Here is a 72,089-nt window from a genome sequence, read left to right on the forward strand (position 1 = left end):
GGAAAGGTCCGGGTACAGTAATTGGGCAAGATGGTCAACAGGTGTTGGTTAAACATGGAAGTGTGTATGTGCGTGTACACCCTTGCCGACTCATGCTCGAGAAGTCAGAAGTTCAATACAACCCACCAAGAAATCAGGAGGATGTACCAAATCCAGATGCACCATCAACTCCTAGACAGCTCCCTCAAGGTGTGGACAGCGATTCCGATGATGATGACACACAAGAAATAACACCGACAAACAATGTTGAGCAACAAACTGAAGAGAATGGTATCGCTAGATCAGTAGCTGGACAAATGCAAGATAGTGTGGTACAGAAAAATGTCACACTACCGAAACCAAAACAAAAAGTTAAATATCTTCCAAGGGATGATACCAATTGGAAAACTGTAGAAGTCATTTCTCGGGCTGGTAAAGCAAATGGAAAATACAAACATTGGCTCAATATTAAAAATGAAGACAATACAGTCGAGTGCATTGATTGGAAGAACAGTGTTCAAGAATGGCATCCAAATGAATCAAGTGATGAGGAGGCTAATGGCATAAATGGTGCAATAATTGAGGATTCCCAAGAAGCTGAAACCGTCTTTTACTCTGTCAACGGAATGGATGTTGACCCAGTTTTGCTGAACGAATCTAAAGAAAAAGAGCTGGCAAATTGGAGAAGAAACAACGTTTACCAAGAAGTTCCCGATGCTGGACAAAAGTGTGTGTCAACAAGATGGGTGTTCACTGAAAAGTTTATTGATGGAAAGAAATCAATCAAATCTAGATTAGTGGCAAGAGGGTTTGAAGAAGACAGCTCGTTTCAAGTCAATTCACCAACCTGTAGTAAAGAAGCTTTGAGACTTGCTTCAACCTTGATGATGACAAATGGATGGAAATGTAACAGCATCGATGTTCGTGCAGCCTTTCTCAAGGCAAACAAATCGATAGGGATGTGTTCATTAAGCCCCCACCAGAAGTTGAAAACAAAAACATCTGGAAACTGAATGTTTGTGTGTATGGACTATCAGATGCACCAAGAGCATGGTACCTTCGTGTCAAAGAGGTTTTGGCCTCACTTGGGGCTCGATGTTGCAAACACGATGCAGGATTATTCTACTCTCACAAAAATGGAAGTCTACAAGGGATAATTGTCATTCATGTAGACGATTTCTTCTGGGGTGGCACCATGGATTTTGTGCAGAAAGTTATCCAACCATTCAAACAAACGTTCGAGATTGGAACAGAAGAAACTGGTTCGTTCAAGTATCTTGGACTCAATATCACACAGACAAAGAATGGAATCCAAATTGAACAAACACGATACTGTCAATCAATAAAGCCTATTCCTGTCAGCAAAGAGAGAAAAACCCAAAGGAATCTACCACTAGGAAGTGGTGAAACAAAGCAGCTACGTATGCTGGTTGGTCAGATGAATTGGGCTGCTACGCAAACCAGACCAGATATTTTGTTTGATTGCTGTGAACTTGCATCAAAGATGAAGAATGCTACTGTAGCCGACATCCTAGATGCTAATAAAGTGTTGAAGAAATTGCAAAATGATGTCATGATCAAGCTCCCACCATTGAAAGACATCAATCACCTAAAATTTGTTGTGCATTCTGATGCATCCTATGCCAACCTTAATGATGGAGGATCACAAGGAGGCTATATCATACTGCTATCAGACGATATCTCAAAGAAACTGTCACCAATTGCTTGGCAGTCAAAGAGGATCAAAAGAGTGGTAAAGAGCACTCTTGCAGCTGAAATGCTGGCACTTGTAGAAGCAGCTGAATCGTGCTATTGGCTCCAAAGCATTCTCAATGAGGTTTGGGAACTGAAGGTTGTAGAATTGAGTGTTATATTGACAGTCAATCACTGTATAATGCTGCTAATTCAACAACGTCGTTGTCTGATAAAAGACTACGAGTTGACGTTGCAATCATTCGTGAAATGTTGCAAAATAATGAGATTTCAAAACTTGTTTGGGTTCCCTCAAAATCTCAATTAGCTGATTGCTTAACGAAGAAGGGTGCTAATACCTCTTCGATTGTCAATGTGTTGACAACGAATCAGCTTTAATGTAAAAATTTACCTGTTAATAATGATGTATATACTATTCTCTTCTTTTATGAAAAACAACCAACAAAAATGAGTAAAAAAAAAAAAAAAAAAAAAAAAAGAAGAGATATGAAGAGAAGAAACGAAACGAAATGGTAAATGTTCAAAGATGTATATAATGTATATATTGAAAACTTTGTCGTTCAACTATCCTGCCAAGACACGGTAGAACCTGCACTTTGCAGGGGGTCACCAGGGATGGGAACGAAATTGATTTTGTTGGTTGAATATGACTTTGTCAAAAATACAAAAAGACAAAGAAAGGGGAGATTGTTAATCTCTACCTTATAGATGAATAATACAAAGTGATAAACAATAATATATGATAGCCAGTGGGGCTTTATGTGTAATCTGTAAATGGTAAACGTTCATATTGATTCTTGTGTTGGTTCAAGTTGGATTGTGTTCATCAAGTCTTCTGTTGGGAAGACTTATTATATTGGTTTATATTGCATCCGGTCAAGCAAGGATCAGCAATCACTAGGTTGGTAAATACCTATTTAACACTTTCTTCACATGTTTCTACTTTTTGGACTGATGAAATTTGTAAGTGAGACTTCCCTTTTTTTTAAACTTTTTTAACGGCATTTCAGTGACCCCCTCCCACCCCTTACGGCCAGAAGCCGTTCAAAAAGAAAAATTGTTTGTCGACGACCCCTAAAAATTTCAAAACAAATCCAACAAATGAACTGTGCAGATCCACTCGCAGCTCTACAGTACTCTACCATTTTTGTTTTGATTTAAGTTTGTATTTTAATGACCAGACAGGTCATTCATTTGAGAGCTATGCATGTTTGCCTCCACTGATGCAAGTTTTACCCGACTTCACGGCAGTGGCGGCCTGGCAGGGGGTGCAGGGTGTGCAGTGCACCACCCAGAAAGATCTGAGAGGGGCGCCAAAAGAGCTTTCCAAGGGGGCGCCAAAATTTTGTTGATGTTTAATTGGGCAATTTGGCGCCTTTCAGCATGTTTATAGCGCCTTCTACGAGTACAAGGTTAATTTTTTTCACCTGCGGCGCTTTATTTTACTCTCTTCCTCCATCCTTTCTCTTGAATTTTTTCTAAACTTCTAATCAATATTGAATCAGAAGTAAGAGAAGTGTTGTGTATCCACCAGGGGTTTAGAGAATGTGTCGCCGCCCTTATGAATTGGGCGTACGAGAGTGCTCTTCCATGGCCCGCTAGAAATGTTTGTTTGACGGATACGAAAGTCAGTTTTGATGGAAATCCAAGATGGCGGCTGTTGTTTCATTCACCGATGGCTAAATCTTCATGATGCACCGGCCTTGCAAGTACACCGCGCGGGTGCGCGCGGGCAAAATATTGTGCGCGAGCGCAGCGTTTTGTTAGGGATAGGCAGCATCCCTAACATGCACCCAGACGGCTGTGCACCCTCCCGGTGGTGCACCCGTGTGTGGGGTCTTCCTGGAGGAATGGCGATCATAACAGTTAGCCTAACTCGTGAGGTCTGTTCACCCGTATATACTATATATGTCACTCTAGCTATAAATAACCTTGAATTTCGGAAAATTGGCAGCCGTCGTGGCCCAGTGGTATAGACTACGTGTTTCGTAATCGGAAATATGTAGCTTCGAACCGGGGTAAAAAAGTATTGAAAAGTTTCAAAAAATTTTCTAAGTCCCCGTGCTTGTCGGTGCATCATGAAGATTTAGCCATAGGTTTTCATTCGACATCTAAGTTTTGTTGCAAGAAGAGAAATTTAACATTATTTAGCAAACTCGATTCGACTCAAATTTATTCCTCACTTTCCCCTAGTTACAAATGCTCACCCCCAAAATGAGAGATTGCCAAAATGATCAAAACTTGTTGATTCTCCCTGTGGTACTGACTAACTTTCTCTGTTTTAAAAGATCTTTTAAGCTGTTTGACCTTTCTTACACCAAAATTTTTTACCCAAATTAAACATTTTAAGGTTATTTTTCTGATAAGAGTTTTAGAAAGCAAAAATATAGACTTATCACTATCAGGTATAAAATTTCCATTTCAAAGATTAGGGGCGTTACTTTCTCAACCAGTCAGCTCTTACAGTTTAATATTTTCACTTAATGATGCAAATAAGGACAAAAATACCAGGGGCGCCAATTTCATAGTTTGCACCACCAAGAAAATTAAGCCAGGCCGCTACTGCTTCACGGTTATAACATCACACACTTAGGTCTGTCTAGTCTAGTGTGACAAGTCATGCAACTGTACTGTGGTGACTGTTGAAAATGAAAACCAACCAAATTTTAAGGGAAAAGACATCTATGATGTAATGGGACTACTACTTACCTACGCGATCTTTAAGAAATCCTCGACTTTGTTGAGAAAACTCTACCGATGGATCAAAATTAGAAAAGTTTAGGTCCAGAAAATGTCGCTGCAACTGTCTAGCATTTTGTTATGTAACACATGGGTTTTTCGAATTTTCAAACATTGACCGATATTGATTAATGTACCCACAACGAACTTGTTTTGACAACGACTTTTTCAGAATGTAAACATTCTATTCAACATGGCTGCCGCTGCGTGATCAAAAGTTGGTGTTTTCAGGATTTTCAGGGTTTGAAAAAAGGTTTTCTCCCCTGTTTTTTTGTTTTTCCAAGAACACCCCACCAAGAAATTGAATCCTAAAGGAAAAAGGTAAAGAAAGAGGTTGAATTTTTATGTTTTCTGTTACCTATACATCAGATAAATTCTTTTCTTGTACATAGAATTTTCTCTCATTTCTCCATTTTTTAATGCCGAAGAAAAAAGACTCGCAAGATAAAAGCATAGTTAAACTAAACAGCTCTGTCAATCTGTTTTAAAGCCTTTGTTCTCAGGTACCAGGTATCTGTTCTGTGTGGAAAATATTTCTACTTGATAGTCAGATAGTAGTGATTCCACTATAGACCTTTTTTAAGACAGTTAGTAGTCACACTAGCGTCCCGCCAAAATGCGTACCAAAGATTAATGCTGCAAAAGCGCTATATCGTTTAATTGACTCTCAATCAAAACAATGCGCCGCAAAACTTCTAAAGGGATTCATGAAAAAATAACCCCGCTTTTTAATGAAATTAACATTTTCAAAAACTTTGAGAAATTGCCTAAAATTTGAGCCATAGATGAAAAAATTTGAGCCAAGCCAACCTTGAAAACTAATTTGAAGATCAAATTCACAAGAAAAGATCTACGGGGGAGGCGGAACCCACCTACCTAGATCCGCGCACCGCCGGATAGGCTATTTCCCGAAAATTTTGCTGGACCTCGAACAATGGGCCTGGGCACGAGTTTTTCGCCAAAATGAGGCTAAGACTTTGGGCCAGCCTGGAGACTTCAAAAATTGTTCGATTTGGCTGAAATTTTGCACACTTGTTCCTTGGGTGAATATCTGGGGGTGCTTTTTGCATTTTTCAAAAATTTTGATTTTTGGGGCCTGGGAACGAGTTTTTTGCCAAAACGAGGCTAAAGCTTTGGAGCAGTCTACAGGCCTCCAAAATGATCGGATTTGGTTGAAATTTGGCACACTTGTTCATTGGGTGAATATCTGGGGGTCTACGATTGGGCCTATGAATGATTTGAAGCCACTGAAGTTGAGCCCAGTGCGTTGTGCACGTTCGACTATATAATAAAATTCCAAATTGACAAAAAGTTCTCAACTGTATGAACAATTGAAATATATCACTAAACATGCCTCAACCTTGCATGTTAGCGTTTAAAAATACTGTGGAAAAGTCATCAGTGACTTTAGTGTCCTTTCTATGTGACCTACTTCCACGAATGCAAAGTAGGGATGCTCTTAGTATTGAGAAGGATAACTTGCATTTGATTACGTTCATCACATCACTATACTTCTCCTCATTCTTCTTTGAGATCTTGTCCGCCATATGTTTATGAAACATTGAGCATTCTTTCCCCATAACTCCTGTAACAGAAAAAAACAATGGAGTGAACGTTCCATGCTCAATGTTCATGATTCGATTGTTATAATGTCTCTTTTTCTCTCTCTCATGCTTTTCAAGACATTTCATTGTGTTTGTTTGAACTTGGGATTTGCTGTTTGTGTTTGTAACCCTGATGTCGAAGAAGGCATTTTGTCCTGGTCTCCAAACTCCTCTTGCTCTTATGTCTGGTCTAGCATTTTCCCCTGCTAATCCATCAATTAGTTCTCCTTCAACCGGTTGGAGGGCTTGTTCAGTTTCTACATCTCTATGGGCCTCTGCAATTAAATCTGCTTCAAAATCACAGATTGTATTATGTCTTATAATAAAAAAGCCTCCTTTCTTGCAGTTTAATGCATGGTTGACATCGAATTTTTGGCCACATGGACAGTGTGATGGCAAACCACGGAGATCTTTACCGTATTGCAGTAAAAGAGCATCTCTGAACTCCCCTTTGTTCAGTGCGAAACCATAAGTCGATAGGGGAAGTACTGACAGCCATGATGATACTCCAGGCAGGCGTGTATCTTCCACCGCTTTTTTCATTTGAGGTGAAAGGTTCTCGTCAATATGCTGAACTTTTTCGTTCAAGTCCTTTTCTTTCAGTCGTTGTTTTTCATTTTTAATATCTTTCACTAATTGAGCATCAGGAAGTGTATCGAGTTGGTCTACGATGATTGATTTTAAAGGGCATGATATCGACATTGAGTTCTCAAATTGAGTGTCACAGGTCTCCGATAGAATGGGTATCCCGATTCCTCCTTTCTTTATGGGGAGTGAGAAGAGCTGTCTTTCTTGATCGGTAACGATTGAGTTAAGTAAATTTGGAATGAATTTTTGAGTAATAATGTTTTCCAAAGGCTCAATAAACATTCTCATGACTGGAATAGTTCTCATAAAGTATGTATACTTATGTATTTCACCGTGACAGAAAGCTGAGTAAGCAGCATGTGGTTGGGTTTTTGCATACTCACTCAGTCTCTCTATCTCATCACACCAGATCTTAACTTTTTCCTTTGCGTACTGTTCTCTGAAATTGTCACTCCCTATAGCTGCTCCTAGATGCCTTTTCCCCTCTGCAGTAAACTTTATTGCTGAGTCCTGGAAAATTAGTTTAGCATCTTCGAGCTGTTAACTGTCTTTTACGATCATCCAGTTTTTGCTTTCATTAACGTAATATCCATACTTTTTCCCTTCGGTAATCATCTTCTCCCACCAAAACTTTAGTTCTATAAATTTTCCTGCACCGGTAATATCATCAGCCAGTGCAACGTTCTTTACACTTGGTATAGTTCTTTTCAAGTTTTCAATTATGGGTGCTATTCCGATTGCATAAAAGGACATTGCAAGGTTGTCTCCTTGGGTTGTCCCTTCAACTGACATAATGTCTTTGCTGCCGTATATGATCATCCTAACTGGTATGCGATAGGTATTAGCTAGAATATATGAGAACTGTGGGCATAAGATGCGTACATTGTGTAAAGCTGCACTTCGATTGAGAGAATTAAACGCATTTCTAGCATCTACAAGAATTATAGGTAGGTAAAAATGCTCACTTTAGTACTGTGGAAGGTTAGAGAAATGTAAACATTGCCATTTTTTTCTTTCCTTCAAAGAGAATGTTTTAGATATTTCACAATTTTATGTATCTCTCCTGAAAATTTCACAAAAATTCATCTAGAGGAAAAAAATTTATGATTAAAAGAAATTCTTTACCTACCATTTCTCTGCTGGGTTTTCTTATAAGAACTGGATGTTTACCTACCATTTTTTTACGGGGAGAGTGAAGTTTCCCGTGGTTGCCAAAATCAAAACAATGGAAAATTGTTCATAGGCGTGAGCAGTCGACACTGTTTAACGGTGTATTAAATGACAAACTTTGTTTGGTTGATATTTGGCTGCTGCACGTTTTATTTTGTTTCAAACTTTCAAGTTTTAATTAATTGTCTTGCAAACTTGATTCAGGTAACTCTCATCCTTGTTGTTGCAAATACATCCTGTAGATGACTGATGTTGTTTTTTCTGAAAGCTAGATTTCCTAGTGTGACTAACTGTAAGAGGCAGCCATGTTGAATAATCATGTACTCTATCTTTAAAAAACAATGATACAGCCATGCATGATTTTTAAAATATGCATGATACAGTAATTATGCATGGCTGCTGTATCATTGTTTTTATGCTGGAGTACATAATTATTCAACATGGCTGCCTCTTTAAAAAAAGGTCTATTTTTGCCTCAGAAATCAGAAATATAGACTTTTGGTTATTATAATCACGCAATATACCATTTGCCAGTGGCGTTGTGGGAAAATCTTTCTGGAGAGGCCAAAGTCAATTTTTTTTTAAATGGCGCCCCCCTTCAATTTTCCAAAGTGGTGCCCCCACCCACCAGTTTCTAAACTTTTACTAATTCATTTTCCTAGGCATAATGAGGAAGGAAATATTTAGTGGAGAAGAGTAGATATATCTTTGATGAATGGAAAAGCAGTCCCCACCATGGTTGGGGCCGACTAGAAAAAAAATTTAAAATCGACTGCCAAGACACCCTAAATCACTAAATAAAGATAGACAAATTTGACACTTGCTAGAGTGAAAAGAAACTTATAGAAACAATGTGAATGCCAGCGAAGCGAGCGAAAAAATTGATTTTCTATGATTTCTTGGGGCGCAGTTAGATTTTCATCTAATAATGCTATATTGTACACAAAAAAACTTATGAATTAGCTAGATTGTAAAGAAGTTAACAATTAAACTGTATTGCGAGCGAAGTGAGCGAAAAAAATTGCAAGTATTTTAAAATTATCTCAGTAAAGTTGGTCCTGGGCGCAATTTAAGGCGCATAAAGTATGATTTTTAAGATTTGGGCGTTTAAAAAAAATCTCTTTTGGCGCCCATTGCTCTTCGGCGCCCCTTCAAAAAAGCTCCGCTCCACAACGCCACTGCATTTGACTCCATGACCATGCCATAAATTACTTTTGTAACTTATGGTATGTCTAAAAAAGACATTAGTTTTGTGCAGAAAATTGGGGGTGTCTTTGGCATGGTCATTTATTCGTCAAAAGAAGCATATTATGATGCATATTTCAGAAATGCCTGCTAATGAACTTATTTTTTTGTCTTTTTGTAGGGGTCCTATAGGGATTCAAACTCAATACTTGACATGAAAAATATCTGCTGAGGTTCTTTTTCCCTCGACAAACAGAGGCGTGGTTCACCAAGAATCTTACCTGAACACTTTGCTCGAACCTACATAAGTAACACAAGAAGGTAATATCGATCCTTCTGTGATCCCTCATCGATCTTTTTTCAATCGATCCTCTATTGATTACACTGATTACATATCGATTAATTATCAATCAATCATCGATTATTTATAATTACCTTGTGATCATTTATCGATTACCTATCTATCTATAATCGGTTACGGAATTATATATCAACCTGTTTATGTAGCTATCGACCTTTTATCGAGCAACTATCGATCTTTTATCAAGTAGTTATTGATCTTTTATCGAATAGCTATCGATCAATTATCGAATGCTCGTTGTAAACAATGTCACGGTTTACGGATAGCTTGATCAAGAGTAATCGCAGATTCTAATTGATAATTGAATGAGGTTTAGGGCGCGGTGCTTGGCTAAAGTAGGGAAAATAATTACACCAAATCAAACGTTGGTCATAAACAATCCAGAACATTGGACCCAGCGTCGTTCCTGTGTATTATCCATTGCTTCATTTACAATGAGTACCTTAAGGGAAGAAATTTTCGTGTGAAGAAATTTTCGCGGAATTTAATTTCGCGAATCAGAGTCTCAAAATGGCAGATTTCGCGGAATTTAATTTCGCAAATGAGCCGATTTCAAGAGTTTCACGGAATTTAATTTCGCGATTGAGGAATTTCAAAAGAATTCTTTTTACAGAGAAAATGTTTTTGATATTTTTCATAGATTTTAAGACATATTTCAGTCACATTAACAAACTTTAACAACAAAATTATAACATCAAATATGAATTTTTTTATGATAAGTCATGATTAAACTTCATTGTCGTCTTCTTCCTCCAAAAATCGAATTTCGCGGAATTTAATTTCGCGATTTAGCCATTTTGGTGTGTTTCTCGGAATCTAATTTTGCGAATTACGCCCAAATTCGCGAAATTAAATTCCGCAAAAATTTCTTTCGCGAAAATTTCTTCTTTTAAGGTAATAGATATCATATGGGATTGATATAATTCTACGATCGATAATTTGATTGGATCAATGTAAGATCGATAAGTAATCGATAAATGATCCTGACCAAAAAATTCTTGAGTATCGATCCCCACTGGATCCCTTATAAGAATCGATAATTTATTAATCGATCCTTTATCGATCCTACATTGATATATGTTCCAATTATCGATCCTTTAAAGGCCAACCGCCTGGTATATAGGGAAAAAGTGCTTTATGACGTCTAAATTGATGACATCATAAAACTTAAAATTTGAATATCTCAAAAAATACTAATCAAAAGATAATAAAATTTTGCCCAATGATGATGTTGGTCTCCAACTTTTTCAATTTTTTTGAAGATGTCGGCTGTAAAAATAATGACGTCGTTGTTTTTCAAAAAACTTTGTTTGTGAATTGCTTCCTCTAAATAGGATGCATTTAAGGAGGTGAAAATTTCATTGCATGTCTTGACCATTTTAGTGGGGCCCCCAGCGGTTTACGTGAATGCGTGAATGGGCATTTTCGGTTGCGTGAATGCGTGAAAATTGGGGAAAAAATGTGTGAATGCGTGATTTGAAAAAACTTGCGTGAACGTGAAAATTCACTTTTCGATTGCGTGAATGCGTGAATCTGGGCTATTCTGTGCGTGAAGACGTGAATTTTCCCTTTTTTCCACCGGTCATATGCAGTTTTCCCGATTTTCCAATGTTTCCCCGATTTTTCCCGAAATTTTCCAATTTCCTGTAAAATCGGGTTATTGCGTGAAACTCAAGGAAAATTTGCGTGAATGCGTGAATTTTGAAAAAAAATTGCGTGATTGCGTGATTTGAGGGTCCGCTGGGGGGGGGGCTCATTAGTTTTTTAGATATTCGAATTTTAAATTTTAAATCTTATGATGATGTATTGATGATTTCATAAAGGACTTCTTCTCTAATTTCTCAAATTAAGCATTTCTGAAATCTAACATCCTAATACAGTTAGGAACATTTGGCAAGTTCCTGTACGCAACTGCAATCAAAAACATCACAACCTCACTCATAAAAAAATAACGTTTGCATCTTTTTTTACCGTTTTTGCCTAGACGATATAGCAAACATAGTAAGTATCAGCAGACTGTGCCTTTAATTGGCTAAAAAAAAATTCTGAAACAATAGAAATTTCGCCAACTTTCAACCATGGTAGAACAAATCTATTCAAACAAAATTAACCAGCGGATTTTTTATATTTCTTCTTCTTCATCTTTAATTTATTTATTTATTTATTAAATGATTGAGGTTCAAGGCACGCCGTGGGCCTCTAAGAAGATGTCTTTTTACAATCGCTTGTTGTTACAATTTTCTTTAGGTAAAGTTTTGTTCTGGGAAATGAAGCAATGAAGCACAAAAAGTCGAATAGAATTAAGCACATAAGATATTCTTATAACCATGAAATGTCGTTTGCGCTTTCGCTATAATAATTTTTTGTACGTTAAAGGAACTTATTTTCGTGGTAACTAATTTTTGCTGTGCGAGGGTATGGAATTAGCATTTTGTGTGGAAGAACACCCACTTTTTTCGATTTTTTTTCATTTTCCTAGGATCTTTCGAGAGTTTATAGTAAAAATTGCACGGTAATTGACACTCAAACATCCTAGAAAGCGCAAAAACTAGTTTTCACGAAAATTAGTTTCCCGCAAATTAATTACAAGAAAAATTACCTTATTGGAACTAATTTTCGCGGGAACTAATTTTCGCGGTCGAAAAAAAATATCCGGAAAATTGCATTTCGCGGGTTTTAATTTTTGCGGTTTTTTCCATTCTGGAATTTTCGCGGGTTTTAATTTTCGCAGTTTTGCCCTTTTTTGGACAAATTTCTTTCATTGTCCTAGGGATTTTTCAAATTTTTCGATAAAATTGGAAAAAATTGTATTTCGCGGGAATTAATTTTCGCGGTTTTCAGCTCTCAAAATTTTTCGTGGGATCAAATTTTCGCGATTTTGACGAAAAACCGCGAAAAACGCTAAAATTAAAACCCGCGAAAATTAGTTCCAATAAGGTAGTCCTCGTTAGGTAATTATTTTTATGCTAGTGTTTTTGAGTAAAAGAATTTATTTTTTAGATAAATCATGGCAAAAAAGAAAAAAGGAGGAAAGAAAAGTGGAAAAAATAAAAGTGCTACCAAAAGCGCCAAGTCCAATTCAGTAACGGTTGATAAAATATTTGATGAATTATCAAGGGAGTTCTATTTAGTTCAAATTAGAGACTTGGAATTGAAAATCTCTCGATATCAAACTAAATGCGATGAGCTAGATTTACGAAATAAGGACTTGGAAAAACAATTTGACCAGCAGGCATCAGATAAGAAAGAAATTGTTTCCTTTCTCAAAAAACAGTTGGAACAAAGATCAGATGAAATTGCTGATTTGCAAGAGAAAATAATTGGTGTTCAACAAGCCAAAGATATTCAAAAGGATAAATATGAAGTTGAAATTACAACTGTTAAAACTGAAATGCAAGAAGTTAAAGACCAGTTAACATCTGAAAACATGGTTTTACAGGGGAAGTTAACTTCTTTGGAAGAATTTCGTGTCCAAAAAGAGACTTTATTGAATAAATTTGCAGACATGGAACAACTTTTGAGGGATAAAGAAGAAGATCATAAAGAACAGATTTATCAATTGGAACGAAAAGCTGTTGTTGATAAAGATAGGTTAGATTTTATGTTGTTTGTTTAATATAGTAAATGTCATTTTCTTAATTCTTTCTGCATTAAATGTGTCATAATTTTTCCATCTTTCTCAAGAATTCCTAAAGACTCATTCAGAGGACATATTTCGTCACAATATTTTAGAGTTTATTAATCGTTTTTCAACTAGCGCACTCGTTTACTTTGAATTACTTATTTTTTTGTACTCTTCCAATAAAATGAAATTAGCCAAGCCATAGAACTTTATCGAATAAGGTATTCGATATATTGAAAAGTAAGAGACTTTAAAACTGTTGGGAGAAAAAGAAAATTGGTTCCTTTCCAAGGTTTATAAAAATATTTGAATTTTCAGATTGAAGAAAGAGATGATTCTACGAGTAAACACAGTGGCTGCAGAATTCCGTAAAGTATCTAATAAACAGATGGCTGACACAACCAAACGTACCATCCGTGAAAATGTGATGATCAACTCACAACTATCCAAAATGTCTGACAAAACAGTCGAGTTGATCACAGAGAATGATGAAATAAAACTAAAGAATAAGAATCATAAACAGCATCTGGATGTCTTGGAAGGAACTGAAAAAGAATTGATACGTAAAAATGCAGCTAACCAGAAGGTATGTTTGAATGAGATATCGAAAATTAATGCAATGAATAATCAAATCTTGCTTTTTGTTCTAAACATTAATATCGAACAATTTTGTTCTTGTTTCCCTTACTTAATAGCAGAGGAGAAACCCTTCAGAGCCGTAGCATCTTTTGTGAGACGCACCGCATTTGATTGGTTCGAAAATTAGTATAATTTAAAAATATTTTTGAGAGGGGCCCACGAGTTAGGCCTGACAAAAGTTTTAATGGTAAAAAAACAGACGTCGTAGGCAAAACTCCTAACCCCCAAAATGGTTTTCGAAAGCCGAATTCCAAAAAAAATACCTACTATTTTAAAAGAGGATTCCTCAAGAAATTGGTTAAAAACATTCCTAATTTGAAGAAAGACAAATAATTTGTTATTTTTCATGAAAAACCAAAATACTTTACTAATCTTCACAGGAACAAAGACACATTATCGTTTTTGTCTTTATGAATTTCAATTAACGTTCTAGTATAGACCTTTTCGCCTTTGATGTCATTTATGTGCAAGCAGCCATTTTTTATACGAATCATAGATTGAAAAATAGATAAACCATTTATAAACCGAAAATGATGTCATTGATATGCAAAACTACGCAAATCTGTTCCAGTAATCTTTGATTTGTATGAAAAATAGCTGCTTGCATATAAATGACATCAATAGCGAAAAGGTCTATTAGTACCAGTGGTATAATTTTGTTTTCTTTTCTAAGCTTAACGCAGTATACGCCAAGTCATTAAATACCATTCAATTTTAGCTGATACGAATGTTAACAGCCAAAGCTAGAGAGCAAGAAGAAACATTGATGGACTTCATGGAGAAAGAGAGCTCCTATAAAAAGTTAGAGTCAGATCACGCTAAATTGGAAGAAGTGTTAGAGACTTTACAAAAAGACCACGGGAGTTTCAACGAAGAACATTTGGCATTGACTGAACGTTACCAGGAACTGAAAAAAGAAAGAGATACTGTTTTGGATGATAAGAATTATTTGATTGGTATTTTATCTGATGCCACGCAAGTCTTGAAACAAGCACTTCAGGTACACGTGTTTTTTTTATAAGAACAAACTATATAAGAACATAAGGCTTCGACGCACAAGATGTTAAGAACAAGTTAAGAACATTTTAAGGCTTTATGGACTCAAAACACTCGATTTCTTAGGGAAATGGGTAGAGACGGTCCAAAATTGGTTAAGATCCCAAAAAGTTGAGAACATCTGAAGGCTTCAAAAATTTTGGATGATTTTATAAAAAAAACGTGTTTAACTTTTGACTAGTAAATGAAATGATGTTTTCATTTTAAGCATCTTCTTTTAAAATATGATTGGTTGATGTAATGTATTCTGGTATTAAGGATTTAGCTATCATTTCTAATACATCCATAAGAAAAAGGAGCTCAAATGTTCTAAATTAGTAAATATTTGACGGTTAAAACGAGATTGAAGTTATGCTCCCTCTATTTCATAGTTTGGCTCTACCAAATTCGAATTCAAATCATCTTTTCTATTAAGTACTGTTGATGGACATTCGTTTTCTCCTAATGATAGACTTTTTTTGGTCATCTACAAATCAAGAGCCATGATTTTAATTATCATACAGTGTGTCCCAAATAAAGCAGACTAATTTTATATAGTATGTATACTTAATATTTTAATCTCGAAAACCTATTCAATCATCTTAGGAATTGAATATCTATTGATTGAACAGAGATATTTCAATTATTCTAAGCTATTTATTAATTTAAATAACGAGTTTCGAGGATTTTACTTTATATAAAAATTTGTCCACTTTTTTCGAGACACATTGTACTCAAAGCTGTAGCTGAAAAAATTCTAGACCAAAAAATCTCATATTTAGAGCTGACGAACCACTCTCAGTTTTAAAGGTTTATCCTGATATCTTTTCGGTGTCTCAATTAGCGATCCGTTATCGCAGTTACTAAAGGGTTTTTGTTGCAAATCAGACTCTAGTGTCTTGATTCAAATAAAGCCTTTATTCTCGGGTACCTAATAGCCGTCCCCCCGCTAATTAATTTTTCGAAAATTTTCCACCCAGGACATTCTTATTCCAACCCCCCCCCCCCCCCGCTAATTAATTTTTGGGAAAATGTTTTTGAAAGTTCCCTTTTTTGTCTTAATTCTGCTGTATTAGCCTCCTTTTCAAACATTTTCCACCCAGGACATTTTTATTCCAACCCCCCCCCCGCTTATTAAATTTTGAGATTTTTTTCAACCCCCCTGCTTATTCCAACCCCCCCCGGCTATTAGGTACCCGAGAGTAAATGGTGCCAATCAAGACCATGTTTGTGTTCGGAAAAAGACTCTTAAGGGCCTGGGTTTATTACACCCATGGGTTTTGTTTGAAACAAGACCTCCGTTATCACAGCACCTAAAGGTCTCCTTTGTTTTTTTAAGACCAGTTAAGGTCTGCTTCTATTCCAGACCCAATAGTCTTGTTTGAAATAGGACCCTTCAAAAGGTCTTAAAGATAACCTTCAACTTTGTGCTCCTTTATTTTCAGCACGAGGATCCGACGGAAGATGCAGGACGAGTGGAGATGAAGAATACAAACCTCCTCTACAAAGTCATCGAAATCCTTAAAGTTGCCGTTGAAATGGGTGTCGGCATACAATTGGATGATTTCCTGGCCAAACGCACTTTGATCGCGAAGAAGAAATTGCATTGTGGTCTACCATCACAAATGACCATGCAATCGTATGTTTTTATTTTATTTTTCTATCAGAACTACTTGAAAATATAGTAAATCACTTTCCTTGTGTATATCATACCCGGCTAGTGGCCTGGTATTTTTAAGTTCGGAGCTGGAATATTCATGACGTAATGTTTTATACGGGAGCACCCAAAAAGACTTGGTTGCCTATTTGCCACATATTTTGAAATCTAGCGGCAAACGCACGGGCTATTTTAGATGCTACCGTAAAAACATTAAGTCATAAATATCATGAATTACAGAGGCCAGTTAGTCAGGTACTTGATGATTCTGCAGTAAACAAATTGAAAAAATATATAGTATAGTAAGCTCCATCATATTCCATCTCTAAATAGGAAAACTTCGTCCGGTGTACATAAGTTTTTCGGGAAAGGCCTTTTTTGAGTTTGGATACTCTTTTAGTTTATTATTATAGTTTTGTCACTGAGTGAGCTGTCTTCTTTTATCCCTTTTGTTTGATTGGTCAAACCAAGTTTTTGTCTTAAACGTAATACAAATTGAAAATAAATGAGGAGATAACATTTTATTGGTCTTAATCTTTCAACAAATTCCATAAAAAGTAACCTTTTAACATTATATTAGAAAATGGTAATTTTACACTTGATTTGGTTTCTATACATCACCTTTCTAAAATAGATTTCCTTTCGTGAAGCTGAAAATAATTCGTGAAACTTGATCAAAAATAATGGCACCAAATTTTTCATAAGGCCGAAAATTACTTTAGTATGGGTTGATGGCACAATCATTATTCTTTTGAAATTCAACTTTTTTAAATGCCGAGTAAGATAAGACTTACCTTGTTCGCGATATTCCAGTCTTTTTTCAAGCTGGCATTAAAATCGTATCAAAGAAAGAATTTCTTCATTTTCGAAATAATTTTCCAAAAAATTTCCCAAAGATCTCACCCATTAGTTCATTAAAAATAAGCATTTGAATTTTTTTGCCAACTTTTTGAACCTGGACAAGGAGCCCTGCGCAGAGCAGTTTTTCATATTTAACCTTTAGGACAAGGACAGCGGTAGTGAAACCAAGTGGTTTTGACGGTGACGTCATTAAAACTTGGACTTTGCATCTTTTTAAGTGTTAATGAGGTTTAGTTTAAAAAAAGATATCAAATATGTTATCTGTTAATTGATTTCTATTTTTATGCAATAACTGTATCTGTTTTTGTTTGAAAGAGGTCATCAGCTTTGAAAAATGATTTATGGACGTTTATTTTTAAAGGACTAGAGTCATTGAGTTTCAAGCCCGAAGGGCTAGAGGCGAGACTCCTGGATGGGAAATGAAACCACTTATTTTTCATCCAGAACGCCTGCGCGTAGTTTTTACACAAACACCGCATTGAAACTAAAATCTATAGCTAGATATTTCAAAAAGCGTGGTCCTCCAAAACAAAGGAACCGCTAGATACAATCCGTCGTCGTGTTTACGGTGCATTCTATGCGCGTTTTGGATAGGAAATAAGTGGCTTCAATTTTTCTTGCCTGAGCTGAGAAGAATTAAAGTTTCGTCTCTAGCCCTTCGGGCTTGAAACTCAATTGCTAGGGTTTTAGGATGACAAACATTTTCGAATTGAATTGTAAACTTTGATTGCGTTTGAATTTAAAACCTACTTGTTTAGAGTTGGGAAGAGACGGAAACAATAAAGTATCAAACTTAAAGCATTGTTTAGAAAAAATGATTTCCGATTATTATTTTTTTCGAAAACTGTATTTTACTCCCAAAAATACTTTGTTTAGAATACCCCTGTCTCATAAACCCGTTGAAGCACCTTCACTAGAAAATATGACCAAAAATAACCACATACTTATGTTTAATATACCCTAAACTTTCAACCTCAGCAGCCATTAGGAAGTTCAATATCGTCCCAAAATAAAATGTAGAAACGGTTTCCTGTCTGAACCATTTTACTTTTTGATTTGAAAACGAATAAACCATCCCCATTGAAATCTTGTTAGAAACTTTCACCCTGGGTACTAGGGTTGGCGGATGAGGGGTATGTGCGGACGGAGAGAATAATTTAAAACTTTCTGATTTTTCCGACCCTGAGAGACTTTGAAGAGTGAAAAACCGACCCTTACCGTCTGCACATACCCAGCACCCATTTTTGCCTAAGTACCTCCCCCCAGAACTTTGATTAAAGAATGTGGAATTTCTTGCCTTAAAAGAGAAATGCGATAGAATGTTTAAAGGTACCAGATAAATCATACCTTTGCGATTCTTATTATTTGTAGGCCACCACATGCAGCTCATTACAAGCTCGGTGATTTGGGAATTGTTCCTCCAAGAAAAAAGAGTCCCACCAAAAAGAAAACAGACAAAACAAAGGTAATTGAAAATTTGTAATGTGCAGTACACTTTGTTTTTTATAAGAACATCCAAAAATTTTGAAGCCTCGGGATGCTCTTAACTTTTTGAGTTTTAGGCTTAAAAATGTTCTTAACATATTCTTATTTTCGCCATTTTTCGAGTATTTTAGTAAGATTCTCCTAAGAAACCTGGCGTTTTAAAGTCTGCAAAGCCTCAACATATTCTTAACTTGTTCTTACTATTATGGCCATCGAAGCCTTATGTTCTTATACAGTTTTTTCTTATAAAAAAATGTGAAGGGTGTTATGAGATTAAAATAATCCTTTCGCGATTTTTTATAACCATATGGTTTTTGTGCGGCTCGTTTTGCTCAGCAAAATACTTGTTTGACCCACAAAATTAAAAATTTAAACTATAATACTGATTTAATTGGGGTGAATTGCACATTGTGCATGTTTTTCTTGTTATCTTTGATTTGTCAATATTTTGAAATTTATCATCGATATGCTTAAATATTTCCAAGAATTCTGCCTAGACATGCGTATAAGTGTTATGCTTATAGATAGTAAAATTTTAAAATTTCTTTTACGTTTCCTTGTTTCAGGCTGTTTATTGTTCAGATGAACAACTGGCTAAAGGAACACCTCGTCATTCAGCTTACGACTTCGTGCAAAGTAGGACGGTTAAATTACCCAAAATCCCCTCCCCTGTCCAATAAATAAACTCTGTCCAGGAAAAGCATTTCCAAAGTTTTAGATAATGGTTTCATTTTAAATTTATCCATGTACATGTTTGTAAATAGTGAAGTAATAATTTTGAAACATTTTATTTTTTGAAATATATTAACAGATGGTGCAGTAATTAAAAATCAATCCTCTAAAATTTAGTTGTTGCGTGAAAGTTTATGAGAGTGAGTTTTTAACCATTTAAGTATTATTGAGCCCTTGTCAAATTCCTTAATCGGAAAAGGAAATGGCAAGTTTAGAACCTAATTAAGATTGTCTAGGTTAGTTAAAAACACTCTCTCTCTAGGATTTGGTGATTAAGATTGGCATTCCAGAAAGAAAGAGATGTTAATTTAGGTTTGAAGATTAACAAATACCCGAGGGGAGCCTCAAGGTAAATGGCCTACCATACGTGCGGCCCTTAAGGGTATATTCTCCAAACTTCCCAAAGTGCACTGTAAGGATCGTAATGAGCAAAGATGAGAAAAATTGCACTCTAAGCTGTAAAATTTTGAAAATCTGACCATATTTTGCCTAAAAATGGTAAAAAAAAATTCGATTTTTCGCACAAATTTGCTCAAATTTTGTAAAATTTTCCCTGCACTGTAAGGGTCCAATTTCAAATGGCTAATTTTGGGCCGCGCGTATGGTTGTTTTTGAATCGAGTGAAACCCCCCCCCCCCCGGGACGAATACGCAATAGGGTAACAGAGACTAGGCTTATCTTAAAGTCTATTCACGCTAAGTGTGCACTCTTTTTTCATTTACCTATAACTTTTGAAGGAATTCCTCAATCTTTATAAATTTGGTATTGTTGGAAAGATATTAGTGAGTGGAACAATTTGGAATAAAAAAATCTATAAAATAATTCTAAAAATGAAGATGAAAATGAAGAAGAAAAAAATGAAGATCTTGTAGAAAGGTGCTATAACTATCATTTTCACTGAAATGACTCCTTCATTATCGAACGTCATCACTGTGAAAAAATTTTTCAAAAATAATTATTCAGTCAAAAGATATCAAACAAAGTTATAAGCTGATTGACGTCTAAAAACGCTGTTTTATGCTGTTTTCTGCTGTTTTTTGGGGTCAATCACTTATTAACTTTGTATCATAACTTTATATTGAATAAATATTTTAGTGAAATTTCTTCACAGTGATGACGTCCTAAGATCAAAAAATCTCTCCAGTGAAAATGATAGTTATAGCACTTCTCTACAAGATCTTCATTTTTTTCTTCTTCATTTTCATCTTCGTTTTTAGAATTTTTTTAAAGACTTTTTTACTTCAAATTGTTCCACTCACAAATACCTCTCCAACGATACCAAATTTATAAAGAACGAAGAATTCCTTCAAAAGTTATAGCTAAAAGAAAAAAGAGTGCACACTCATCGTGAACAGACTTTAGGTTCTCTTAGCTGAGACAGTAAAATTCAATGCCCAATTATATCGTATTCCAGTCATCGAAACCTTTTTAAACTATTACAGTTTATCTGGTATTTTTCCAGTTTGTAAGCCTGGTTTGATAATATAATTCTTACTGGGCAGCTGATGACGTTACCAGGAAATCTGGCGGATGTCCGGCTTACTCTCCATAACTTTTCAGGTAAATGAATGTTCAAAAATCTCGTTATCACCTAGGGGCTCGCACTGGAAATTGACCTCATAAAAAATTTTAGGGGTATTTCGAATAGACAATGAGTTTTTTCTCGTGGTTCCTGTTCTAAATTTTAGTCACATATTTTTTACAGTAAAACTATTTTCTTACAAAAAAAGTTAGGGCTAGAATAGAGGAAATCAGGCGACAAGTAGTTGTGGTTGACTGTGAACATTATATGAGCCACATTAAACAAAGTGACCGTCTGTTATAAAGATGAATCGACGGTGAAAATTTTAAAGAGTTAAAGAGCTGTCGAGCGAATATTAATTGTTATAGACTCTTCAGTGAACTAGTGGTTCTAGTCTTTTCCTTATATAACATTTTATGATCACGCTAAAATCAATTGAGATGAAAGCCCTATAAACCAAACGAAGATTTTAGGACAGTATTACCTGAGCCTATCCACAGAATAAGTTTTTTGATTACCTTTTTGAGGGTAAGAAGAGGGCAAGAATTCTGAACTGATATATTTCGATAGTTGATGTACGGCTCTATATCGCCATTGCTCACCTAAACAGACGGCGGTAATTGGTGTTTTTACCGTCGCAAAGTGGACGGTCATGTTGGAGACATGTCAACTTTGCTTTATACCGTCCCCTTCGATTTATCGGGAATACATAAACTCGCTATTTTTTACCGATAAAGTCTGGAGGAAATTTAAACAAACGAGGGCTATTAATCAGACACCTGAGAGAAATAAGGTGCATATGCAACTAATTGACTGAACTCTTCTCCTATAGACTTTCTACACTACCCACCCTAGACCAAAACTTTTGAATCTTTATAAAACTCATCCCCTGTTTTGAAGGTTTTTAACTATTAATGAAGTGTAAGAGTTTATATGTGGTCTGAACGGCTAATTAAGAAGATAAAAGGCTTAATTAACTGATAATTGTTCAACGAACAACTCGAATATAATTTATGCGGGCTCCCTTTAGCGTTTTTTCAACGCTCAAAAAACGTATCATATCTTGTCAACAGGGGAAATTTCAAATCTGAAAAATGACCTGTTAGATTCTGTGACGAACATGGAAAAATATCTCATTTGGTTTTCTACGCCGTGAACACCTTATAACAGTATTCATAAGCTCCATTTTAAAATCTTTTTAAACATCAGAAACCTTTCGGCTTTGAAAGTTCATTATTAGTTTCATATATATTTATAACCATATAATAACCATATAAAACGCCCTGAAACCTTTAGTCATCATTGAGAATTATCTGGCACCCAGATGCATCTTCGTTTTCAGGGATTGATGGGTCCAAACGAAATATTTTTAGTTTTACGCGTAAAAGTTAGTTGAACCCGATTGGGGTTGTGGTACATCAAAAGCCGACTATCATTCTTCTCCGATGGGAAATTGGCCTGTTCCTTTAAAGTTTTAGCGTGAGCGGCCGCCAATCAGCCATCGAGGGGTAAATCACTTGAAAAAAGGTGTACGATACCTTTTGACTTTTTGAATTTTCATTTGACTTTTTGACTTTTTTTTGACTTTTATTTGATTTTTTGACTTTTTTTTGACTTTTTTCAAACTTTCATTTTGACTTTTTCCGATAATTTTTCGAGTGATTTACCCCTCGTCAGCCATCGTAACATAAAATCAAATTTCAAAGGATGTTTTTAATGATAATGCGATTACTATTATTGCCTCTGGGATTGCCAAACCATATTTAAATTAACCTTGTTGAAGACGAACCCAAACATTCCCAGCGTGTACAAAATATCAAAATGAGGAATGTGCCGCTGCTCAGGGTACCTTTTTCACCTCCATGAGTCCAAGGTTAGGTCGTAAAAACAACAAAATAGTAAAAATTTGTCCCTTTTAGGGTACATTTTTGGAGGACTTTGGATAAAAAAATTTTGAGAACATTGAGAACATTTTGGAATTTTATTCCCATTCAGGGTCACTTTTTTCTCAAACTTTGGCAAAATTTTCAAAAAGAAAGTCCCGTGTAGGGTCCATTTTCGAACCTCAGTAGCACACCTCCGTCGGTCAGCACGGGTAGTATCCCCTCCCCAGGGACTTTGCTATCAATAGACTAATTGTAGAGGGCAGCAACCAAGGTTGAAACTCAATACATTCGTCTATGTTACCTTTAAAAACTATATTAAGATCATCATAGGAACTTTTTAAGAGTTTTCGTTTTATTGTTTAAAATAAAACTTGGCTTAATGAGTTGTTAGATGGATTTGACCAAAGTATTTCTAGCAGGTCGTAGACACAAAACTCAAACTTTTAACACATTGATTTTTCATTTCGTCAATATAGCGACACAACATAAGAATAGACTCTTTCATTTTTTATTGTATCCTTTTAGTCAGTGCTTTGTCTCTTTGTCAATGATAGATTTCTTATGACATTTGAAAGCTTAGACTCCATGTTGGGTAATATAACAATCCAGAAGGATCAAGTATTTCAAGTGAACGCGCTCTAAGAACAATTAGACCACACGCAATACCAGGATAAAGGTACATCAAAGGTAAGTTATAATTATTTTCAGGATGCATCCTGATGTTTTTTATTTTTTTCCAAGTAGGTATGCAAATACTCAGGACCCTACTTGTCACCAAATTTCTTGAAGGTCTTCGGCAAAAGATATTTCATTTGCAACCAACTGTACCTTAGGTTAGAAGATGCTATCGTCCGTTTACTGACCAGTAAACGCAAGAAAGTATGTGCAAAAAGTCAGGGCGTCAGAGTGGTTTACGGGAAAAATAGTGGCGGTAGAGTTTTGGAACACCCTGTAAACACATCCACCACTGTTTACTCTGCCCCGAACTAAACTCGTTTTCAAATTTATCCCGCTTCTAACTGAATTATCCCCTTTTTCAGTGATAATGTGCAGACGATAGGATCGTCTACCCTAGGTATTAGTCTTTGAAAGTTTTTCACTCTTCTGTTTTCCTACATAACTAAAGTTTAGCAGTAAGGACATTCTACTCATTCTTTTACAATAGCCCGATACTTCAAATAGTCGATCGCTTCCTCATTCCACTTTTTTTTCGCTGCAAGATTTGATAAGTACAGTTGACTCTTTCTAGTTCGATCTTCGAGGGATACCAAAAAAGTTCTTCGAATTAGAGAAAAAATTCGAACTAGAGAGAGAGTATTTTACGTGGCTTGCCCTTTGACGGGAACTTAGAATCAGTTTGAATTAGAGAAAGATTCGAATAATATAAGTTCAAATTAGTGAGAGTTCACAGTAAACTCATGAAAACTTTTTTTATTTTCAAGACATCGTCTACAAATGATGGCACCATTAGAAAAACGACATTACACTTCCTTTCTCATCAAAGATATTATTGATAATGTTGAAGAAGATGGGGCACAGGTTGGCACTGATACTCAAAACGAAGGTAAATGCTTTTCTTCTAACTCTATATCCAAAGAGATTCCATGACTTTTTTGACCAAGATTCCAATCATGACAACCTGTCTTCTTCATAATTTTGTACATATAATTCATATCTTGCCAGAGTCCAGAATGCTTGTACAAATTTGTGCTCTCCTTTATACTATCTCTAGCTTTCTTCTTTTTGACACACAAAAAAGTTTCACTGTCTATCAAGAAAATTTGAGCTTTGCTTTTTTTAAATATCGTCCAAGGTGAATCTTAACTCTCTAATTTTTTTACGGGGTATAGAATTTGATGACGACGACGAATCGCTGACATCAGCACAATCCGAAGAATTCGATGAACATCAAACAAATAGCAGCAATAGTATGACCACAGATGAAAGTTCATCATACAACAATGAAGAGGATTCACCAACAGCTTCGGTTAATTCAAACAACAATAACATGGATATCAAACGTAAATATCCAAGAGAGAGAACAACATTCACCATTGCTCAACTCAAATTCTTAGAAGAACTATTCTGTGTCAAAAAATATTTAACACTAATCGAACGCAGTAAAGTTGCACTGCATTTAGAGTTGAGCGAACGTCAAGTCAAAACTTGGTTTCAAAACCGACGCACTAAATACCGACGTCAAAAGACAGTAAATTCGCCCGTTTTATCATTATCGGTTGAAAATAATCCGTTTCTCAAACTATCGGATCACTCAGCCGCGTCACATTTTGTTGACATGGTTTTGCATAGAGAACCGGTTAGTCCAACAAATTTAATTGATCCATCAGCCGTATTTCCAGCTCAGCAACAAAACTATAAGCCCTTAGTCATGAACACTTATCCAAACAGGCTGACAAGTCCAACTTTTCATTATGAACAAGATTTAATGACAAATCTACAATCTGGAGTCAGAAATATGGCTTCCAGGCTAACTACACCACCACCGCCACCTGTTTCGAGCTACGAGCACGGGCTAGCGAACAAGTATCGTAGAAGAGGATCAGAGCCTGCTCGGTTGCCGTCAGTTTATGATGCAAATCTATCGTTGTGTTTTTCAAGGAGTTGTGTTTCTTCATTATGTTACAATCACAAATACACTTCAAATACACCAGCGAAAGAACCGTGAATACTTTTTTTTACCACTATGGTCATATTTGAGTTTATAATTTTTCTGACCTTAAGGAGGGGAGTTAAAATCTACCATTTTGGCGCAAATACGAGTCTTAATTAATAGAGCCAGCAAAGTTTGACAATAAGCCTCAGCTGTTCTAAATTTCTCATACAATGTCATACAGTATTATCTTAAATATTGATATTGTTCTCTACAAGATCTAAGAGTCATTGTGCTCTCATCGATGGTGCTCTTGAAATAAAATTCGTGTTCTTTCAAAATTTTTCTATGCAATGGAATAGCTCCTTCATTCGAATTTGTAACCGAGATTTGTACATAATTCTTGTATATTATTAGCAATTAATAAATATCACTCGCAAATCATATACTAAATTCTGCTTTATCCAATGATCTAGAACTCCCGTCATAGCAAAAGCCTGTACCCAAAACTGAACAGAAAAAGTTTAATCAAATTATATTGAGGAGGGTTTCCAGGGCGATTCCGCTCTTCCGTCAATTTTTTTCCTTAAATTCCAAAAAACTGTCTGAACGAGCACAAAACTTCCACCACCGAAAATTGCTTTGGAACTCCAGATTTCTGTCAAAATTTTCGGATCTTTTCCCGATTCAAAATTCCGATCAATTTTTTGCTGAATTCCGTTTTTCCATACTGAAACAGACCAATTTTCTGTCTCCGACATAAGATCTAAATTCCGAAATTCCGTTTAAATTTTCGTCGAACCCCACCACTCCGCCAAAAAAAGGCGGAAAACATTCCTCATTGAATCAGGTATACAGATTTTTTTCTATAATAATCGTATTTTAGTTCTTTTTGTTTTCACAATGCGACAATGAGTGTTAATCGTGGTAATTTCTTAAGATTTGATCTGATATTAAAAGGCGATTATAGCAACAGGGTTTTCAAAGGAACGTGTCTAGGTTTACATAATCTTTTCGTCTAAGTAGAGTTTGTCTGTACACAGACCCATCTACGGCTGATTTCTAAATTCATTGTGCCGTACTACGAAGCGATAAACGTGAGATACACTCTGGTAAAGATCAAAGTAGGATAGGTCTGGGCCGATTTTACTGCACCGTGAACTGTATAAATCAAAATTTAATGCTTTTTATAAGAATTATTTTATAAATACACTCAATTTTAGTCTAAAAACAAATATAAACTTATCCATGTCCGAGATCGGAGAATCGCTAAGAAAAGTTTAGGCCACTTTAAGCCAATTCTAGTGAATAAAGTAAGCGCGTGTGTTAAAGCCAATTGAGAACAAAATGTTCTCTTGTATGATATACGAACCATAAAGCATGGAATAAGTATTTCTTTTATCAGAACCATATAATTATAAGTAATACATCCTCCTGGTTGAATCATTAGAATCTGTTTTGTCCTCGATCCCATCATCTGTTGAAATGGATTATCAATATCATAATTTTATTTGTCAGTAAAAAAAATTACACTACTGTCAGTTTCACGCTGAACGATAGTCAAGTGAAAAAATTATCTTCAGCTCCAGTGACATCCAGCTCATCGATCATCAGAAGTAGCACAAACATCATAAACTCTACATAAACTTTGAATAAGTTCCTTTGACTGACTATCACATCGGTTTTACAACCCAGAACGTGATAAAGAAGGAATGGTGGAATATACTTTCAGACTGAAACTCAGACTCAGACCAACACTACACGTTTTTTTTTTTTAAGAAACTAGTTTTACCAAGCAGCTATGGTCTAATTGACTAATCTACGGTACTTTCCTATCTTCTATATAGATTTTCTGACTTTCTCAAGTGTTTCTAACTGTTTTGTATGTATATTTCTGGAACCTTGATTGGAAGGTTCTTAAAAAAACAAATCAAAAAATGCTATTTTCTCATTCTCCGCCTCAGCATGTTTCTTAGATGTTTCTTAGTTTTTAGGCATTTTGAGCCTCATGTTTCTTAAAAGTGTGTTTTTTAATAAAAAAACGTGTAGTAAGTAAGTATAGCTATTTACCCAGGAGTAGGAGAGGGCGTCACTCTCTCTCCCTGGGCTTTCTCCCAACACTACTGACTTTTATACGAGATAGATGAGACAAAAGCAAAGCCACCCTTGATATTTCTAGCTTTGATCATAAAAAATGGTTGCATAATTTTCTTTAAACAGTTTCTTACAGTAAGTTGTATTGAATTAAAGCTAATTATGAATTTAAACTAATGCTAATCCATTGATTTATAATAGAACCTTTGACTCATTATAGGAAGGAAATCGTGATATCTAACGTCCATTGCAACATGACTCGCTCCAAAATATAAGTCAGTTAAAAGAGTATTTGTAAAATTCAGTGGAAGGCGGGAAGATAGATCCTATACACGTTTTATTTTTTATTAGAACCCAGTTTATAACCCGGGGGGGGTACTTAGGAAAATGGAGGGTACGGTATGTGCCGCCCTTAGGGGTACCTTTTTTGGACTTCCGAAGTCCCGCTAAGGGTCGGAAAAATCAGAAAATCAAATTTCAGTCCCACTAAGGGTCGGAAAAATAGGAAAATTTCAACTTTTTAACCCCTGAAAGATCGAAATTTGGTAAAAATTGGTCAAATTTGTCCTGCTAAGGGTCGTAAAATTCCCAAAGTTTTCCTTTGTTTTGTCCTTTTTAGTCCCGGTAAGGGTCCAAAGTTCGAAAGTCGGGCGGCACCCCCCCGTCAGCTCGCAACCCTAGTACCCTCCCCCCCTGGGTTTATATGAACATTAAGGCTGAAATTCGTCAAAAAATTAAGAACATCGTAAGAACATGCCCAGCCTCAGTTTGGAAAAAAATGACCTGAAACTACAATTTTTCCTCTTTTCAAGCAGTTTAGACCGAACTTAGGGATGGATTTTGAGTGTTCTTTATTTTGCTTGATATTGTCGATTTAAAGTAGTCTGAAAAATTAAGAACGCATTTAAGAACATTTTAGGCTGAAAACTGCTAAAAAAATAAGCACATCCAGGCTTTAGGTGTTCTAATAAAAAACAACGTGTATTCGCTTTTGAAATTGAAATATATAGGTAAATATATAAGCAAACAGATTTGAGAATGTCAAGAAACTACCCCATGATTTCCAAGAGGCATACTATGGGAGATTACATAATTATCTTGAGTTATTCAACAATTGGTGTAATAATATTCCTCCCTAAAAATTACAAATCCTTCGAGAATACAGAATCCAATTTTTTTGCCGCCAATTAGGGTATCTTGCGTCAGGTCATTTGGCCTGCATCATCAGTTGACGCTCTCTAATTCGACGTTCTACTATTCGATAGGCTACCTTATTCAATGAAATTTAAAGTCCCCGTCAACAAAAAACTCTCATAAATGACGCTCCCTTATTCGATGAAAATCCAATTCCCCTGGAAGATCGAATTAGAGAGCGTCAATTGTTTTTCTTGAATACTGAATACTGGACTTAATTCTTTAAGTGGTTTTAAATGCAATAATCAATAACAAATACTAGCGAGTCTACAAGGATCAATTACAACTCATTCCCGGTTATCTACAATCAGTGCCATAATATATTGGCAATTTTGCCTATTTTACAATTGAAAATTGAAGTTCGAGCGAGAATGTCAACTTCGGGTCTTCAATTTAATTTCATCGAATATTTCGATCTGGAAGGGATTTATTGTGGTTTCTAGGCTATATTTCAATTCCTACTGGACCATTTTTGAACTTTTAGTCTTAAGTCTAGCGTTAAAACTCAGAGTTAAAACTCTACCTTTTCAACCTAATTTGGAGCACTTACAAATCGTTTGGGGTTATAAAATTTCATGGAGAATTTCCATTTTGTGCCAAGTATTTTGGAACTGATTGTAGAAGCGTGTCAATGTGACGAGGAGATATCACACGAAAGTCTTCAACGTGTGGTATCTAACATTATGGCATTATGGACAGGCAAAAGGCTTAGGCACCAATATCCGAATATCCGAAAAAATCTTTAAATCCAATAATATAGTTATAAGGTCCGTTATGAGACATACCAGTAGAGAAGAGTTCTTATAGAAAAAGTGCTTTTAGTATTAAGCTAATTAGGTTGGCTACTAACTATACAAGAGTATAGGTTAATTATGAGTTATGGAAAAGAGCTTCATAATTAATCATAATGCTCATCAAATAGATGTATAAAATCACAACTAAATAGGGTGTATAAAGTGTATAAAGATAAAAAAGAATTTTCAAATGCTGTACAAATTAGGTTGTTATGATGGTGTTCTCTCTTTGAGGTATTACTCAAATCATATTACGCAAAGAAGGAAACTTTGGTACATCGTGATGATCAAAGATCGTCTGAGAGATGGAACGAGTGAATTATACTTTCAGTCATGAATGTTTTGCCTCAGGTTAGTTAAGGAATGTCCAAAATTTATTAGGCGTGACGCCCACTGGTTCCAAATCGTTTTTGGAACGTTGGAATGTTCTTCGATAGTGACGTTATTGAAATCATTATTTGACGTGTTTTTTCGACAGATTCTTTAGCTTAAATATCAATGTTTTGCCGATATCTCGAGTTAGATTATTTTGAATTTTTGGCCCTGCACTTTTTGGAATCTTCTCGTCAATACGCTTCTTTTCAGTTATACATGACTTTCCAAAAACGATGGGAACCGATTTGTTGTAAAAAATGAATTAGTCTAGAAATCCAAAATAGTTTCATTCGGTAACTAGGGTTAACCTGGTAGCTGAGTTTTGGCTGAATAACTGGCTTAATTAAAGCAAACTCAAACCCAAGCGCCATGAGTGAAAGGCAAACTTCAAAAGAATTTAATGCGTCGATAATGCTAGCTTTTCCTCTTTAGGGCTTGGTTGATGCTTGGCTTAGGAGGTGGCCTTTCAGTGACCTAGTGAAATATAGCGAAGAGGAGATAAAATGAAGGAGCTAAATACCGGAATCAGATCTAGAACTCCTTGCTAGTTAATTTGAAATTATTTTGTTTATAGCTAAAAAAATTCCATGGAGGGGGGAGGGGAGGAAACGTCCAAAATTTGTGTTTTTTAATTAGGAAAGATCATAGGTTAGTGTAGTTTCAGAGTGGAGTTTAAATTGCAGGGTTATTTTGGTCAATAAGAATGAATTATTGACAAAAAGTTTCACAGTGGAAGAGACTTATCCCTTTGGGTCTATATGACACAGAATTGTATGTAAACTTTATATATTGGCATCATTTAAGAGACGTTTCAGTGTTTGCTGGTAGATGTTTCAAAAACATATTATCAATGTAATCAGGAAAGATTTTTCGGGCAAAAAAATATTAGTTTCCGACTCTAAAGTAAAATAGAAATCATTCTGATAAGAGCATTTTACACGTTTGATATCCTTGTCATACCAAGACACCCCTGTCTCAACAGAAATCTCTAACTTGATACAGAGACATCAAACTAAATCGTTCCCGTCATTTCTCAATGTGAAAAAAAACTAAAGAATGCAAAATCAACATGCAGAGCCTTGGAATGCAGGTTTCGATCAAGCCAGTCAGAACAGTCATACACTTCGACAACAAGGATTGCCACCGCAAACTGATGCATCAAGGTTACCAAGTCAGAACCGAGAGGAGTTTGAGAGATTCCAACGATCAAAAGATCGAACGTTTTTATGTATGTTAATACTGGTGATTGTCTTCTTATTGGGTTCCATTGTATGTGGTGGTGTGGCGGTTGCCATGGTTCCCTGGTGGAAACACTCTAGAGGTGAGTAAACGGTGTTTTTGCCTAGCTGCCACACCATATTGTTTCAACGTTCATCTTAACGTTGTTTGGACGTTAGATGGACATTAAACCACAGGTGTGCAAGCTGGGTGACTTTTCAGATCACAGTAGAGCGACATAAAACGGTTCTAATGGTGAGAAAGCTTAACTAAGAATAAGATTTTTTTGCCTACATTTAGTGCATTGCAGAAGCTTTTCAGTTTGTGACTACTACAGTCGAGTTGTAAAAACAAGGTTTGGTTAGATTCAGATGGATTCAATTATGAAATACCATAAACTGAGAATTAAGTGATAAACGTTACAAAATTCTCCATACAAGGGACTGTTATAAACTCACTTTCACTTTCAATATCATGTTGTAATGTAAAAATATGACACCCCCTTCTCACAGACCCGGTGGGGATTGATATTCCCATACCTTTTGTGGCTGGGGATTTCAATTCTTTTGTTTTCAAGTCAGAAAATTCAGTGGGGATGGGAAAAATAGCATAGTGTTTCGCAGTGAAATTGGTTTGTTGGATTATTTTCAGAAGGGACAAATATTGGAGGGTAATTCTCCACCGGGATGATTTTTTGGCCAATTTTTCCAGTGGGAAGGGGTCCCAGTTGATCTGTGAGAAGGGGTGTAATATGCCATTTTGTTTAACTTTCTAGAAGCACCAGAAGTTTCAGAATGGATACACATCGGGTTTTGGGAAGCGTGCTTCAAACCGGAGCCTGACGAAGATTGGGAATGTAATAAATATACAAATTCAGATACTTTGCAATCACCAGATTCGTTAGGTAAGAAGAGGTCAAGTCAGGTCACTCATCTCGCAAATGTAATTATACTGGTTTAAGTGCAAAAGCTCGATTGAGTCTAATGGGGTTCTACAGATTTCAGAATTATTTGATAAGGCAGATGAAAGCAAATTGATACTTTCTTTGAACAAGGTTATCCTCTCACGCTCATCCTCTTTATACCAAATAAAACTTTTTACTGTACTTCATTTCTAAATATGAAGCATAGAGGCCTGCAAATTAGACTACATAATGCTTGACTCCTATCATCAAACTGTAACCAAACAATCAATTAATTTTGATGTGATGCTATATTCGCCAATACATATCGCTGGAATAGATTAAGACCATGTTCACACGTTACTGTTCCGTTTCACACTGGTATGATTTTCGTTACGGATCGAGTGTGTTGGTTATTGGTTTCGGAACGTTTCGAAGCAAGAAAATGGAGCAGTTCCGTTCGCCGATGAAAAAAGTGGAGCGAAACCGTTTCGATCTGTTTTGCGTCTTCTTTTTTAACGTTTCGAATTTTGGCGTTCACACTTGTTTCGGAACCGTTTCGTTTTGGAACGGAACGGAACCATAACGTCTGAACATGGTCTAATTCCTCATTTACAAATCTAATCCTTAGGCATGGACATTTTGATATCACTATCGCTAGCTGGTATTGGCGTGGCATTTCTCGCATTGATTTTAACTATTGTGGCATCAATATTCAAGAAATCAAGATATATACGAGAATTGCTTTTCTCGATTTGTGTACTTTGTTTAATTGGAGGTAAGTGGTAAATGCATACACGTTTTCTTATAAAAATAAGGGGCGTACGGGGTTTGCGATTTCCGAAATACCGAATGATTTTGCTAAAATTTCCGAGAATCCGCAAAAAAAACTTGCAATTCCGATACCGATTTTTTTAGGGTATTTTTCCTCGTTTTGACTAATTTTTCATCAAATTTGTTTTTTCATGTATGAATAGACGATATCGGCTTAACAAAATTCTCCCCGAATGATTACCCATGATGCATTGCACAAAAAAATTCAGTAAGTCAATATAGTCCGTGAATTTTTTTGCGCAATGCATCATGGGTAATCATTCGGGGAGAATTCGTTAAGCCGATATCGTCTATTCCGAAAAAGGGGGATAAAAGCTTTATAATACCGAAATTCCGAAGCAAAAATTCATGGATTTCTGATACCGAAACAATTTCAGCATTCCGAAATACCAAAGGAATTTTTCCCGATTTTCAAATCTCCGAAGAAAAAAGGGTCAATTTCCGCAATTCCGAAATACCGTACGCCCCCACACATATAAGAGCATTAGGCTTCGATAAGCAAAATATTGTATTTTACAGATGTAGATCTATGTACAAAATTTCATAGATGATTATTATCACACAGAAAATCTTATTTCATTTCAGCTGGTTTACTTGGCTCGGTCATCGGTTTGGTTCTAGACAAAGACAAAGCCGAAAACTTGATCCCTCGTGGAATCCAAATCAAAAGCACCGTCACAGGAATAGCAACTCTTAAACACGCCCTTATGTTCTTCATCATGTGTGGGGCGGGAGGGGCGGTTTTTATGGCGCTCGTATTTACAGGTGAATAATTTTTTTTTTTAGCAGAAACAGGGGGTATGAAGCCATAATATGTAGGTGAAATGTATAACAAACAGGTTCTTTTGGTTGTTGTTTATTCTCTCTATCAAGTCTTAAATTTGTAATGTTTTTGGAGCATTTTTGGGATTATGTTTAAAGCTTGGTTCCCACTGGGCAATACGAAGCGATTGAAAGCGATAACCTTTCAAAAGGAAGGGTTAAAGGCTAATGCTCAATATAAAAAGCCATTTGAGAAAGTATTAGTAAAATCTCCATGATGGTTTTTACTTCATGATTATAGCTGTGATTTTATTCATCCATGATGATGTCGATTTGAACGATATGAAATATGACAATGATGAAGATTTAAATCTGGAGATGGATGAAGACGGCTTCCCTGTCAAAGAGAAAAGACAAGAAAATGACCAGCCAGGGTAAGCGCCTTCATTACTCAGTTTCAACCTTCAAAATGTAAAGTAAGTAAATTTGCGACCGCAGTCGAGGTCGACCCGAAAGCTCCCTTTTCGTATAGCTGTCTACCCGAAGGTAGGGGAGGGCGCCACTTCCCTGGATTTCAGCACTTAGCCTTGATCCGTCTCTTTAGTTGCTGATCATCAAGCAGAGAGGCATCAAGTACCATTTTGGGAATCTTTGGTATGACCCAGCTGGGGATCGAACCCACAACCTTGCGCACCGTAGCTGGATGCTCTACCTTCATGCTACGGTCGCTACGGTCGCCCATCAAAATGTATTGTAAACTGTACAATTTTGGCTTAAACACTCCCCCTTCTCACACGCCCACTGGCAACCCTGCCCACCGGAAAAATATCGTCCTCGGTGGAAGATTTTACTCTAATTTTTGTTCTCACTGAAAATAATCAAATAAACCAATCCTCACTGAAAAATATTATGCTGATTTTCCCATCCCCACTGAATTTTCTTGCTCAAAAACAATGGAATTCAAATCCCCAGTCATGAGCAAAATGAGAATATCAATCCCCATTGAGTTTTGGTCCACTGTTTTTGCTGAAAAAATGTCACCAGGTCTGTGAGAAGGTGGTGTATAAACTACAAAATTGCTTCCGAAAATATTGTTCAGTATCTTTTACAAATCGTCCCAGACGAAACACAAGTTATTTTGTTGTGGAAAATTGCTAAATCGATCTAATCGGCCAGGGTGTTATACACTGTGCTAAAAAGTCTAAATATTATGCTTTGCTTATACTTAAATATCCTGACTTAAAGTCAACAGTTGGACAAAGTCTTTGAATTTAGAAGTACTGGAATACGCTGGGATGGGTCATTCTTTTTATATCCATACAGGGAATAGACGAATATATCCACGGAGTAACCATAGAAAAGTTTCCAGGGGGGTCTAAAAGAGTACTTTTATCGTTCTTCAAGGGGGGTAAAAAGTTATTTTAAAATTTCCAGGGGGTAAAACACTGACTAATTCGTCCAACCTCACTTTAAGTTATGAAAATAAATTTCTCAAGGGATTTGATTGATAAGGTTTGTTCACCCCCTGTATAGAAGTTTAATGGAACAGCCCAATTACTGACTGTTTCTTAACAGCAATCCCGGGCTACTAAATAGATTAAGAACAAATAACACAGAGAGTAATTTGTTTTAGCCCATCATCGAGATATCTTGACGTGCCAGACATCGGCATGAGAGGGGATGGAAGGCACCATGACGGAGGGGGCGGAAGACACCACAGCGGAGGAGGCGGAAGGCACCACAATGGCGAAAGGCGTCAAAAAAGAACAAGCCAAGGTTCATATGACGCGCAGTATTCCAATCCATCGTTTCACCCACAATATAATGTAAGTATAAAAAAATCGTGTCCTGAAATAAACTTTTAAGAACAACATTTTATGATGAACAAACGACGTTACTAATTACCGTATTACTTCGAATAAACGCCCCTTCTTTAAACGCCCCCTCGAATAAACGCCCCTCCTAAAAGGAAAATTATTTAACAAACGCCCCCTCAAATAAACACCTCCTTTCGAAAGAACGCCCCCTCTAGGGGAGGGGCGTTTATTAGAAACTTGTGACTTAAATACCTTGATACAAGTTTTGATTAGGATTGAAAAGGAAGATTTTAGTTTTTTTTTGTAACCACAGATCAGTTTTAATGCAATTTTAGTCGCTGACCCAAAGAAATTTGCACTGAAATCCTGGTATAGAACTAAAACAAAGACTAGATTTGCTTTAAAAGTATTCAACGTTAGATTCAAATAATTTAGAAGTAATACGGTAACTCAATATGTGAAAAACTGGACCAAAATGCAAACTTATTCTACCCCTCTTTAATCAGTCCAAAATGTGAATTATTGATCGCACTCTTTCAAGCTTAAATACAGTAGTGCTTCAGGAATACCTTATCGATAATTTCTTCATCTTAGATGGGATATGACCACCATTATCAACATCCACGCCATCCACACCGCCCTCCCTCTCACGCCTCACATGGACGCCCATCTTCTTATTACTCTGATAGTTCACGTAATGGACATCGCCCAACGAAACCACCCAGGGCAAATCGATCACGTGATCCTAGAATGGGCGGTGGGCGGCCAGGAAGTGGCGATTTCAGAAGTTATGAAGACTATGAAATGTATTTCAATACGCCCTATTAATCAAACAATGGAACCCTTCAATAGACTTTTGACAAAGGAAAAATATTAGGAAAAGCGAGATTTTTGAAATCAAATTTAAGTCCTCCCTTGCGTTGGTGTATGGATGTTTGGATAAGCAACCGTCTGCTCTCAGAAGCAGCCAATTTCTGTTTAGCAAAATGTCTGAACAAATTCAGATCATGATGTAGATCCTTATAGTTAAAGAAAAACAGATATCCGAGAATTCTAACAGGCTTCTCTAGATTTTTTTTATTTCCACTCTCATTCGTGAAAGTGGTATAAAGATCGACTTTAAAAATAAAATGGTCACAAAATAAAATGTGTCTGTCTAAAGAAACGGGGTATCTTAAAATGTTCCATTTGACCGCAAAATAGTTTTCAGGGGGGAATATTATAAGTATTTAAATTTTGTAGTTGACTGTAAATAGATGCAACAATAAATTGTCTTGTATGATAAAACGTTTCACTCCTTTTTGAACTCTTTATGAGTATGAGAGTTTCGATTTCTCTGAAATAATGTGGAGACGGGCTATAAGAATTTTACCGCGCATGTTTCAATCACATTATTCTTCAAAGGATCGAAGATGGAGAGCACGTATCCTCATGTTAAGAAGGTTTCATTACATGCATTTATTTTTTTACGATTCTTTTGGGACTCGTGATTATCAGTGATACGAGTCTCTTTATTTTCTCTGACTCTCTGAGTGTATTCCAGGCTTTATTTACGTTACTGATAGTAGACGCCAGAGAATACCCTGGTGTTGGCTGATCAGAGGGGGGACTTCTCAAAATAATACGTCATAAAAAATCTGACGTTAGCGAGGTTAAGCACTGGTTTATTTTGACCGTAAAGTGCGATACCGTAGGCCTGTACATAAGATTTCACTTGCATGGTTTACTTTGGCAAGTTATGTACAGGCCTACGGTATCGCACTTTACGGTAAAAATAAACCCGTGCTTAACCTCGCTGTTACAAAGTTGCACTGCAACAAATCCGGGAACAAATGAAATCAGACGTTTTATTTTTGAATTACGTAATCTTACGCATCGAAAAGCTGATAATAGTGAACGATGTTGATTTTTACGCAGATTTTTCTACTTTTGCTAAATTTTGCAAATATGATGTTGAGCCTTATTAAACTTTCCTAAAATTTTCATTCGTATAGCCTAGGTATACCAAGATCTTTTAAAGCTCACATTAAAAAAAGAACCAGTGCTTTGTGAATTTAATTATATAGGTAAATTTTAAATATTTTTTTTCCTTAAATTAACTAAACGGTAATTGGATACTTTGATGTTTAATTTGAGTCATTTCATCGATGGTGGAGGTGGTTTTGAGTTGGTTCTTCCAGCAAAATTATCGTCACCAACATTTATCTATAAAAGAATGAAAGGAGAATGATTTACAGTCCACATAGTACGTACGCACTCGCCCTGTACGCAAGCGTACGCAAATGGCTATACCCCCTCTGGTAAGTACGTACTTTTTCATTCACCCCCCCCCCATTCGGTTGAAGAAAATTTCGAATTCAAATCGTTTGGTTCGGACCTTTATTTCATACATGAAACTCAATGTTTATCAAGAATCTTTCTCTTTTCCTTGATGCGTATAACAAGCGTAAAAGTCGACAAAAAAACAAGCAAAAAAGGGCTATGAAAAAATTTTTCCCCCTGTACGCAAGCATACGCTTTTGAGAAGACTCCCCCTCCCCCCTTTAGTGCGTACGTACTATGTGGACAGCCCCGTAGGGGAACAATCTTTAGGGAGTGGTCAGAAAGTATCTACTAGGGGGGAGTGAAAAATGAGAAAATTTTGCTTCTTGACTCCTGGTATGCCTATAACATGGCTCTTTTTCAGAATGATTCTGTCCAGAATTGAGGCTTTCAATGTCTGAATCATATGGAATTTAAAAGTAAAGATTTTATTTGCATATGCAAAAAAAATTAAATTTTCAACCACTTTATTTGAAAGTACTGTATTTTCAGCTCGTTTTATAAAGGCTAGACTATGCCGACATATGAAATTGTAAGATCCCTTAACAAACATTCTCTCTTAGTCCACTGAACCAATTTTTCCACAATATTAAGAGCTATAGGAATCAAAATTGTGAGGCTATCACGGTGATATTTCATAAATATACAGAATTAAAACAATAATATGAAAAATCTTCAAAAATGTTAAACCACGAAATTTGACCTCCTGAGTTATCTCTTGAGTTGGCAAAAATATTTCGCACCCCCATCCCCTTTTCCATTGAAAAAAAATTTGGAATTCCCCCCCCTAAAACCTCAAAAAAAAATTCGAACCCCCCCTTAGTAGATACTTTCTGACCCCTTAGGACCTGTGACAACCATGTCTGATGTTGATTTTGTTTGTTTATTCGAAAGAAGAATGTATTTAGAGAGAACAATCAATTTAGGCCAAGCAAATGTTTTATAGGTTAAAGACAAAGTCACAAGCAAAAATTCTTGCCTTAACCCAATGGTTATACTCAGACGAACCATTGTGCATGGACGGATAAACGCTTAATCATCTAAGTTATGTGCTTATTTTTTTAGCAATTTTCAGCCTGAAATGTTCTTAGATGCGTTCTTAAATTTTCAGACTACTCTAAATCGACAATATGCAAAATGAAGAGCACTTAAAATTGGTAAAATTTGGACAATATTTGACTCTCGATTTAGAAAATCCATTCCTAAGTTTGTTTAAAACTGCTTGAAAAGAGGAAAATTTGTAGTTTCTTGTCATTTTTTTCCAAACTGAGGCTGGGCATGTTCTTACGATGTTCTTAATTTTTCGACGAATTACAGCCTCAATGTTCTTATAAACTGGGTTCTAATAAAAGAAAAAACGTGTATCCATCTAACGTGCTATGTGATCAATGTAACATATGCACATTTACATCAATCCAACCAATGGTTTTTAAATACTCACAGAAAATGATTAAATGGGATTTTACTTGCTCTGAAACAGGTGCAAAGAATAATTTATAGTGTGTCACGGAAAAAGCGGACACAATTATTTTATATACAAGTAAAATCCTCAAAACTCATCATCTCAACTGGGCTTAGAATGATTAAAATAACATTACAATTATCTGTTCAATCAATATATTCGATTGTAGGTTTTTGAGATCGAAATATTAAGTCATCAATTTTTGCAATAATTATGAGGATTTTACTTTATATAATAATTTATCCTGGAAGTTTGGAGTGGTTAGAGAGTAAATGAATAAATGAAATAGACTTACCTCGCCCTATAGTCAAACATTGTCCACATTTTTCATTGAACACCAAACTGTACGGCCAGCATGCTTTGCAAAACGCTTCTCCATTGGAACAATGTAAAAAATAATTGGGATAAATCTTTAATGCGTACATACCATCTTTCCTAAGACTTCCATCATGCAAGTTTCGACAAAGTGAATCAGAACCTGTAAAATTAGAAAAATCGTTAAATCACACTCGTGTGAAAACTGATTTCCCAGGGCGGGACTCGGTTCGTTTTTCACACGCGTGTGAAAAGGTAATTGACACCCTATAAGTTTACACCTTGTCGAATCAACTATCAAACTAAACGCTCAATCTGCAATGACAATCTGACTTAATTCTTCTTAAATTTGAGGTGTTTTAGTCTGATGCTTAGTTCAACATCGTGTAAACACTAAGGGTGTAATTTACGATTTCACACCCGTGTGAAAAACGAACCGAGCCCCACCCTGGACAATCAATTTTTACACGAGTGTGATTTAACAATTTTTTCCTGTGGCATTTATAAACAATATGTTATTCAGCCATCAGGGAAAATTGTGAAATTTTCTGCAGGTTACAAAGATTCTTGGAAATGGTATTGAAGTTGAAAATGCAGAGGGGGTTCATTCTTGAGTGGTGGCCCGGGGGTAAAACTAGGTTTGCGAGACGTGGTGGATACGTCCGAGCCGAAAATTAAAAATCGACCCTTTCAGAGAAAAAGTTTTGAAATTCTTGTGAGTGATTTCTGTCAAAATTTTGGGCGATTTTTTTCCACAATTTGGTCCAAAATTGCGACTCTATTATCGATCTATGTGATTTTGGGAACCTTTGAGAGACTGGCTCGAACATACCTATCACCTGTTTTGCCTAAGTACCCCAGGGACTGTTGGTGTCGGTTTTTGCATGAAATTAGGATTCAAGAAATCTACCTCTTCAGTTTGCAGCTCTGCATGTGATTCAAAGAAGAGCTTTACGACAGATATTCTGACGACGGACGCGTGCTCTTTAGAGATGGGATATACTACCTATGGTTTTGCAGAGGTCTGCGATTCAGACTAGAGAAATCAGAAAATGAAAGTGTAACTTACAAGGGATTTTGATTGGAACACTTGTTGCTCTTTGATATAATCCTGTAAAAAATATATTGTTTTAGTAACCTGCTGTACTTTTCCACCTGAAGCTCTTTGGATGTTCTTAACTTTTTATGGGTTTTAAGGGTTTCAAGCCTAAAAATGTCGACATACCTTGTCTAATTCCGTCATAGCAACTGGTCTGCAAAGTAGTCATGAGTAGTTAGAGTAATTTTTTTAACAGCTTATTCAGAGGGTTTTATCTATAAACATTTTAAAGACCAGATAGTTGCAATGACGAAATTATACAAGGTATGTCGACATTACACGAAGTTACGGAGTATGTTCATATATTTGTTGTCCTTACTTAAAAAATCGTACATAGAGAAAACTTACCCAATAGAAATAAAAACAAAAATATCAGTCGCAAAGCCATTGCATCACAATTGCCAAGAAATACTTCTTGCTATAAGAGAATCTAATAAGTATAGCGAGAATTATGTTTCTCTGTTTAATGCGATTAGGTGGGAATATTTGTCAGTAATGAGCTACTGTAATCTCCTTAATTGATATTTACTTGATCTTATAATTATCTCCTGTGTGCCATATCTTTTGTTCTGTTGGCAGAGAATACGCATTTAATTCTGTTTATGATATTAAAATACACCTCATTAAAAATCACTGATCACTTGTGGTATTTTGTGGTATTGAGCAATAACATTGTTACACTCTTTCATTTTCAAAGTGAAAAACAAACTTATTGCAAAATCTCGAATTCGCTTTCCCTTTGACTCTCATTAATCGGCTAATTTACATTATTTTAGGAATTTTAACGAACTACCGGGCACAACACAAAATAATGTTTCGTTTAAAAGTTTCGTTTTTAAATAAGAGTGATATCGTTTGCTTAATCATCAATTTTAATTCACAAGCTTTTTCACGTTGGATTATGACGCGGATATGGAGCAATGTTTGTCAGAATAAAAAAAAGAAAAACATATGCTTATATCAGCATAATATAACAATAGGCAGACACTGTCCTGATATGAAATATGTGTCTGATATGAAACGGGAACACTTATGCAAAAATAAAAGCTTTAATAATTGTTTATCTTTGAATTTTAGGAACGCATTTTAATCATTGAAATGTCTTAATTTTGGCCAAGCCTTGTTATAATTTTTTGACATCTTTTCAGCCTCAAAGTAACATATTTTTACATCGTTGGTTCAATATATTAATTGCTACCAATAAGCTAATAATTACTTTGATTAAACCATAACAATTTCTTTTCAAATCCTAGATCAGAATAAATGAAGAATGGATTTCTCACATTTCATTCTCAACACCTATACCCGTTTTTTTTTTTTAACTTAAGTCTTCAATGGTTAAAATATTGAGAACAAGTTAAGAACATTTTAAGGCTTGCAGACTCTAAAATACCCGGTTTCTTAAGAAAATAGACAAATTTGCTCTAAAAATGGTGAAAATATGAGCATATAAACAACATTTTTTAGCCTCAAAAATCTGAAAGTTAAGAACCCGGAGGCTTCAAAAATTTTGAATATTCTTATAAAAAAACTTGTATTGCTCAACACCAATATGCGCCTTGGGGCATCTTGTGAAGGGACAAATATTTCCCGTGAGAAAATTTTAGTTGGTGTCATAATTTTCACAGTGACTTTATTCTTTCAAAGTGATATAGATTAAAATCAAAATCTAAAACCTTCTTATTTTCAATCTCGGTTACTCAGTGTGCCAAACGACAAAATACATTACTACGAACAGTCATTGAATGCTCAAAAATGAAGTTGGTTTATTGGAAACTTACTTTCTTCATTTTTTTTTTCCAAATTGCTATTGTAGCGTCTGAAACCGATAGTGGGCAGAACTTCAGAAAAATTTGGGAACATTAATGCCTGAGCCTACTACACCGGAAGAAAAAGATACCTCGGGATATTTATCTCAGTCAAAAGCAGACGAAATCGCCAGAGGACCATGTTTTGGAGTCACCAAACTTCGCAACCTGAAAAATTTAAAGACATACGTCTTCGTAAACGATGTCGACGATTCTTAAAACGTTGTTTTTCGGTTAAAAAGTGGATTGATGTCAAAAAGAGGTTCAGAAACAAAAACTTGCAGCAACAATGCAAAAGAATGCTGAGAAGAAGAAAAAACAAAACCAGTGTAAAACCGACCGAGCCGTCAAAGTCAAATGTGTCAGTCACCTCGATGACAAAATTAACAGTTCGTACAGATTCCATTACAACCATACAAACCTCAAAGCCAGAATCTATATCGGTCACATCAACGGCAGCTGTACCAACATCCACTCCTAAATCCATCGAGATGGCTTCAATCGAAGTGTCCATAGCAACAATACCTCCACCAAGAGCCATAGCAACCGATCTTTTTGCTGAAGGGCAGCGAACAGTAAATCAATGTTATTTTTTGGCACATGATGAGCAGGGCACGTTATGTGTTACAGAAAACAATTGCATTACATACACCTATCCAATCTTTGAATTACACTGCGTGTAAATAAACATATGTTAAACTGTATATGGTGTGTGCTATAGGAGTAGGTGATTTATAGTAATATAGAATGTTACAAGAATATATAATAGCAATGGAATGGAAAAAAAATATTGAAATTTAATTAAGTATGGTGACCAAAGATTTCTTGAATTCCTCTAGGGTTGGGATTCTAGTAAAAAATAAGATCCTAGCTTGGCTAATATGTGAGAGTTCTATATAAGGCATATGTTCCGATGTAGCCCACCGGTCATTTGCTAAAAATAATTCTCTCCGAAATAAGAAATCTCTCAAATCTGTATTTTTTTATCATTACTGCTCCGACATGTTCAATCCTGGGAAAAATTAGTTTTCTTGAATTTAAAATTCGAAATATTGGAAATAATCGGTGTAAATTAGGCATTGATTGACCGTCAAGTTGTCGATTCAAGAATGCGGTCTCTCGAAAAAGATTCGCAATTTAAATAGAAAATTGAGACAATTATATTCTCTCAATTATTAAGTATTAAATACACCTTTTCGACCGTAGTCGCGCGGGCATTTTTTTGTCCGCTTTATCCCACTAGAACCGTCCCAGTCCTTTTTTCGCACCTATATACAATAGAAAAATGCGTCAAAAAAGGACTGGGACGGTTTTAGTGGGATAAAGCGGACAAAAAATGCCCGCGCGACTACGGTCGAAAAGGTGTATATTGCTCCACAATTTATTGATTTTTTATTGTGTGAAAAGGGGAATATTTCACGTGAGAGAATTTTAGTTGAGGTCATACTTTTCACATTGAAAATTGCTCCACTTAATAGATAAATTAAAATGAAAATCAGAACTTTCTTAGTTTTAATCAGTCAAAGAACATATACTACGTGGAGCCGAACTGAAAGGAGGTTGATCTCTAAAATGCAGTTCTATTGGAAATTTTCTTTTTTAAGTTTAATAATCGCCATTGTAACGTCCCAGTCTAATCTTCAAATCGAAGTGTCCATGGCAACATTACCCCCATCAAGAGTAAAAGCAATCGATCAAGCGATGACTGGAAAAACGCAACAACGAAAGATAGATGATTGTTATTTGTTGGTGCATTATAGGCAAAGTACGTTATGTGTTACAGAAAACAATTGTATTACATACACTTATCAAATGTTTGAATTACACTGCGTGTAAATAAACCTATGTATGTTAAACTGTTTATGGCGAGGGGTAAAATATATAAAGCGAACGATTGTATAATAATAAAGATTGTAACCGGGAGTATAATCCACTGGACGAAATCATAGATTGCCAAGATGGGAAATTTATAAAAAAGTTTCGACATTTCCTGAGATTTGAATGTCAAAGTCAAATTTAGATATACTTTAATCGTAGAAATTTTAGCGAGACTAATTTTAGCGTATATTAGCGAGCCAGGAAAATCTTGATTTTTTTTGGATTTATTTTATCGAATCACGGTTTCAAAAAATTTCGCGTGGATAAATTTTAGCGAATACTCGTATTACATTATTGATTGAATTCGTTTTCTAGCATTTTTTTGCACTGAAACCCTTTCTATTGATAAAAATGTATCAAGGCAATATAACCAGAAATATTGCGTGGATAAATTTTAGCGATCTAGCGATTCGGCGTGTTTTAGTGAGATTTATTTTAGCGAAAACAGGGAAAACTCGCTAAAACACTAAAATTAGTCTCGCTAAAATTTCTACGATTAAAGTAGTACTTCAATAACAATTTTATTTTGGAAAGAATAATTCAACATTTAACTTTGTCGATAACTATTTTTAGAAAATGGCTGGGGTCAATTACCACCCTTGAGAGTCCATGGCAACCATCATCGACGTTTTTAATTGGATGTTATTTGATGCGAGTTTCGATATTTAGAATTTTCGAAAAATTATAATTTTAAAAATGATTTGCAATTTAAAAACACTATCTATATCCACACTTGTTATTTATAAAAAATGCACGCTTATATACAATGAATTGAAATTATAAAAGAATTATCACATAATTTATAGTAGTAGAAAATTATTAAAAAGTAGAGTGATTATCAGAATCAACTTTTGACCAAAACTTTAAAAGAAGCAACAGAACTTGACGTTTATGGCATTACTACTGGTGAGGTCAAAGTCGATGTTATTTAAGAGTCTCACAAGTCTCACTTGTAATGAGTATTAATATATTGGCCATTTTGGGTAATTTAACGTGTTTCAGAATTTAAAGCTCGGGCGTGGATTGTAATTTCAGTACTTCAACTGTGTTTCATCGGATTTTTCAATTTGAGAGGGGTTTTAAGTGGCTTAGAGGCTATATTCTCAGTCATATCGGAACATTTTTGGGCTTTTAGATGCTGAGATTCTAAGGTGTCTTAAGTCTCATGTTAAAAATCACAGTTAAAACTCTACTTTCCAACCGTACTTTAAAGCAATTAAAAATCACTTGCGGTTTTAAAGTTTTGAGGGAATCCCCCTTTTGTGCCAAATATTGTGGCGGTGATTGTAGAAATGTCTCCCAAATTTACATGAATTCAAATCTGACCAAAATGGCCATGTTCCAGAAATTCAATACAGTTGAAAGAAAGCGACAATCAAGGAATATAAATGGGGGCCATAAATGACATATTGAATTAATCATATGAAATCGAGTGGTTATACTTCCTATATACCCACAATATATTCAGAACCAGTACTTAGTAAGGACATTTGAACCGCATGTTGCTTTTCCATCATAAATATGGATAAAAAATCAATAGATTAAAAAAAGGTTTTTACTTACTTCATATAATTGACCGAGAGAAGATAATTAGCTTCTGAAATATCAATTTTTGTCTTTTGAATTTCAAAAGGTTCAATATTGAGTATCATAGTTTCTTACACCAAGTTCACCGTGAGGTAGCGGTACAATATCTGCATACCGTGTCTCTTGCCGCCCTCTTTGTTTGGTATGCGGTTGCTTAGCAACACGATCATACATGTCACCAATGTCCAGCCGACTAATTGAGGACGTTTCACTACTTGGAATGTTCGTTGAACGGCTATTTTGCCATGAGCCACTCGATAAAGAGGTTGAATAATCTGAAGACTGTGCGCTCGCTTGATGGTTGACGTGTACCGTTGCAGGAGGAAGAGGATCTTTTGCAGGTGATTTTGCAATTTTGATGGGCGACATTCTCAGACTAGCAGGTATCTTGGGATGTCTTAACAAAAGAAGATGAAACAATAGAGCAAATAGCGATATAAGTAGGGGGGGATGTTATTTTGCAAAAATGGCATAAATTCTTAGCCCATTTGTCAAACCCTGTGGTACCCTTTTCAAGGTTGCCACGGGCAGGGTGCCACCTTGGCTCCGCCAGCAAAATCGAAATTTCAAAAATTTTCAAAACATAGTGAAGTGACCCCTCATTTGAAAGGTATTTTCATGCTGGTTAAGAAAATCAATATAATGAGGTTGAATAACACTGTCACAAAAAGTAATTTCCAACAGTTGGCAAAATTTTGAGGATTTTGCTGAAAATGCAATTTTTTGATCATTTTTCTTAAGTTACTTCTTGTGAGAGTGTCTTTCACCCTTACAATATTGATTTTCTTAATCAGCATGAAAATACCTTTCAAATGAGGGGTCACTTCGCTATGTTTTAAAAAATTTTGAAATTTCGATTTTGCTGGCGGAGCGGCGGTGGCACCCTACCCGTGGCAACCTTGAAAAAAGTTCCACAGGGTTTTTACATGAATTTTTCTTCTTTTTATACCCAATGGCAACTTTTGACAAATGGGCTTAAAAAATTAGTCCTAACATCCCCCCCTAATATAAGAGTCAAAGAAACACTTAAATCTCGCAACGACTTGAACAGTTTTCTGGTCCAATAAGAGAATCTAAGGCTGTATTCGCTTTTCTATTGAACTAGTTCCACCTTGTGGTTCAAGTGATGAGATTCGACTTTTGTAATCCGAAGATAGAAAGTAAACCAACCTTTTATTTTTGTTCATTCCTTTTAACCGCACCAAAGGTGATAAATCAATACTACGCCCTTGATAAGGATCAACACAAGAATAAACCGCCCTATCACCATCACTGCTTACTGAAGGCGGTGGGCGTGATTGGGGAGTAATGGGACGGGCGTAATCTGGCTCTATGGAGCTTCCATCAAAAATATCATTGACAGTATTATCATCCCAAATGAAGTCATCGAAATGTTGGTCTTTTTGCTGTTGGTATTCTTTGAGTACCACTGTTGAAGTGATCGTATTGAAACTACCCCTTTAAAAGGCGAAAAGAAATTATTTATATGCGTCGTAATTGAGTGACTGGAGTTTAAGAGCACAAAAGTTCGAAAATTGTGTAAAAAAACCAGTGAATGTAGGCTCCATTAAAGTTAAAGTCTCAGGCTTAGTAAGGAGTCTGTTAAATTGCGCGCCTTCTAAAAAGTGCGCGCCTTGCGCTCCTTCGCTCCTTGCGCGCCTTAATCTTTTTTGCGCGCCTTTGCGCGCCTTCTTATTTTTGGCGCGCCCTAATTTTTGCGTGCCTTATAATTTTTTACGCGTTTCTGATTAAACAAATGTCTTGAAAAGTTTCTGAATGCCTGTATAATTTGTTGCAAACCCGTTGCAAATACAAAGAACCAGACACAATGCTTTTTCTTGGTTATTTGAATTGAAAAAATTGGACATACTTTTGGGGATACATTTTAGACTTTTCTCCAAATTATTAGAAATAATGTGCTAAATTTTCATTTAAAAAATTCAAACGAAGTTACAATTATGGTTGGTATGCAGGAGCAGGAGGACGAAGCCTTCCTGTCAGCCCCATTTTCGATTTGAAATCTTCATTTTTAGCCTAAGTTGATGGAAATGAAATGCACTTTCAAAATCAACACAAAAAGTTGCAAATTTAGTCTTTTTGGAGAGATTTTGGCCATTGAAGTAAAAAAAGTGCCAAAGTTTTCCAGAAACTCACTTTTTGAGATTTTAGCCATAATTTTAAATCAAAGAATAGAATCGAATTTGAACAAATAATAAAATGCTAACTCGTAAAGTCCGAATCAAAAGATTTCTTCTTATGACATTTTACAAAATCAATAACAAGATCGAAATACAAAAGAAATGACAGCACCGAGGTGTGCTTTAAAAATCAAAAATCAAAATGGCTAGTCGAAAAAATAACACAAGTTACTCGGAACCATTTGGTTCCTTTTAAATACTCCGAATGGTCAAAATAATCTCCTATGTAGTATTCTACCGTTACAAAACCAATTTTCATACATATTATCCTTTTGCTTCTGCATACCCAACCATTATTGTAATTTCGTTCGAATTTTTTAAATGAGAATTTAGCACATTATTTCTAATAATTTGGAGAAAAGTCTAAAATGTATCCCCAAAAGTATGTCCAATTTTTTCAATTCAAATAACCAAGAAAAAGCATTGTGTCTGGTTCTTTGTATTTGCAACGGGTTTGCAACAAATTATACAGGCATTTAGAAACTTTTCAAGACATTTGTTTAATCAGAAACGCGTAAAAAATTATAACGCGCGCAAAAATTAGGGCGCGCTAAAAATTAGGGCGCGCCAAAAATTAGAAGGAGCGCAAGGAGCGCAAGGCGCGCAATTTAACAGACTCATTAGTAAGTCTTACTTTGAATAAAATTTCAACCTCATGTTTATGTAAAAAACTTGCAATGTTCTTTTTTGTTTCGAATAATGAGCAGGTTTGACTTAAAAAAGGACAATCTCTACTGTACCTTCTTTTCTTAGTAAATTTATTGCCAACAACTTGTTCTTGCTCTGTATTGTTATTGCCATAATCTGAAAGTTAGAAATAAAATGCATATTATGATGAGCAAACCCGCTAAAAGTGCGCGACCATGGTAAAATGACGCCTTCACAAATGAAACAATAGTGATATCTTTTGGTATCGTTGACAGAAAAAATATTGAGCAGGTGGTATCACTTACATGGGTTCACCTCCCATCGGTTTTTGACTAAAAGTAAAGAAAATGAGAATTTCATGTTGTAGAAAAGGAACCTTCTTATTCTTAACACCCGCAAACCTTAAAAATCCCGATCAATTTTTCAAGTTTAAAAAACTAAGAGTTTTAACTGATACTTCACTTAGTGTGGTCGTGTTACAAAAATACAGGCTATTTGTAGAAAAAAATAATATCTAGCTTAAACTTTCTCCAGACCTTCTCTATAGGATGCCTATGCCTCAAGAGAAAATCCCACTGGTGGAACATCCCTTTTTTGGGCAATCTCTTTTTTCCCCAGGCAAAACCATAAGGTCGAAATTTTTTGAAAAGAAGATGCAATTTATGGTCAATTTTAGACCAAAATGTGGCGAAGTTTATTGGAGCTTTCACGTAAATAAAAGCAACATTTAAGATGCAGTATCTCCTCACCTTTTTCTTTCTTGTTGAAATACCAACGTATGCAACAGATGACAAACAAAGCCAATAACAGGAACACTGCCAAAGCTGACACAGCCATTATCACCACCAGATATTCACGATCTAACCATGATCTTGATCGGCTTGGAATGGGCGGAGAAAGGGTGGTAATGGGTGTCGGTAGCAAACCTGGAGTATAAGGATGCAAACACAACTAAATACAATTGATGCTTTAAATAATTATGACGTGCTGCAAGCAAAGGAACCGATTATCACGGGAAATAGCTTGTCATAGCGCATTTAAAGAGCGCATTATTCAGTTAAAGGTTTTATTTTTACATAAGTGTTTCCGTTTCATATCAGACACATATTTCATATCAGGGCAGTGTCTTGCTATTGTTATAGTATGCTGATATAAGCAAAAAAATTGTTTTCTTTTCCTCTTTCTGACCAACCTTGCCCCACATCCGTGTCAATCCAATGTGAAAAAGCTTGTGAACTGAAATTGATGAGTAAGCAAACGATATCACTCTTATTTAAAAACAAAACCTTTAATAATAGTCAGTTGTAAATGGAATCAAATAAACTAAATTCAAACAAGATTTTTGAGCTAGGAAAAGAACATTACCTTGGAATTCTTTACTAATTGTAATATGGATTCCGTCACTTTGTTCACCGAATCCGACAGACGTTTGCGCAATGACGTGAATAATATACGTCGTATTGGAAGTAAAGTTTGAAGAGTACACATGAGTAACATTTGTCATGTAAACTGAGACTTCGTTTGATTTTTTATCCGATGTGATTGACAGCTTGTACACTGAAAAAAGAGAAGAACTTTTGATCACACGCTTCTTGTCTTTAGTTCGAGTATTTCTAACAACAGACAGTGTATGCAAGACCCGGGGGGGGGGGTAATAGGGTTGCGAGCTGACAGGAGGGGTGGCATCCGACTTTCGTCCTTCGGACCCTTACCGGGACTAAAAAGGGGGAAAACAAAGGAAAATTTTGTGACCCTAATTGGGCCAAATTTCGAATCAATTATGACCAAATTTCGATCTTTCAGGTGGTAAAAAGTAGAATTTTTCCTATTTCCCCGAGTACCCTCCATTTGCCTAAGTACCCCCCCCGGATACAAGAAGATGCACAAATTGTTTGTTTGTGATAAACTGACGATATTTGATACACCTATCAAACCCTTAAAACAGGAGGAGACTGGAAAACAGTTTGCCAGGAAAAAAGAATGTCACTGCTTTTGTATTACTGAGAAACTCTAACCCATTCCGCTTACACTTTTAAGGGTTGCATAAAGAATACTTCACTACAGACAAATAATAAAACCCTTACATTGAGATATATGTAAAGGCATTGCACGTTTTTTTTATAAGAACACCCAAAATTTTTGAAGCTTTTGGATGTTTTTGACTTTTTGAGTTTTAAGCCTAAAAATGTTCTTAACATGTTCTTATTTTCGCCATTTTTTGAGTATTTTTGTCCATTTTCCTAAGAAATTGGGTGTTTTAGAGTCCGTGAAGCTTCAAAGTTTTCTTAATTTGTTCTCAACATTTTGGCCATCGAAGCTTTATGTTCTTATATAGTTTGTTCTTATAACAGAAACGTGTATGTAGGGTTTGAATACTCTTACTTTCTACGTGAGTAGCGCAGTCCACTTTGCTTTTCATACAAACGTTGGATTCAAAGTAACAATTACTGTCAGAATTTGAGAAATGTAATACGCGAAAACAAAGAAAGTGCTAGATTAATCATAAAAAAAACATCACTTTTACAGGAAAGATTAAAGATTATTCCTTAGCCTTCGGTTAGATCTCATTTTCCTTGCCAGAAGCACTAGACTGTATTAATTATACGTTTATTGCTGCAAACAGTCAAACCTTTGGAAGCTTAAAAAACTCAATGGAAGTTTGAAACAAAGAAGTTTGAAAGATTCTTACACTCGATGACGCCATTTTTTCTAAGAGGTGGTTGCCAAGCAATATGAACGGTTGTTATGTTGATTTCGGTTGCCGTGATATTCTCCACCTTTCCTGGGACTTAAGAGAAGAAAATCGACTTATGATTTTGGTGGATTTATAAAGCTTTAGGAACGCATTAGATATTTTGTTTGTTTATATTAGCACAATCCTGAAAATAATGTCACCATCGAAAGCAGCACATAAAACTTTCCCAAATCTGATTTTGAACAATACTACATTTAAACTTGTAGCAGAACAGTCGAAGTCTACAGTTCTCAAATATCTCTTCGAGCCGAGCGATAATGTCGATTCCCAGGATGAATTCTCAAGCTACACAACTTCTATCTCCTATCTCGAACACGAGTTTCAATTCTTTATACAAGTTCGAAAATATCTGCAATTCGAATTAAAACAAATCGATCTCTTTAGCTTGAAAGTGGTGTAAAATACTCCCTGCAATTCGCATTAATCTAATTCAAAGAAGATCTCATGTCCCTTGAAAAACCAAAATTAAATTCAAATTAAATTTCATTGCGAGAGTTGACGGTAACCATAATTTACAAACTCAAAGAATACCTGAAGGCGCAGTAGTGATGGCAAATGGACCAGTGTAATTGCCAAGTCCAACATGGTTTCTCACTGCTATCTGCAAATCATACACAGTATATGGTAAAAGATTCTCAAATAGAAACCACGTATCTAATGTATCCATTTGATGAGATATTTGGCTTGAGGAAACCAGGCGTAGATGGATTCCTTTGAATTGGCCGTACATGGTTTCTACGTTGGATAACTGATATTGGATGACGAATGACGTTGACGTGAGATTGTGGATTGTTATGTTTGTAACCATGGCGACTGGTGCTAAAAAATGAACAAAAGCAAAAATTTCGAATATGGTTTCCGTTTATGTCGTGTGCTCAAGAATGTAAACCTTTTCAGACTGCAGTCGTTAATGTAACATTGATGACTTTTCCAAGAAAATGTACTTTTATGATGAGAAAATAGTACAGCTGTTAAGTGTTTAATTAAAGTAATTGTCTTCTTATGTTCCAGGAACTATATAATCTCACAACAGATCATCAATTCTGCGCATACCACGCTCTGCTTTATAGGGGTATGGCGAAGGTGACTATCTGACTCGGTTGTTCAGCTAAAACATTCAAAACCGCGTTGCCTTTTGCTTGGAAACCAAAGCGACTGCCACCGGGTTCTAATGTTAATATATTGTTTAAGTACCTTATCGGCCAAAACTTAGTCGGCCTTAATCTTAGTCGGCCGTAATTATTAGTCGGCCCTAATTTTAGTCACCTCGTCAAAATTTAGTCACTAAGGGCCGACTAATATATAATGAATAATAGCGGACGAAATAATGAATTGTAGGGGACGTAATGATGTGGTATTTAAAAAAGTTGGTTAAGGAAAGCTTAATTATAAACTTTAAATTTGGCCGAAATTTTTAGTCGGCCCAAATTTTAGTTAGCCCTAATTTTTAGTCAGCCCTAATTTTAGTCACCAAGCCAAAATTTAGTCACTTAGGGCCGACTAATTGGTGCGACTGTTCTGCTTTACCCAATCAGCGCGCTCAAAAGCTCATTCAATATTAATCCCAAATCTGGACGAAAAAGATCAGGGGTTCACCAACACGGGAAGATTCTCTTACGAAGCCATGATCTGTAGAGTGAATACGTGCCAAACTCGGAGTATCAGAATCTGCTCGGAAATAAGGAGCTATAGAAAAGGCGTATAACATTGCAGAAATTATAGTTAAAATTATAATTTTTGTTTTAAGCTTATTGACGACTGAGCGAACAAAAGGCACAAGGTTTATACTAACCTTCCCCTGCCGTTCTCACACGGACTTCATCCGAGAATTCGCTCCACAATACATCACCTCTCCATTTGTTACCAGCCCTCATTTGAAAGAAATACATCGTAAATGGTACCAAACCATCAACCACATGATCATGAAGTGTGAATTCAACCTTAGCACTGGCGATAGTTAAGGTCTGGCATACATTAGATGATATTTGGTAGAAATCGATTGGGCCGTTCGGTAAAGCGGGTGAACGCCATTGCAACGTTACTGATCGTGAAGTATTGTGGGTAGCCAGCAAATGTTCAATGCGTGATGGTTCTAAGAAATCAAACAAACATTTCATTCAATATTAAAGCACACTTACAATTCGAGATAAATTTGATACTGGTAAAAATAGGCCATTTTTATGAAGAGTGAACCTACCCCTTCAAATTTCTTTTCTAGGTTGCCAGTTTGGTAAAAACTGGATAAAAAGAAACCATATGACAAAATGAGATAACAAGCAAATTAGGACTTTTCACAGTCGGAATAATACCGGAGAAATTGCCACATGTCACCTTGGGACATTTCAGTCAGTTTTTTCCGGCTAAAGTTATATAAATAGTCATTTCTCGAGCTAATTCTGGATGTAGTTTTCTGAACAGAAAGCAAAAGAATCGACCAATTTGGCCCGGTATTTAAGAAAATCGGGGAGAGTTTTAAGGTTCAGAATTAAGATAGCGAGGTTAAGCAAGTGTTTATTTAGACTGTTCAATGTGATATCGTAGGCCTTAACCCGTGCTTAACCTCGCTAAAGACTGCCATGACAACTAAGAATTTGAATCTTTTATGTAAACCTGTCCTGGCATGTCAATTTGCAAACCGCACGATCACATTACACATTAGTTTGTAGATAAGCAACAAAAATTATCAAATTTCAAAATTGAAAAGGGTAAATTTTAAAGAAAAGATGAATTAAAGATTTAGATAAAAAGACTAGCGGCAAATGTATAAATCCCTAATTTACATGATTTAAGAATTTATTTCAATTTATTTCGATAAATTACTAATTCAGCCGCCGAATTAGTTCTTAACTCGAGTTAAAGGCATTGTTCCTATATAATTGCTTATAAAAAACACGTTTATTTACGTAAATGAAGTCTCTTTGTTTGATGCTCACCATCATATTTTTCTCAATAAAGTCATCACATTAAGAGAACGACCAAGGTAAAAAGAAGTTTCATTTCTGGTTTTCATACAGTAGAAAGTAAAATGTCTAACTCTGTGACCAATTCTTTCGAAAATTATCATTGTCCAACTAATCCTATTATTGAAGATCTTATTGATTTTTGGAAATACTGGACTAGCCTTGGCCCTACAAAATGGCTGCTTATGTCAGGTGCTTTGGATCCTCCGACGGCTGTCAACATTTCAAAACGACGTTCTAGAGCCAGGAGTGGGTCTTTCTTGCCTGGTGTTGCGAAGGATATCGCCAACATGGAAGATGCTTTGAGGGAGAGGAATCTGTTCAAGTTCAACACAGTTAAAGATGACCGGCTAACCAAAGAAGAAGCAAAGAGAAAAATTCGGGAACTGTTTGAAGCATGTGGTACAGATTTTACTCCAATGATCTACTATACAGGCCATGGCGAGACTAACACCGGAAATTGGTGTTTTCACGATGGTGTTTTAAGTTTGAAAGAGTTGATAACGCTTCTACCAAAACAAGCACGAGCGCCGACAATTATATGCGATTGTTGCTACAGTGGTGCATGGCCGGTCTTCATTCATCATCATTCATCATCATCACTTTATTGGCTAAAAGTATTGCCCAACATTTTCACAGCCTGTGGCAGAGATGAAACGGCAATCGATTACGCAAACCAAGGCGGTGAATTTACACTTTTTGTAAATGGTAAAAGACAAACTACAAGCAAGGCAATAACCTATTGTTATATCAAACAAGGCAAAGAGATAGTAAAGGACATTTTGTAAAATCGCTCGACTGTTTTGTTAGAAGCACTTGTTATACATTTTTGGACAGCTAAGGGGTAGGGGAATCGAAATTACTATGTTTCCAATTTTTTTTCGGACACTTTGGTGTGATTTTCGGACAAATATGACGGTCTCAGGCAAAAATCATAGGGTTAAAAATTAATGAAAATTTTAGCTCGAGAAAACGGAGACCTGTTACCCCTAGCTTTCCAAAAATGTATAACAAGTGCTTCTAACAAAACAGTCAAGCGATTCCAAAAAATCGAACAAAATTCCCCCTACTAAGATGTTCTTTTGTTTATTTTCGGATAGAAATACGACCTCATTGGCATATTGGAAAAGTATTATAACAGTATCATCAAAGTTTTCTTCGTTCCTATGGCAAAAGATTCCACCTTACTTAGAATCTCTACCAGATTCAACTTTTTTTAAACATTCTTTTTATCAATAAATATTTTACACAAAAGTAGTTCTTCATATTTCAATTTCCTTTTGGAACTATAGAAAATTTGTAAAATCAATCATTAAATTATCAGCATCCTAACATGTCCTAACTATGTATGATCAAGTCCTTTTTTTCCTTCAGAAGTAATTTTTTTCAGGCTTTACAAAGGCTAAAAATACTTTTTGACAATATGATTCCAGCAAATAGGTTCGTGCAAAGTTCTAATGGGCAAAAGAATGATATTGTAGACATCAGTTTGAAGACAAAAAAATATGTAGTAATGCAAAAGAAAAAATATACCTGAAGGAAATGTCACAACTTCTTTTGCTACACTGTATTCACTACTTCCAATCACATTCACAGCTTGAACCATTACGTCATATTTCATATACGGTATAAGGTTATCTATCGAGTACGATGTAGTCTCAACTTTATAGTTCCACCAGCCAGTAGACGCATGAGTTTGATTTGTAATTTGCAGAATGAAGTGTGTGATATTCGAATGACCATCAAAAGGTTCGTTCCATGAAATATACAGGGAGCGTGATGAAATAGCCGTTAGATTGAAAAGGATAGGACGGTCTGGAGTCACTGAAATTAATATGTATAGAAATCACCATCATCAAAGGTTTTGTTTTTACATAAGTGTTAAGGCCGAGGTAAACGATTCCAACATTCCATTTTCTCTCTGTTGGACAGAATGTTGGAATCGTTTACTCGAATGCAATAATCGGAAAGGAAGAAAAATTTTTTTTTTTTTTTTTTTTTTTTTTTTTTTTAAACAAATGTATAAAGCATTAGTCTTTATTTCAGATATACTTACAATAGGGGCAATAAATTAGAGTAAATTTGGTTTGATAAATAAATAAAATAATAATTGAAAACAATAACCGCTAGTGGCACTAGACTGTAGAAAAAATTATGTTGGAAGAAGAAAAAAAGTGTTGGATGGCAGTTTGATCGCCATCAAACATTTTGTCCAACATTTACTTCTTCTTTTCGTGTTGGATCATGTTGGATTCGTTTACTCAGCTCACATCCAACATTTGAAGGGGAATGACGTCATTAGAATAAGAATCGAATGTTTTTTTGTCAAAAATTCAAAAAATCTCGTAACAAATTTAAAAAGATGGTAGAGAAGCTACTAGCTCGAATGTTTTTTTTTCGGAAAATAAACCAAGTGGGAGGAGCACTGAAATTAAGCGATCTATCGTAGAGGTGTGACCCTTTAAAGGTACGTTTTTCAGGCTTCCCAAAATGCACTGTAAGTGTGTAAAAAAATGAGAACATAGTTTTTGATGCAAAATTTTAGAAAATTTGACCATTTTTTGCCTTGAAATAGATAAATAAATTTCAGGAAATTGCACCATAAGATATTTCGCCATAATTTTCTCTGCATTGCATGGTTTCATCCATGATTTTGAGTCCCCCCTTAAAACACAAATCACCCCTTATCAATTTATCCCCCCTTAAAGCTTAAAGATGGTTTTGAGGTGCCCCTTAAGTTTTACTCCCCCCTTAAATTTGCAAGACTCTTATGTATACATGCCCTTAATTTTTGGGGTGTAGAGACAAGCGAGAAATTATTCCATAAACACATTGCGGGGATTGCATTCAAAAATAGAACCCCAAAAAGTGAGGTTTTCAATAACAACCACTTTTTAGCCCACAGCGTTGACATTCTTGTGGCTGCTGTGTAGTACAAAATTCCATAAAATAAGAAAATTGATGAGCTTTCCAAAAATGTGGCCCTCTTTGAAGTTGAGTGATTCAGTCTTGAAATATAAGATGGCAAAGTAAGGGCAGGTTTTGTGGCTTTATGTCACTGTGGCTCACTCAACGGGTTGGCTTATATGTGCTGTCCTGCTTTAAAACTTCAATATTTTTTAACCGTTTTTCTTGAATTATTGGTAGTTTTAAAGGTCTGATAAAGATACTTATGGGTTTAATTTGTGACTGCAGGGTTTTCAATGGGCTTAAAATGTGGCTTCAATTAAAGCATATATGAAAAAAAATTTCAACTTTGAGCCGCAATTCTAGCCCAATGACCTAATAATTTTGGTTCCATTTTTTATATTTTGTGGATAAACCCTTTTGCTACGAGTTTCATCTGAAAAAAAATGATTTTTACTCATTGAACAAATTTGTGGCTGCTGTTTTATCAACATAGTGTTTTTCTTGATTTGTGCCGCAATTTTGGCCCATTTTACAAAAACTTCTTTTCAACCTACTTCAACCTACTTTAGAACCAATATTGTGAAGTTTCGTTTGAAAAGAGTTATTTTCAAAAGAGATATTCAAATTTCTTTTTTTTTTTGCTGTTTTTGAAAACCTCACACAATTTTTGAATGCCATCCGGGGGAAAACCCTAGTTCTGGGTTCCGCTTTTTATTTTTTTGTTTATTGGTTGGTGGTGCATCAGTATCAGCTCCGAATCACGGGACATTCCATTACTGAAATGTGATTGGAGCCTTAGATGTAGTGTAGGATGATGACACACCAAGGAAACAAAAATATTTTCGAATGTAGCATTCGAATCGAAATAAGATTCCATAGCTGAAATGTGATTGGAGCCTTAGATGCTTTACAAGATCGGGACACAGCAGGAACAAAATTATTTTATTGAATGAGGTAAAAACGAAAAAAGTGACGAAGAAATATCAGCCGTTGGAACAGAAAGGAACAAGATTACTCCCCCCTCAAGTAGCAAGGGCTTCTATTTGACCCTTGAGACCAAGTCCCCCCTTATTTCTCAGTTTTTAACAGTTTTGCCCTTTGTGTTTTTCTCTAAATTTTAAATCACCCCTTATTTTAAGGGGGGGGCTGAAACCATGCATTGTAAGGGTCCAATTGTTAGACTATAATTTTTGTCCGCATGAACAGCAGTAGTGGTTACACTGTGGTATAAAAATCCTCGCCATTTCTAGTTTGAAAAGAATGAATTAAAAAAAGAATGAATGAACACCCATGTTGGATGAAAATGATGTTGGACATTGCGACGAAACGATTTTAAGGAGATCCAACACCTTTCCAAAATTCATCCAACATTTCAATTTCTATGTTGGAATGAAATATGTAATATATAATGAATGATATTGATATGAAACGGTAAAGGCCGAGGTAAACGATTCCAACATTTCATATGTTATTGTTATATTATGCTGATATAAGCAAAACTAGTGTATATGTATAAGAATTGCGAAGCGATCCAAGCAAGTCACTCGATTCGCAAATTGCAAGCAAAATATTTATAGGGTCACGCACTAGAAATTGCGATTTAAAAAAACATTCGTAATCAATTCGTAAATATATACCCCGCGAAACCCCGACAACTGTTCAGGTCCAGGAAACCGAGCCCCTTCAGATATTTACTCAAACAGGCACTAAGTAAAGTGGGGGGCGTACGGTATTTCGGTATTGCGGAAATCGACCCTTTTTTCTTCGGAATTTCAGAAATCGGGCAAAATTCCTTCGGTTTTTCGGAATGATGAAATTGTTTCGGTATCAGAAATCCATGAATTTTTGCTTCGGAATTTCGGTATTATAAAGTTTTTATCCCTCTTTTTCGGAATTCATACATGAAAAATCAAATTTGATGACAAATTAATTAGTCGAAACGAGGAAAAATACCCCAAAAAAATCGGTATCGGAATTGCAAGTTTTTTTACGGAATTTCGGAAATTTTAGCAAAATTGTTCGGTATTTTGGTAATAGCGAACCCCGTACGCCCCCTACAAACTTATGACGTTTACTTCTACGGATTTGAGGAAAATAAACACTTTCAAATGAAAGTAACTTATAGGTTAAAAATATTCCTTTAAAGGAATTATACGGTTTTACATACACCCGACTCGTCTGAAACTGATATCAGCAAAATTTTAATAAAAGAGACACACTTTATAAGAATGTCCATGATGAAAATGGCCAAAAAATTAAAAATATGCTAAGAATATCACCATCATAAAATTTTGCTACTCAAGCTAAGAATGTCATTTTTAGACCATTTTAAATTATAAATTGTCAATTAGGATCATAACCTAAGAATGCTGTAAGAATATTTTAGGATGATTTTCCCAAAAAAGTTAGGAATATTCATGATAAAATGGACTTATACCAAATTAAAATTGATAAGTAAGTAAATGATATCTATCTTATTTAAAAACAAAACCTTTAAATGTACAAAACTTATTTAAAATCAAAACAACTTTCCACAACGAAGTCTTTTTCATTGATCTGTCACTTCCACATTTAATATCATTTTTGTTTCGATTAACAACTTATACATAATGGTCCTTAGGCTATATATTGGACGGAGGATCGAGACCAAAATACCATTAGATGCTAGAAATTTCCAACATGTCTCGGCCAGGGCCGTTTTCAAGGTATATCCCTAGGTATATATTCTCTACTGTTTTTAACATTTCATTTATCTTTTTCAAAAGCTGTTTTTATTGTAATTTTATATTATGAATTTGTTTTAAATTTTTTTATTGAATTTCTGTCTTGTTGATAGATTTTTAACTGTGATGATGACCTTTTGTAGTGAGGTATCGAATATATAGTTTTTGAATAAGAACATGAAGCTTTTGGTTATTCTTTTTACCATTAAATTATTGGGCCAAGGAAATATTTCTTCCAATGTATAAAAATAAATATAATACGGCGAAAGTTCAATTTTCCTCTAATTATAGTGCGGGGCATAAAAATTACTGTTTAAATTCTGCTTAAAGGTCTTTTTCTTCGCAATATTAAATCAAAATAATAAGATCTTACAAATAATTTTTTTTTATTTGTAGGGCTGCATAGCTAGCTCTAATTAGTGGATAGACGATGCTATCGTCCGTTAGAGGGTCAGGGCGTCAGGGCGGTTTACAAGAAAAAAGTGGCGGTAGAGTTTGGAAACACCTCCACCACTGCTTACTCCACCCCGGGATAACCACCGTTAGGATCGTCTACTTAGAGGATGGAAATGACTTTCATCATCCTTTGTTCTTAAATAAAAATAGAACATAGCTACCGTAATTTCTCTAATTTAATACGACCAAAAAAATAATTATTTTGGAGGTGTCGCACTAATAATAGGAGGATATAAATTGCTCTGAATCTGGAATCTTTTTATCGTACTAATAATTAGAGGAAAAACTTTGTAAAGGCGCGCTAAATTGGAGGAAAAATAAAAAAGACAATTTTTTTTATTTTCTGTTTTTTGTTTCTTTCTTTTTTAAGCTTTTTTCTAACCCATATTTTCTTCTCTTTTCAAACTCTTCCAACTTTTCACGTGTCATCTGCCTCATTTGGGCGAAAAGATCAGCGTTCTCAGTCTTAAAAATAAAGCTTGCGGGAATTTCCATTCCTCCTTTAGGCAGGTCATGAGAGTATCTCCTTTCTCCTGTAATTTTCACCGACAATCCTCCTCCATTCTTGATGAAAAAATATGTTAATTTTGACAAAAATTTGGGAACGTGTCCAACCGTTTGACCATCACTACAGATAGCAATCGCGTATTGATCTTCGACTAATGCACCAGGTCTAACTTCTGGCTTCACAGTCAAAATGGAGCCGATATCAGCAGTCCACCCAGTCCAGCTGTAGATATGGTATCCTCTAATACAACAAGCAGCTGTAAATTCCTTTTCCAATACTATTGGAATTTTTAAATCTTGAACAAGAAGAGATTTAAAAAGATTGTCACACATTTTTGTTGTTGTGTATACGCAAAGCTGTTTCTTGTCGAAACGACCTGAGAAAAAAAGAAGTCGCTGCAGTGGAACTTTGTTTGTTAAAAAAACTCACAGCACAATCGAATGTTTTTGACATTCGAATGTTTTCTTCGGCCATCACTTTTCACTCGCGAGATCTATCTTTCTGAACTTACACGTGTGGTTTATTTTGTTCTTGTTCTTCGAAAGAAAATGTCTACCCAAACGAATATAATCGGTTTTTTAAAACAAGCATCGAATACCAAAAGGAAACGAACAATGCATGGGTAATGCTAAAACTATCTTAGATTTAGAGGACGATGCCACTGAAAAAGACGATGACGATGACGACCCTTTTGAATTGTAAATAATATTTTTGAAAATTTGAAAAATTTGAAAGAACAAAACTAATCCTGAAAAAATCAGTTCGTACTATAATTAGAGGAAAATTTGAACTTTACCGTATTAAATTAGAGGAAAATCAAAAGTAGGTAAATGGGTGCTCGCACTAATAATTAGCGGATTTAAATTAGTTCAAAATGACGAAAATAATTTCCTCGCATTAATTAGAGGACGTATTAAATTAGAGAAATTACTACCTTGTTTCCTTTATTATTTTTTCCCCGACTTAGTCTGGATAAACAAAGTAAATGTGATATCTGGTTAATCGCCCCGACCTAGCGACCACCCCGCAACCCGCAGGGGAAAGGCCAATTTGGACTGCCTACAATGGTCCCATTTTGATTGTTGACTTATAGGAGCTACTAAAGGGGACTACAGATTCCGGTCGGGCGTATCGAAAGACAAGCTAGACACTACGGGAATCGAATCCGGCTCTGCACACTAGACGGTTATACGATATGAATTAGGGCAGATTCATTATCGACTGTCACAGCGTATGCATCAAATGTTATTCTGCATTCAAATGTTTTACACTCGCACTATTAGAGAGTGATGTGATATCACGTTTGAATGATAGTGAAGATGCTGTTCTTTGTGATCCAATCAGGAATCAAACCAGTGCCGTTCGAGAACTTACCCTCCTAAGAAATTTTGCGACTGCAGTCGAGGACGACCCGAAGGCTCCCTTTTCGTATAGCTGTCTACCCGAAGTAGGGGAGGGCGCCACTCCTTTCTCTGGATATTTCAACTTACCCTTGATCCGACTCTATAGTTGCTGAGCATCAAGCAGAGAGGAATCAAGTACCATTTTGGGAATCTTTGGTATGACCCTGCTGGGGATCGAACCCACAACCTTGCGCACCGTAGCTGGATGCTCTACCTTTATGCTACGTTCGAGAACTTATTACCCTCTAAGTAGCATATGTGCCGCCACACTCAGAGCACAGAGGAGAAAGGTCAAATGCCGAGGTGAAACGTCACACCAAGCTCTCTGTAAACTACCGCCTAGATAAGACAATCTAAGCTACTCATTCGATAAGTTGGCGGTGACTGGAGATCGAACCCACAACTCTTATAGATAAGGCGAATGCTACCCATAAGCCTCAAAGGAAAAAATTAAAAACTCCCTTTAATTTTAGATGCAGTTAGAGAGTCGACGGTTTAAAGTAATTCAGTCGCTACTATCATTAGTGCGGCATCTACAAAATAATTATTTAAATGACCGCACTAAAGTAGAACAATGACCAGATCTGGTTCTGAAAATATTGGCGGAAGGACGTTGGCCAAAAGTGAAAGAATACTAACCTTTGACAAGAACAGATAAATTCTTATCAGCAACTCCAAATTTGTTTTCTGCCTTACAAGTATAAACACCTGCATTAGTTGAATCTAACAGCGTAACATTCCAACGGAGAGCAGATTCGTATGGTGTTGAAGGCTGTCTCGTCAGTACAACGTTACCGTCGTGGAAAAGTTTGATGATAGGTGAGGGGGAACCGTGCACAAGGCAAATGACAGATAGACTTGTGTTCTGCTTGAAAGCACTGGTGGCTGTGAATTCTTTGATGATGGGCAGAACTATAAAATGAAAATGAGGAAGGAATTTACAGTTGGCGCCCTCTAATTCGACGTTCTACTATTCGATACGCTACTTTATTCGATAGTATTGAAAGTCACCGTCTACAAGAAACTCTCATGAACACATAAACAACGCTCTGGTTCGAATTTATTGACACTAATAAAGTTATTAGCTGTAAATTGTAAAGCAAGTAACATGGGAATAGAATCACGTGAACTTTTTCGAGTAATCACATGTTTTGATAGCCTACGGTGTCGAGGAAAAAGCCATGGTCGTCTGGTACAGGCAAATGTTTTGATTGCATCAATATAATTTTGCAGTGGAATCTCTAATTAGCGGAAACCATCGGGGAAAGGGGTTAGTGTCCTCTAATTAGAAGTGTCCGCCTATTAGAAACTTTTGATCTCGGAGCTCCAACTTTGAAATTAGGTCATCCCAGGGTGTCGAAAATACAAAATTGGGGTCTAAATTACTTGTCTGCAGACACTAGGCCAAAGAAGAACTGGAAACAGAGCTCGAGTTAGTGACTGGCAAGAGGTTAAATCGAGGTGGTGGGTGCGGACTTGAAGTACCAGTGATTTATGATTTCTTTGGCCCACCTAAATTCGTTGAATGGGTCAAGGGAAAACTGGAAATTTGTAGAAATGATTTGAATAATAAGACTAACAAGGGCTTGAAATAAAAATATCTAAAATTTTTTTTTCGATTTTGGACATCTGTGACCCGTTTGATATTCAATGTCCGCTAATTGGAGAGCTAAAATAGGGGTTTTGGCCATTTCGTGTGATAAAATTTGTCCGCTAATCAGAGGGTCCGCTAATTGTGCGTCCGCCTTTTAGAAACTTTTTTATGAGGATTTGACTAGGAAACGGCCAGGGAAAATGAAATTGTCCGCTAATCAGAGGTGTCCGCCTTTTAGAGTGTCCGTTAATTAGAGGTTTTACTGCATTCGCAAAAAGAAAAAAAAAGAATTGTGAAAGGAATAGTTTTAACACCGGATATTACAAAATTACAAAATGAAAAGTCCATACCTGAGACACTAACTTGTATCTGTTGGACAACACGACCATACAGATTTTCAACAACACATTCAAACATCCCATGATGCAATTCATAAGTCACGTGACTCAATTGAAGTTGACTTTCACTAAAATAAGTTCGATTCTTTGTATATGAAATGGTTTTTGTGATGATGGAGTGAGGTATTGATGAACGGTTATTGAAGGTCCATTGGATGTGTGGTTTCGGATCACCTTGGACTTGGCAGAATAGAGTGGCGTTACCAAAATGTGGAATTTCAACCGAACTGGCGGATGAGTTCAACAAAACAGGTCGTTCTTAAAAATAAAAAATGTATTTGCTGGTCAGTCGTCATCACCATTGAATTTAAAGCCCAGACAGGGCTAGAAACGATCCTGAGGTGAGAAATAATGCAAATATATTTCTCCAAAGACACCAAATACAACATATTTTTGCAAATTCAGAATTCAATTTTTATTGAACGCAAATCTTAAGGGAACGATTAAACACTCGTTTCTAGTCCCCTCCGGGCTTTAAAAATAAAAAATTAAATATATTTAGAAAGAAAAATATATTTAGATATTGTATGAAACTCGTAATAAGACAATTCAAAACATATTACGAAGGAAGGGATTTTCAAATCGAACGCCTATTAAATAATACTCAATAGAATCTTTCAAGTAAAGCGACATCAAAAAATGAAATCACACCCATAATCCTTAGAGAAAATGAAATATTACCGTAGACTTTCAGGAATGCTGATGACGAAATATTTCCTACTTCATTCGTACCATAACATTCGAACCAACCTTCATACACTTTATCCACGTGATCCAAGGTCAAACTCTCATTTCTTATAGCAAATGAAATTTTGTTTTTGAATTCCTGGAGAGGTTGGCCACGAAACATCCAATGAATTAAAGGTTTCGGTTGACCTTTAATGGAGCATGTGAATTCGGTTTGACTCGTTTGCTTATAAACGGCAGTTTGATTCTTTAATGGAATGCCAATGTAGGGTGGAACTGTAAAAAAAGTTTGAAACGAAATTGAAGTTTATGTCTCATTGTAGTCACAGGCCAGGAAATTCAGGTATTCATCCAAGGAAGGAGGTGTACAATAAATTTGCAAAGCCCTATCATTTTTTAAGTCTACAGACTGCTCTAAAGTGTATCAGACCAAATACGAAATAGAGCCATAATGTAAGTCAACTAAAATGCTGAAGATCTCCCTCACTTTCCAGGAATTGTCCATTCAGAAGATCACGAGAAACTTTTTCCTAAAGATTTGACCATGATACACTGCTGTATCATCATATAAAAAAGATTTACCCAAGACTGAAAGTGAGATATTGACTTTAGCTTCACCAGCGTCACTTTCTGCTCTGCACAAATATATTCCTTTATCTTCTACTGTTGCAGATAACACAACAAAACTGTTCGATTTTTCTAACACAGTTCCATTCTCATATTTCCGTGAAATTGTGATTGATGGCGTTGGAATACCACTGGCTTGGCAAGTGATCATGATCGCGTCTCCCACTTTTACTTTGATTCTAGTACTGGTTGATATGGTGGGCGGGACTAAAGAGGACAAAAATACAATGAAATTACACAATTTTTAATGTCATGATTGGTATATTTCAGTATGAGACTTTTAACCAAAACAAGCCTCGCTGTCAAAGGGCGATAAAAAAACTCAAGTCAAACACTGAAAAATTAGCCTTATTTTCATATCTGAAGATAAATAAGTGAAAATACATCAAGACTATTTTTTTCGAGAAGTGGTAGAAAAAGAGCCAGAAAATTAGAGCCACAGGTAGAATTATAGTTAGAAGAGAGTTTGGTAATTCCAGAGTATTTTCAGCAACTTGCATGAAATGACTAATGACCCCTTAATGACTAAAGCTCTTTCCTAGTGCACATTTGGAAAATCTGAAACTAAGGAATGAAGCTATGAGTGAAACTAGAGAAAAGTCTCAAAGAAGGTTAGCTTTAAAATCTACATTAAAAATGTCCTTAAAAGTTACTAAAAAGACGGTCAAACCAAAATTTAAAGACTGACCATAAACGGTGACATTAGAATTTGTTGAAGATCTCGTTTCTTTGGTGAATGAATTAGTTGCCATGCAAAAATAGCTACCCTCATCTGAACGAGTCACATTCTGAATCAGTAAGCTACCATTGGCTAATAACTGATGTCTTTCTGATATCCCCAAGTCGTTGTGATTGAATGACCATTCGATTTGTGGGTTCAAGGGATGACTTTTTGGCGGAATGCAGTTTAGAATGAGGTCACGATGTAAGAGTGTGATTTTGAAGGATTCTGGGTTCAACTTGAAATCATAATCAATAACTGTAATAAAATTAAATGAATAGCAGATGTAAACGAAATCAACAGTTTCGATAGACTTTGAAGTACATTCTTAAGGTTCAGTGTTGCAACCACTTTCACCTTTGGTGAATCTTGACTAGAAATTTTTATCTTCGAAGACTTACAATCAGGTGGAAATTCTAGCTAAAGACCTCAATTGGATGGATCTTTATTCTACAGACGAAAAAGTTACAACACTATGACGGCTTGACTGTACTTTTCACTCGATCTTAAGCTTGCTCAAGCTCTTCTGATGAATCAAATTGAATTAAAATATGACTAAATCTACGTGGCTAGGACCTTCGACATCGAAATACATTAACTTTATAAATGGAATTATATTTAATAGTATAAGTGTGAAAAAATAATACTCACAAGCCACAGTAAGTTGCACAGGAACTGACGTTATTGATGCATAAAAATTGCTTCCAACACATTTATAAAGTCCCTCCATTGTCTCAATAGCATCTCGAACTATCAAACTACCATTTGATAATATCTGATAATGGTTATTGTTTTGAAGTCGTGTGTTCCCTTTGAACCATTGAATGGAAGGCATTGGCTCACCAAGGATGACACAATCGAACATTCCAGACAGGAATCGAACAACAGTCAAAGGTGTTGGTTGATGCAAGAAGTAAGGCGATGATTTTTCAGCTATAGGAAAATTTGGAACTATGTTACATTTTGGATAGCAAAAAATTGTTTTTGTGGTAGTTGCATGTTGGATGATCAATTTTGCGAAGGTAATAAATTGTTCCATCAATAAAGTAAAGTATTATCAAATCTTTCTTAATTCAGGAATGAATTTTAATGAATCTTAATGAGTGAAGTGAAAATGTTCCAAGCTATTCCAAATCTTGTCTACAGTAAATCTATTTAAAAAACTTGCCTTGCAAATTGTTGTTTTGATCAGTTCTATAGTTAAAAAAAACAAAAAAATAACTCAAAGAATATCTAACCTTTTAAAGTAACATTAATTAAATGACTTTCCCTCGTGATACCAAGAAGTTCATTCTCAGCTTTGCATTGATAGGTTCCTACATTGTTCAAACCAAAATTTGACAATTCCAAAGTAATTGTTAGACTTTTGCCATCACCAAGCAATTGACTTTGATTATTGTAACCAGTTAATGCTTTTCTATCTTTGTACCAGGATATCTTGGGTAATGGTATACTTGCTGGTGTTATACATTGTATGTGTCCTGTTGAACTAATTTTGATTTTCAAATCGCTTGATGCGTATTGAAATCTTTGGCCAATATCTGTGGAAAAGAATCATGGTAAAATCAGGTTTATTACTACTATGCCCCCTGCTTATGGCTACTACTTATAACTTAGGGATGTTGACATTAGACCAATCTACGGTAGCTTATTAACTATTTTTTTAGAAAAATTTAACTAAATTAAATAAAAAAAGGTACAAAATGTTTGAACTAGGCCTAGGCACGAAGTATAAGAAATTTGTCAAGATGGCAAGACATTTAAAATTTGCTCTCAATCTAAAAATTTACAAGTTAAAAGGCTGTATCTAAGATAAACATAAACCAAAAAAATGCTTACAAGCAGCTTGAATTCTTGCTAAGCGGCTTTCTATTTGCTTTTGTTTAATATTTTCACGGTAAAGAATAGCAACACATTGATATGTACCAACATCTCTTTGTAGAAATTGCTCAAAAACGATAGACCCATTTTGGTCTTTCATAAAATGTTTATTGGTATAATCGGTTATCGTTGTTTGGTTATGCTTCCAAAGAATAATAACTGTTCCACTTGTTGAATTGCTTGTAGCATTGCATGGAATGGACACATTTCTTGTTCCCAAAATAATGATTCTGTCCTGTGGCTGGATGGTAAAACCTAATTGGAAATATATAGACATTATTTAAAACAAGCCATGCAAAATCATATAAAAGGGGTTCGTATAAAAGCGGTTTTCGCGAATTTTGGACATTTTCGCGAAATTTAGTCCACGCAGAAATTTTGAAGGCCATTGATTTGCGAAAATTAGACCACAAGAAATTATTTGGAATTTTACAATCGCGAAAAAAAAAATTCGCGAAATGAAAGAAAGAAATCATTTCAATTTTAAACTCTAGTAACCTCCTAAAAGTACTTTCTTTGAAGTTTTTTGAAAGCTTTTGAGTGACTTTGTCTGTCTTTGTTTGATTAAAAACACACATCTCTTTTCTAGTTACAATTTGTATAGTCGCGAAATTAAATAAAGAAGGCCATTTTCGCAAAATTTAATCCACGCGAAATCTTTAAATTCTCACCTCGCAAAAATTAGTACACGCGAAAATTTATCCACTTAAGGTACACCAATTAATTGAATATCAACATCCAATGGCTTTCAAAAAGAAAGGTTTTTATTACTATTAGCCGACTATTTCAACACAAAAGAACGCTGATGTTCGATTTGAGCAACATTTTTGATAGAGCACAATCAAGGTAAAAATAATATTTGAGAAAAAAGGGAAATTCCCCAGGAAGTTTTGAAACCACAACCGATTTGTAAGTGCTCTAAAGTAGGTTTGAAGGATAGAGTTTTAACGCTAGACTTAGGACCTTCAAAAACAGTCCAATAAGGCTCAGAATATAGCCTAGAAGTCTGCCAACCCATCCCAAATTGAAAACTTTGATTAAATTAAAGAGAAAGGAAGCCCAAAATCAACTTTCTCGCCGGAACTTTAAATCTTGATCCGGGATTCTCAATTATTTTGACCATGATTGCAGTTCATTCAATTCTATATGTTAAACAAAGCAGGGAAACTGAGCTTTCTTAAGGGGATGTATATAGTATGTAAAATATCTTTTTAATCTAAACCTTCATTATAGGAGTTAAAAAGATTTTTTTGATACAAATTGCTTATAAGATCCTTTTATTTGATTAAATGGCCAGAAATTTTTATTTTGATCATTTAATTTGATCCTTGATTTAGCTGGATTTAGGTTAAAAACTGTTTCTCTTGGTTTGTAGGAAAACAAATTTTAAAATGTTTGAAAATGAGGAAACTCTCTCTGATCAGAACAGGTCAACCTCAAAAACAGTTTTAAATTTTATGACGATAAAATCTCCGCCAGATAAATACTGGAAATCCGCTATGACTTTTAAGAAATAAAAGCAATAGCTCAAACCCACATCGACCTCATTTCGCTTTCTCGCTATAAAAAACAAGATGTCTAACAAATGTAAGTAATAATGTTTATGATTTTTAATCTAGATTTATCGTATGAATCATGCTATTTGAAGCAGTGAGCTTAATGACTTTTCTTTCTATCGTTACTCGATAGGGGATTAAATGCTTATTAATGTTCCATATTTCGGTGGATACTAGATAGAGCAACATAACTCCAAGCAATATTTGTTTGTTTCAAAAATTGGTTTAGTTAGCACTAATTGTGGTCGTAAATCACCCTTCACCTAGTTTGTAGATGGGGTTAGGAGAACATTAGCATGAAGAGTCTTAGATTATCACAAGACAGGCTTTACAAGAAACTTTCTGTCCATTACGGGACAGAGAGGGGCTGATACACCTTGCTGTCATTTATGTGACAGAGAGAGGGCTGATACAATAGTATTTCCATTTAGTGGAATTCATTATATAGTATATCATCATAAAGAACTTTGCTGTCATTACGTGACAGAGAGATTCTATATAGTATATCATCATAAAGAACTTTGCTGTCATTACGTGACAGAGAGATTCTATATAGTATATCATCATAAAGAACTTTGCTGTCATTACGTGACAGAGAGATTCTATATAGTATATCATCATAAAGAACTTTGTTTTCATGACGTGACAGAGAGATTCTATATTGTATATATATTCATAAAGAACTTTGCTGCCATTACGTGACAGAGAGATTCTATATAGCATATCATCATAAAGAACTTTGCTGTCATTATGTGACAGAGATTCTATATAGTATATCATCATAAAGAACTTTGCTGCCATTACGTGACAGAGAGATTCTATATAGTATATAATCATAAAGAACTTTGCTGTCGTTATGTGACAGAGATTCTATATTGTATATATATTCATAAAGAACTTTGCTGCCATTACGTGACAGAGAGATTCTATATAGTATACAATCATAAAGAACTTTGCTGTCATTACATGACAGAGAGATTCTATATAGCATATCATCATAAAGAACTTTGCTGTCATTATGTGACAGAGATTCTATATAGTATATCATCATAAAGAACTTTGCTGCCATTACGTGACAGAGAGATTCTATATAGTATATAATCGTAAAGAACTTTGCTGTCATCACAAGACAAAGAAAGAGAGGGCTGATACAATAGCATTTCAGACTAGTGGTTTTCATTTTACTACTTATAAAAACCTTGTTGCCATTACGTGACAGGGAGAGGAATATTGAGAAGTACTTTTGATCAGTTCATAGTTTAAACTCTTCATCATTATAGATTAACTTGCTGTCGTTAAGTGACAGAGAGAGCTGATACGATTCTGTTTTCTGAGAGTTGAATTTCTTTTACCATTATGAAGGACCTTTGTTGTCATATTGAGTGAGAGAGGAACAAATCAAGAATATCCAGTACTGTATCAGTTTTAATTTATACTATCATGATAAAGACCCTGATGTCAATATGACAGAGAGGGATGGCTGTTGCAGTACAATATTTCAAATTAGTTGAATGTCTTGTACCATTTGTATCATTATTAGGAGCCTCACTGTCATTACATGATGAGGATGATACAGTAAAATGTCAAACTAGTTGAATTTCTTTTACCTTGCTGTCAATATGTGACAGAGAGGAACAATACAATAAAAAATTTCTATATTAGTTGAATTAAGTTGAAGATCTTGCAGTAATTACCTGACAGAGATTTTACATAAAAATTCCCAATCTTGAATTTCTTTTTATATAAATTAAAATTAATTTTCTTCCATATCAAATTGTTGGGGTGTAAAAATCAAGATGGGGTGTAAAAATTTACTGATACAATCCTTTTCTGTTATAAAATATAAAGGGACCGGATTCAATACATATGATATGGTTTAAATACCATCCTTAAGTGTTAATCTGGCACTGTAGATATCTGTTTATTGCAGTTTCTGTCCAAATCCTTAAAATTTGGGTTACCTATGGCCCGGTAGATTGGTTAAAAATTACCTCTTCCTTTCTTGATAAGAATTGAGTCGAGAAATACTATTTGCAATACTCAGTACTTGTTCAAGGATTTCTTTCTCCTTCGGTTGACGTTATTTGACATTTATTGCTTCTGTCGATGTCAAATAACTCTTTCTCATTGCATGGGGGTGATATGAACATTCATTTAAATTACCCTTCAATTGTCTGCCATTGCAGATGATTTGAACTTAATACACAAAAAAGAT

General features: G+C 35.5%; 4 protein-coding genes across 4 annotated transcripts in view; 3 read left to right on the forward strand and 1 right to left on the reverse strand.

Annotated features, from left to right (window-relative positions):
- Positions 1 to 11,505: 11,505 nt before the first annotated feature.
- On the forward strand, positions 11,506 to 19,486 carry LOC136810003 (cilia- and flagella-associated protein 157-like). The gene is made up of 7 exons (XM_067066574.1): positions 11,506 to 11,586; positions 12,340 to 12,930; positions 13,280 to 13,547; positions 14,319 to 14,600; positions 16,081 to 16,274; positions 18,525 to 18,618; positions 19,205 to 19,486. The coding sequence occupies exons 2-7, from the start codon at positions 12,347 to 12,349 to the stop codon at positions 19,316 to 19,318; spliced, it is 1,536 nt and encodes a 511-aa protein (XP_066922675.1). The 5' UTR covers positions 11,506 to 11,586; positions 12,340 to 12,346; the 3' UTR covers positions 19,319 to 19,486.
- Positions 19,487 to 23,180: 3,694 nt separating this feature from the next.
- Positions 23,181 to 25,603, forward strand: LOC136810004 (barH-like 1 homeobox protein). The gene is made up of 3 exons (XM_067066575.1): positions 23,181 to 23,465; positions 24,221 to 24,342; positions 24,629 to 25,603. The coding sequence occupies exons 2-3, from the start codon at positions 24,234 to 24,236 to the stop codon at positions 25,462 to 25,464; spliced, it is 945 nt and encodes a 314-aa protein (XP_066922676.1). The 5' UTR covers positions 23,181 to 23,465; positions 24,221 to 24,233; the 3' UTR covers positions 25,465 to 25,603.
- Positions 25,604 to 30,846: 5,243 nt separating this feature from the next.
- Positions 30,847 to 36,660, forward strand: LOC136810020 (uncharacterized). Its single transcript, XM_067066587.1, has 7 exons — positions 30,847 to 31,167; positions 31,840 to 31,968; positions 32,597 to 32,743; positions 33,385 to 33,564; positions 33,863 to 33,995; positions 35,195 to 35,387; positions 35,973 to 36,660. The coding sequence occupies exons 1-7, from the start codon at positions 30,903 to 30,905 to the stop codon at positions 36,204 to 36,206; spliced, it is 1,281 nt and encodes a 426-aa protein (XP_066922688.1). The 5' UTR covers positions 30,847 to 30,902; the 3' UTR covers positions 36,207 to 36,660.
- Positions 36,661 to 45,209: 8,549 nt separating this feature from the next.
- Positions 45,210 to 72,089, reverse strand: part of LOC136810006 (neuronal cell adhesion molecule-like) — a 32,590-nt gene continuing 5,710 nt past the window's right edge. The window contains exons 2-19 of the mRNA XM_067066577.1: positions 68,277 to 68,573; positions 67,676 to 67,978; positions 67,089 to 67,370; positions 66,405 to 66,695; positions 65,672 to 65,923; positions 65,084 to 65,365; positions 64,355 to 64,660; positions 63,050 to 63,322; positions 55,944 to 56,234; positions 53,243 to 53,542; positions 51,982 to 52,269; positions 51,385 to 51,483; positions 50,061 to 50,252; positions 49,445 to 49,621; positions 49,001 to 49,027; positions 48,788 to 48,851; positions 47,020 to 47,307; positions 45,210 to 46,246 (exon numbers count right to left, since the gene is read on the reverse strand). Coding sequence (XP_066922678.1) covers positions 45,898 to 46,246; positions 47,020 to 47,307; positions 48,788 to 48,851; positions 49,001 to 49,027; positions 49,445 to 49,621; positions 50,061 to 50,252; positions 51,385 to 51,483; positions 51,982 to 52,269; positions 53,243 to 53,542; positions 55,944 to 56,234; positions 63,050 to 63,322; positions 64,355 to 64,660; positions 65,084 to 65,365; positions 65,672 to 65,923; positions 66,405 to 66,695; positions 67,089 to 67,370; positions 67,676 to 67,978; positions 68,277 to 68,573 — 4,361 coding nt within the window. The 3' untranslated portion in view covers positions 45,210 to 45,897. The remainder of the gene's footprint in view (positions 46,247 to 47,019; positions 47,308 to 48,787; positions 48,852 to 49,000; positions 49,028 to 49,444; positions 49,622 to 50,060; positions 50,253 to 51,384; positions 51,484 to 51,981; positions 52,270 to 53,242; positions 53,543 to 55,943; positions 56,235 to 63,049; positions 63,323 to 64,354; positions 64,661 to 65,083; positions 65,366 to 65,671; positions 65,924 to 66,404; positions 66,696 to 67,088; positions 67,371 to 67,675; positions 67,979 to 68,276; positions 68,574 to 72,089) is intronic.

Source organism: Clytia hemisphaerica, unplaced genomic scaffold (genome assembly GCF_902728285.1).
Source record: "Clytia hemisphaerica strain Z4C2 unplaced genomic scaffold, Clytia hemisphaerica genome assembly, whole genome shotgun sequence".
Classification (NCBI taxonomy): Eukaryota; Metazoa; Cnidaria; class Hydrozoa; order Leptothecata; family Clytiidae; genus Clytia; species Clytia hemisphaerica.

Coding starts and splice junctions, on each gene's coding strand:
- LOC136810020 (XM_067066587.1), top strand. CDS start 30,903: ATGCAAAATCAACATGCAGAGCCTTGGAATGCAGGTTTCGATCAAGCC. Junction 33,565..33,862: donor TATGGCGCTCGTATTTACAG/GTGAATAATTTT, acceptor TCATGATTATAG/CTGTGATTTTATTCATCCAT. Junction 35,388..35,972: donor CGTTTCACCCACAATATAAT/GTAAGTATAAAA, acceptor TCTTCATCTTAG/ATGGGATATGACCACCATTA.
- LOC136810003 (XM_067066574.1), top strand. CDS start 12,347: ATGGCAAAAAAGAAAAAAGGAGGAAAGAAAAGTGGAAAAAATAAAAGT. Junction 12,931..13,279: donor GCTGTTGTTGATAAAGATAG/GTTAGATTTTAT, acceptor TTGAATTTTCAG/ATTGAAGAAAGAGATGATTC. Junction 13,548..14,318: donor AAAATGCAGCTAACCAGAAG/GTATGTTTGAAT, acceptor ATTCAATTTTAG/CTGATACGAATGTTAACAGC.
- LOC136810004 (XM_067066575.1), top strand. CDS start 24,234: ATGATGGCACCATTAGAAAAACGACATTACACTTCCTTTCTCATCAAA. Junction 24,343..24,628: donor CACTGATACTCAAAACGAAG/GTAAATGCTTTT, acceptor TACGGGGTATAG/AATTTGATGACGACGACGAA.